The 71,584-nt window shown below is 47.0% G+C and overlaps 4 protein-coding genes and 2 pseudogenes across 4 annotated transcripts; 4 read left to right on the forward strand and 2 right to left on the reverse strand.

The window, feature by feature from the left end:
- The first annotated feature begins 5,036 nt into the window (after positions 1 to 5,036).
- Positions 5,037 to 7,298, forward strand: LOC127044135 (olfactory receptor 51G2-like; annotated as a pseudogene).
- An 11,866-nt stretch (positions 7,299 to 19,164) lies between these two features.
- On the forward strand, positions 19,165 to 20,115 carry LOC127049060 (olfactory receptor 51G2-like). The gene has a single exon (XM_050949364.1). The coding sequence runs from the start codon at positions 19,165 to 19,167 to the stop codon at positions 20,113 to 20,115; it is 951 nt and encodes a 316-aa protein (XP_050805321.1).
- Positions 20,116 to 22,668: 2,553 nt separating this feature from the next.
- LOC127044139 (olfactory receptor 51G2-like) lies at positions 22,669 to 23,706 on the forward strand. The gene has a single exon (XM_050938655.1). The coding sequence runs from the start codon at positions 22,669 to 22,671 to the stop codon at positions 23,704 to 23,706; it is 1,038 nt and encodes a 345-aa protein (XP_050794612.1).
- A 13,543-nt stretch (positions 23,707 to 37,249) lies between these two features.
- Positions 37,250 to 38,317, forward strand: LOC127044143 (olfactory receptor 51G2-like). Its single transcript, XM_050938669.1, has one exon. It carries the CDS (start codon positions 37,283 to 37,285, stop codon positions 38,315 to 38,317), a length of 1,035 nt encoding a protein of 344 aa, XP_050794626.1. The 5' UTR covers positions 37,250 to 37,282.
- A 4,955-nt stretch (positions 38,318 to 43,272) lies between these two features.
- Positions 43,273 to 44,229, reverse strand: LOC127044149 (olfactory receptor 51G2-like). The gene has a single exon (XM_050938683.1). The coding sequence runs from the start codon at positions 44,227 to 44,229 to the stop codon at positions 43,273 to 43,275; it is 957 nt and encodes a 318-aa protein (XP_050794640.1).
- A 9,764-nt stretch (positions 44,230 to 53,993) lies between these two features.
- On the reverse strand, positions 53,994 to 54,754 carry LOC127044154 (olfactory receptor 51G2-like; annotated as a pseudogene).
- Between the last annotated feature and the right edge of the window lie 16,830 nt (positions 54,755 to 71,584).

The following is a 71,584-nucleotide window of genomic DNA, read 5'->3' on the forward strand; positions in this document are numbered from 1 at the left end:
GAGAGAATCTGCAGTCACCTATCTTGAGAATGTGGCCACATTTTCTGATTCGAGTGCATAAGGGAGGCAGGACAAACTCTTAAGGCTGAAAAGTGTTAAATAGGCCTAAACAGAATGACTCATCGTGGACACCAGTTGGGTCAAGGAACTATCAACCCCCTACAGGCCAAAGTGGAGGTTATCCAAAAGTGGCCTGTCTCAAAGTCAAAGAAACAGGTTCAATCCTTCTTAGGCTTGGCCGCATATTATAGGCGATTTGTACTGATCTACAGCAAAATCTCCACCCCACTGACAGACCTGACCAGAAAGAAACAGCCAAATGCAGTTCAGTGGACTGAAGAGTGTTAAAAGGTCTTTAACCAGCTTAAAGTGACATTCATGTCTGATCCTGTCCTAAGGGCCCCAGACTTTGACAAACCTTTCCTAGTAACCACAAATGCATCCGAGCATGGTGTGGGAGCAGTTTTAATGCAGGAAAGACTGGATCAAGAATTCCATCCTGTTGTATTTCTTAGCAAAACACTGTCTGAGAAGGAAAGCCACGGGTCAATCAGCGAAAAGGAATGTTATGCCATTGTGGACACTCTGGAAATGCTACGACAATACATTTAGGGCTGACATTTCCACCTGCAAACCAACCATGCTGCCCTGAAGTGGCTTCATACCATCAAGAAAAATAACAAAAAACTTCTTCAGTGGAGTTTAGCTCTCCAAGATTTTGATTTTGAAATAGAACACATTTCAGGAGCTTCTAACAAAGTGGCTGATGCACTCTCCCATGAAAGTTTCCCAGAATCAACTGGTTAAAATTGTCCTTGAAATGTGGGAAATATTGTTAGTTTTTTATATAATCAGTAGTATATCTAAAGGTGCATGTGTCTAATTAACTCTGTTTTCTCCCAGAGCTCCAGGAAGAAATAACAACCAATGTGGAACAGGCTGTCCAGCACTGTCTGTGATTTGTGATGTGTGTCATAAATAGAAAGAGAAGAGTAACAACCTTTATGTATTCAGTAATATAAAATCCCTTCTGGCCAGAGGTACAGAATCACTTACCTATACGGAGTTAATCAGTTCAATTAACCTAGTTGGTACCTGACCAGAAGGACCAATGGGAAAAGAGGATACTTTCAAATCTCGGGTGGGGAGGAGGTTTTGTTTGTGCTCTTTTTGTTTGTTCCCTCTCAGACAGAAAGAGACCAAGCAAGTAAACCATCTCTTGAAAAGATACCTTGAAATGATACATCTAAAATTAAAGAAATTGTAAGCAAAGTCAAGGAAATGGGTTAGGTTATCTTTTGTTTTAGCTTGTAAGTTTTCCCTATTCTAAGATGGAGTTTTATTCCTGTTTTTTTTTTGTAACTTTGAAGCTATACTACAAGGTATTACTCTGTGTTTTCGATCTTTTTATTTACCCTGTAAAGTTATCTTCCACCCTGATTTTACAGAGTTGCTTCTTTTACTTTTTCTTTAAACTAAAATTCTTCTTTTAAGAACCTGAATGATTTTAGTGTTCTAAAAATATAGGGTCTGGTATGTACATGTATTAAAGGCAATTGCTTGCTATATTATTCTCAAGCCTCCCCAGGAAAGGGGGTGAAGGGCTTGGGGGGATATTTTGGGGAAATAGGAACTCCAAGTGGTCCTTTCGTCTATATCACTTGGTGGTGGCAACAGTACCATCCAAGGACAAGGAAAGGATTTGTGCCTTGGGGACGTTTTTAACCTAAGCTGGTAGAATTAATCTTAGGGGGTCTTTCGTGCAGATTCCCACGTCTGTACCCAGAGCTCAGAGTGGGGAGGGGACACTGACAAGAGGTCCCTAGAGCAGTTGTGGAGGCACAGAGATTGTGGGGGGCCTAGATAGCAGTGGATCATTGAGATCTGTGCATAACTTTGGGATTCCCTGGATCCTGGGTCCCTTTTCATTCCTCAGGAAGAAGGGAAGGGACCTTTCCCTATTGGAATGATCTGAGGGATATTTCCACGTAGGGATCCTTGTGGAATCTCCCTTTCCTGGCCTGCACCATGTTTTGTAATGTGGGAAAGGGGGCTGCTAGGGACAAATCTGGTCCTATATTATTATTCTTATTATTTTATTATTTAATTATAATTTATTTTATCTCATTTCAGCAAGAGCACACTTGCTATAGCATCATTGTTACCACTCAGCCACCCCCAAGGTATTTATGTGACAAATCAGAACTATACAAACAATGATGACAAGCCTGTATTCCAGAAATAGATTCTCTAGCAGGGCTGGCACTGCAGTCCCGGTGGGAAGCATCACCAGGCATCCCCTGTGATTTGGCCTCCTGCAGTTTGCCATTGACTGTGACGGGGGTTAGTGCTAATGCACGAGAAGCCAAGCAGCTGAGTTTCCCTGATGGCCAAGTGGCCCCCAAGGGAATGTGCAAACGTGCTTCATAAATACGGCTGCCCACTTATCTGAACAGATACTGCCTGCTGCCAATGCAACTTCCTCCATGACTCCTTGTCCTTTTGGGTGAAGACCTCTGGTGTCAGTGACTCCCCTTTAAGCAGGAATTAGGTACATTGAAAGGTTTGATTATCTTTGAAATGTGCAGTGAAGGGGAAAGGCTGTGAGCTGTTTGTGGATATTCTGTGCAGTAGCAGAGGATTCAGCTGGGCTGTCAGAGTGTCTCAGTGACAGAGGCTGGAGGACAGGCAGCACTAGGTAGCTTGAGAACCCCTCCCCTACATCTACCCATTGTCCTCAGTGAGTTGTTCAAGCTACACAGAAATCTGAGATTCAAAACGAGCTCAGAGCGTTAAGACCTCAAAGCCCTGAGTCAGGATTTCTCAAGGGGTCTCATTTCTAGAGGTGCTGTGTGCTCTGTCCTCATCCTGCCAGGGGCTGAGCCAGAGGAAACTGCACAAAATATCTGTGACTTGTTCCCCAATACCCTCAGGTTTATTTGCTCCTCAAAATTTAACCAGCAAATGCATTTTCAAAGGTTTTATTCTCCTTGTTAATTGTGAATGCAGGAATTCAGAGCTGATTTTCTCTGCAGTAAAAGATCCGAAGGGGCATATCTCTATTTCCTTTCTGGCTGAGGGCTCTAGAATCTCTGTCCTGTAGATGTCCCTTAGAGCTCCAAGGCTTCCGGCATCTCTTCTCGCTCTCTGCTCTCCGAGTGCCACATGTCAGGCCTTGTACCCTTCCCTCTCATGGGATGACATCCCATGATGCTCCCACCCTCAGATAGGCCCCAGCACACTGCAGCTTGACTGTGCTTACCCTGCAGGTCTGGGTGGGTTCGGCATCTGTGGTTCTTCCCTGTGGGAGGCTGTGAGCAGTGGTGAGATGAGTGACCAGCCAGCCTTCTGGAGCCAAAGTGCTGTTTAATGTGATCTGTAGGAATAAAGCGTAACATCGGAGAATAAGAGGGTTTTCAAAAATCAGTCTGAACCCATCTGACTCCAAACTCTGCCACTCTAACGGGGACTCAGACAGGCCAGGGGCCTTCAGACTTCCCCAGTGGTGTCTGTGCCTGTCAGCCTGAAGAATTTCTCAGTAACAGCTGTCCCACCTCTGGACAGACTCCTAGAACTGGCAAAACAAATTGGATGATGTGGCTAGAGCATGGAAATAGGCTCTTCTCAGCTTGTAGCTCTGGTGTTGTCTCTCATCCTCCCTAAAGTGCTGGCTGAGAGATGGTTTTTCTTCAGCAGTTCCTTCCCAACCTTCTTGTTTTCCAGCAGCATGATATTAAATTCAGAAGAGCCATACTGGTTTCACCCAATATAGCCATAAGACAAACATCCCAGTAGTTAACCCAATATAGCTATAAGCAAACATCCCAAGAACTTGGTTTAACCTACACATACATTATGGCATCTCAGCTTCATATCTGTCCCAATACCGCTTTAGGGTGCTACGTATTTTAGGAATACAGGACAGAGATAGTCAGAGAATGAGAGTGAGAGAGCAATAGACGACTTTCCTGTGTGAAATAAAGTTACATTTCCATGAATACTCCATGCATTTGACTTTGAAATCCACTTCCTACTACCTTTTTGTGCCTGAATAACAGGTGTTGAGGGTACTACGTACCAGAGACTGACAGCTCAGGGAATGAAAATTTTCTATACTAATCCCAATGCCTGTTACCACTCTGCATACAGGCTGCAGACTGACAGAACAGAACCTGAGAAGAACCAGTCAGCTGTTAACTCAGGGACAGAGGGGCTACCATACTTTTGTTTGCCGACAAGTGACTGAATGAGGGCTGAGACATTCAATCTTCTCAGGTTCTGAAGAAATCCAGGTGACGGATGCTACATTTTAAGTCCCACTGTAACCTGAGAAATCATCTCTGAAAGCAGATCAGAGGGGAGATAAATGGTGGACGTGTGTTTACTAAAATACAGATATGTAAATGTTATGACAAAACTTTTAATTGTAATATTATTACAAACCAAACTTTTGTGACACGCCTGTATATCAAAAACCAGCAGGAAAATTGTTGGAATATTTCCAGGAAGAAGCAGTGGTACCTTTACTCCTTAATTCCTTTTGCTTTAGAAAGTGTTTCAGAAGTGATCCACATACTGTTTGCAATGGCTTTGTGTTATTAATCCTTTGTTCAGCAAAGAGTTATATGATTCTGCCATCTCGTAACTGACCAGAAGCTGTTTCTAACACCTACATTCAGGGTCATGAACAAAATCCCTTTGCAATAAATGTGCAAGACTTTCCAAAAAGACATGAGAGAACAGAAGCGCTGGTCTGTGTTTCAGGAGAGTAGAGCTGAGTGCAGGAAAGGGGAGTGTAATAGTGGTTGTATATAATTTGAACCCACTAATGATTACATGAGAATGGCTGAAGCAACTTGCACACTCAAGTTACTTCCTTACATACGGATAATAGTGCAAACCTAGTATTTTCACTATTTATCCATGTGTGTCATTATCCTCACATCCACCCAACTGAAGTAACTGTCTGTGTCAGCTTCTCACTTGCCAAATATCTATAGACCATGGCATGGGGAGAGATCAGAGAGTGAGAAGAGATGCCGGTAGCCTGGGAACTCTAAGGAATATCTACAGCAGAGAGATTCTAGAGCCCTCAGCAAGGTCCTGTGAGGATGAAGAGAAGGCTGTAGGACAGGGGTCGGCAGCCTATGGCACGGGTGTCGAAGGTGGCACTCAAGCTGATTTTCAGTGGCACTCACACTGCCCGGGTCCTGGCCACCTGTCTGGGGAGATCTGCATTTTAATTTAATTTTTAATGAAGCTTCTTAAACATTTCAAAAACCTTATTTACTTTACATACAACAATAGTTTAGTTATATATTATAGACTTCTAGAAAGAGACCTTCTAAAAATGTTAAAATGCATTACTGGCACGTGAAACCTTAAATTACAGTGAATAAATGAAGACTCGGCACACCACTTCTGAAAGGTTGCCAACCCCTGCTGTAGGATGATTGAACTCTCTGGATTCAGTTAACATAGACCAGGCAAAGCACTTCAGTTCCTCTTGGAGGGATTTTTGAGGGTCAGAGTGTGTCACCAGGAGCAGTTGATAAGGGAAAGTTAAAAGAGTCCTGTTCTGATTGAATTTATACATTTAAATCTGGGGTGATGCCATTCAAGGCAATGTTATTGAATTAAGAATTTGTGCTGAAGAATGTATCCCATGTACTGCAAATAGGCAGTGGTTTAATTTGGACTATCAAGAGTAGAGAAATTTAAATATTATATACAATGAGACAATGGAACACGTTTATAAATAGCTTCAGTGCAGGACAGATAAATACAATCACAGTTTTTCGCATGCATTTGCCAGGTGTTTACACGCATCTCATAACACAATGGATCACATTAAGAGGTGGAGGGCCAGAAAGTGTCTGTGGGAAAGTCACAGCTGTAAAATCACACGGCGCTGAAATAGATTGTGGAACTCTCAGCCACAAGACATCAATGGGGCCAAGAGTTTAGTTCAAAGAGGTACTGGACGTTTATACAGATAACCTGAAAATACAATGAGAGTAGAGAGGATTGTTTCAAAAACTCTTCAATCAGATCTAAACTTTCCTGACTTGCACCACAACATTTGTGGGTGCAGATTATTTCAAAGCGTTCTACTGCAGGGTGTCTTCCACTTCCTCTGAAGGATCTAGAACTGGCCACTGGATACTAGGCTCCATGGAATATGGGTCTGATCCACTCTGGCAATGCCTATCTGCCATGTAAATCTAAGACTATGTTTTTGCTGATCTTTCTTGAGCTCCTTGGAGTCTCTCGACTGGCACTGAGAGCAGGCAGATGTCTATCTAAATGTCATCCAGTCTCCTGTCATTTTTCCTTTTAGGAAGGAAAGTTCAGAACTACTCGGATCTGTCCAGTCCATGATGTCACTGTCAATAACACGAACTTCAACTCTGCAGTGTTCCTTCTCATCGGGATACCTGGGCAAGAAGACGTCAATCTCTGGATCTCTGTCCCCTTCTGCTTAGTGTATGTTATTTCAATAGTAGGAAATTCAGTCATTCTCTTCAAGCCTCCATGAGCCCATGTACATTTTCCTTTCCATGTTGGCTGTCACAGACCTTGGCTTATCAATATCCACCATATCGACAACACTGGGTATATTCTTGTTTAACTCTAGGGAGATCAGCCACGATGCCTGTTTTGCCCAGCTGTTCTTCATCCACTTGTTTGAATGCATTGAATCCTCTGTGCTGTTGTTGATGGCCTTTGACCGTTTCATCGCTATCCGTGACCCGCTGAGATATGCGTCCATCTTAACCCTGCCTAGAATAGGTAAGATGGGACTGGTGTGTGTTCTCAGAGGAGTGACTGTAATGCTCCCATTCCCTATTCTCCTTCAACAGTTCCAATATTGTCGATCCAATGTCCTCTCCCATTGCTACTGCATAAACCAGGACGTCATGAAGATGGCTTGTTCAGATATCAGAATAAACAGCATCTATGGCTTGTGTATTACTCTCTTGACCGAGGGGTTGGACTCGCTGCTCATCTTCCTCTCTTATGTGATGATCCTCAAAACAGTGCTGAGCATTACGTCCCAGGAGGAGGGTCTCAGGGCCCTGAACACCTGCGTGTCCCACCTCTGCGCCGTCCTTCTCTTCTACACACCAATGATTGGCTTGTCTCTATTGTACAGGTTCGGGGAGGGCTCTTCGCTCTTGCTTCAGATTCTCCTGGGCTACATTTCCCTGCTTGTCCATCCCTTGATTAATCCCCTTGTGTACAGCGTGAAAAGCAAAAACCTTCGTGCGAGGATACTCAGGGTGTTCGTCAAGTGAAGGATCAGTTCATCATCCTGCTCCAGCACTGATGACATGCGAGACGGAGAAATACTGGCCACCTATTCTATCCTGGACCCTTTAATCCAAGACAACATGCGCTACTGATCTCCACTATGTGGAGACAGGTTCAGATGGAGTCTAAGGCCTGGAGCAATTGTAGAGGGGCTGGTGAGGGAGGGCAGGGCAGTGGGCAAGGAGACCAAGACAGGAAGCAACATTTACAAAGTGACTTTGTTCGTTGAGAGCCAGGGGACTGGTTGGATGTTTGTTCATAAAGAACCATATCGGTGCCTGCTCAGACCACAGAATTCCTCTCGATACAATCAATAAAGAGAAGGGAGGTGGATGTTGTTTCCCATTGCCCTGGCTTGACACTGTCCTCTCTCTGGTTAAACATTCGTGGGCCATGAAAAAAAGTGCAGAGCTTTTCTGTTGTCACAGTCCTGGCCCTTCCTGAGTGCTCTGGTTGCTGTGTGATCCATGAGGGCTGCAGGAGCTATGGACAGGGGCTATTCAAGGTTCACGGACACCCACCCCTCCCCCACTCCCTCAGCCAAGTGCTTGTGACTGAGTCATGTCAGAGACAGGATTAATGCAGGAGCCTCAGGAGAAGCAGAGCAGAGTTGTTTGTGTGAGTGAGGATATGACACACATCAGTCCTGGCAAGCGATTCAGGCTCAGGTTCCCTCCTCCTTCCCTTCATTTGTGCTGCCCCAGCAATGAAAAGGGGTGGAAATGGACCTCATCTCCCCAACAGAGGCACAACCAGCTCCAATCCCAGCGCATCCCATTCACTGCAGGGTGACCACCCTTTCAAAATCAAAAGAGGGATAGAGGCAGGAGCCCCACCCCCTCTGTGACACTGCCCCACCCCTCTTCTTCCCCTGTGAGGCCCCACCCTCTGCTCCTCTTCTTCCCCCAAGGCTCCACCCCCACTCCAGGACAGAAGCTATAGGTGGGCAGTGGTGAAATGTGTCCTGGTAGCTAGAGCCACTTTGAGGACCACCAGATCCTCCAGCTGCCTTGGACAGGAGGCTGGGGGGGCCAAGAGAAGCCTCCAGCCTGTGTCTCTGCCCCCTAGGACACACCCCAGGGAAGGTGGAGAGTCTTGGGCTCCTCACAGCCTGGGCTCCTGGGGTAGCTCTTTGCATGGCCCGGCTGGTGCCTAGACCAGGGGAGAGTGGAGCATCAGGGGAAGTGGAAGTATAGGGGGAAGGGCCTAGTGGGAAGAGATGGGATTGAGGCGAGGTCTCCATGGAAAAGCAGCAGGGATTGCAGCAAGCCTGAACCAATGCTCACCCCCCAAAGTAGTTTGGTGAGGGGCTGAGTAAAGGAGGAGGATGTGGCTATGGGGTAGGAGCCCTTGTGTTTTAGAGAAGACTGAATTAATGCAAACCCAGACAGGGGTCTCTTTTTCTAAGTACACCAGACTAAGAGTAAGTCATTGCAAGGACCTTGGAGGGAAGGGCAGGGCACCTGCAGGGCCACCTCAGGCCACAAGGGGGCACTCTGGCATGGCCCCCATCCACAGGGACTTGGCCAGAGTGAGCTGTGCACTGGAAAGCTGTTATCACTGTGTGGAGTTTAGCTCAGCCCCCAGGCTGCTCTAAACTCCACTGAGGCAGGGGAAGAACAGGCCAGTGAATCAAACCCCTGTAACTGGATCCTTGCAATCCCTGCTCTCTGCAGAGAAGGTGGGAGCTCTGCTGGTGCAGCAGAGAATCCAGCCATACTTCTCACCACCCAGATGGCTGGGAGCCTGGCCATGAGGTCTGGGGACTGCTCTTCTACTCAGGACAGCTGGGTTTGATTCCTTTGCCATGTGTGACCATGAGCAAGCCATGGGCTGTCTCTGAGCCTCTGCACACCTGAATAATAGCCCTGCCCTGCCTCATAGTGGAGACCGAAGGATAAATACATTCAAGGTGCTCAGATGCTCTAAGACTGTAAGATCGGGGCTATGTGAGGAATTAAACAGAGCAACACTTCTGACATTTGTTTATAAAAGGCATCTTATCACAGCCTCCTGTGACAGCTGCTTTTGGGTAACCCCATGACTCCAGCGTTTTGGTGTCTGCGGCAGATGTGGGAGTGCTCGGGGGTGAGAGTGAAGGGTAAGAATTGGATTTCTGAGAGGAGTTTTAGACTGTTATGGGGAGGCCAAGTGGCTCAGCACAGCCACTGGACCCGTGTTTGTGATCCATTGAGGCAGAATGGGTCTAACTGCCAAACAAAGGGAATAACAGACACAGGGGCGTTATCTTAGACATCTGCCTGGGCGAAAGCAGTGTGGCAAAGGCCAGCTTCACACCTTGGCCCTTCAACGTGGACACAGCTGAGCACTACGGTGACTGGGCCCAGGCTCACATAGGTTTCAGCAAAGTCTGATTCCAAAAGAAAATGACAAGCAGATGGGAAGATGCTCTCAGAGACACGGGGAATCTAGGTTGGGTCCCAAGAGCTCCTTGGCTTCCCAAAAGAATGTAAGTTGAGCCAGTTCTGTTCCTCTATCTCCACAGTAAAGCCTGTCTAACTTAGCTTGCAGTGATACGTGAGATAGATGAGTATAGATGTGTGACAGCTGCCTGGTATTTTTAAAGAATTTTCCCCAATGCATTTTGCTGTTTGCTAATAAACCTACTAGTTTTAAGGAGGCTGGGGATGACTCTATAGCCCTGGTCACAAGCACCCGAAGGGAAGAGACTGAGGTGTCCAACAGGACCGTCTCAGTGATAAGCATTTAGAATAGATGAGGTGTTCTCAGGTCAAAGAATGGGACAATTGTGAGATTCCCCCCAAAGCAGGAAAGGATTTAGTTTAGAGGGTAAAGAGACCATATATCCGGTGTCACTGTGACAATCCTGATACTTTTTCACCAGCGGATATAATTGTTTAGTGCCTATCAGCATTCAGGGTAGTGACTTCTTCAAGTTGCACCCAAGATAATGATCGTCTCAAAATAATGATTCATAGAGTTATAGAATTTGAGGCCAGATGGAGCCATTAGATCATCTAGTGCAACTGTCCCCCGCTCCCTCCCCAGGTCACTAGCCCCAGAGAGGAAGGATGAGTCAGGGTTGAAGTGCTGGCCTGGGACTCAGAAGAACTGGCTGCAGTTCCAGGCTCTTCCACAGACTTCTTCTGTGACCTTGGGCAACTCGCTTAGTCCCTCCATGCTTCAGCAACATGTGTTTTAATATGGCTGAATATAGAGGTTTACATCCAGCAGCAAGGGATGCAGGCCATCCTTACCGGATGGGGGACTCAATCCTGGGAAGCAGTGACTCTGAAAAAGACTTGGGGGTCAGAATTGGCTGAACATGAGCGCCCATTGTGGCACTACAGACGAGAAAGCTAGTGCAATCTGGGATGTACAACCAGGGGAATCTCAAGTAGGGGCAGAGAGGTCATTTTGCCTTTGTATTTATCACTGGTGCGACCACTGCTGGGATCCTCTGTCCAGTTGTCCAGTTCTGGTGTCTACAGTTTAAGAAGGATGTTGATAAATTGGAGAGGGGTTCAGAAAAGATCCCAGAGCATGATTAAATTATTATTGTTTTAAAAATGAGGGTAATTAACCACTGGAACAATTTACCAAGGGCCATGGCAGATTCTCCATCACTGAGAATTGCTAAATCAAAGCAGGAGGTTGTTCTAACTCTGCTCTAGGAGTTATTGTAGGGCAGGTCTCTGGTCTGTCTGTGCAGGGGGTCAGACTAGGTGATCACAGTGGTGCCTTCTGGCCTTGGGATCTGTCCAGGGGAGTTAATAGCACAGCCCTGCCGCATGGGGCGTTGTACTGATCAATATGTTACTGATTGTGAGGCACTCAGACACTACAATAATTGGGCCAGAGCTCAGAGCTTTAGAGAGATTTCAGCTCTGTGTGCTTCATAAGGATGATTTGGGTCACTGGGTGGAGAACCTGAACTCTTCCCAACACCCCTTGGTGATAAGACCAGTCATTAGCACAATCCCCTTTGACGAGGGAGTTCTGGGCCTCTCCTGCAGCTCAGCAGTAAGAGGGGGCAACAGGATGTTCTTTCAGAGAGTGAAGGATCTGGAGAGCAGTGCCTGGCCCAACACAGCTCTGCTGCGATGCCCCTCGGGCTGATCCTGACCCCCACCTTCTCCATGACCAATGAGAGACTCTCTAGCGCTGGAGATAGACCTCAAATCCTGCATCCCAATTTCCATCATCACAAAGTTTATGTTCGCTGGATCTGGGTGGTTTTTTGGGGGTCCAATAGGGATTGAGCAGCAAGCACTTGGAGCCGGGCTTGGATAACTCCCCTTTCTATTAAGAGTGTGCATGGCTTTGGTTTCTGGGTGTGTGCATGTGTCATGCCTGAATAATGGTAGAGAACATATGAGCTGTGCCTCAGTATCCAGTGACTCTTCGACTTATGTCCGGCTGTCTGTGGCGTAACCTGGTTCCTTACAGCATGGGACTCTGTAGCCCAGTACATCTCTGTCACTGTAAAATCAGCAAAGAATCCTGTGGCACCTTATAGACTAACAGACGTTTTGGAGCATGAGCTTTCGTGGGTGAATACCCACTTCGTCAGATGCATGTAGTGGAAATTTCCAGGGGCAGGTATATATATGCAGGCAAGCTAGAGATAATGAGGTCAGTTCAATCAGGGAGGATGAGGCCCTGTTCTAGCAGTTGAGGTGTGAAAACCAAGGGAGGATAAACTGGTTTTGTAGTTGGGAAGCCATTCACAGTCTTTGTTCAATCCTGAGCTGATGGTGACAAATTTGCAGATGAACTGAAGCTCTGTCGCTGTGCGATGAGAAATATCCACTAACTAAACCTCAGTGCCGGCCTTCTGTGGGAGTTCTGCTGGAGATACGGCATCAGTGCCAGCAACTGGGATTTTACTGGGATTCTCACACTAGTTCCTCTCTTCTTACAGCCCCAACTTCTGGAATCCAGACACTCTGCAGGAATCTCAGCTTTCAGTTTTCCAAAGATTTTTTTTTAAATGAGTTGCCAGAAACCCTGAATCAATTGCGCCCCAAAAGACTGAGAAACCAAAGACATATGAAAACGAACCCCACATTAGTGTATTTTTAAATCTCATTATTTTTAATACAATCTCATTATTTTTAGAGGTGTGACTCATACTTGTTGAATGGGGCTTGACGATACTGTGTACTTAGTTCAAAAGATGTGAACAACAAGCAGCAAAAGACACAACAATTAACAGGATTTTGTATAAAGTACATCAAAAGCAGTAACCTGCCAAACAATCAATGGGGCCACTGGACGATTGAGGTGGTAAAAAGAGCAGTCAAGGAAGATGAGGCTGCTGCCAAGAGGCTAAATGAATTCTTTGCATTGCTCTTCACTTTGGAGAATGTGAGGGAGATTCCCACACCTGAGCCATTCTTCTTAGGTGATACATCAGGGCCTCAGATATATGGAGAAGATGCACATATAAGGTGAGTTGGTGGCCTTGCGGGAAATGTGCGGTAAGTGGGAGGGGGATGTGGGGTGAAAAGAGGGGGTGAGGGGAATTTGGGATGTGCAGGGCTGTGGTGGCCAGAGAAAGAGGCGACTTTCCCCAGCTCCAGAGCTGCAGCTGCCGGGGAGAGATGGCCCTCCCTCCTAGCTTCAGTTCAGGGGCTGCTGCAGTGGAGGAGCGAGGGCACATCCACTGCATTAGAAAGGTAACACTACTGATATTAAAATATGAGTTGTGTGCTCTTATTTCTAGAACAATTTTTTTTTGTTATATAGAGTTTTTATCCAAATAACGGTCTCAAGTGGCAGTAGGGGAAGTTTCAGCTCATACTAGGATTAACTTGTTCACTAGGAGGGTGGTGAAGCACTGGAATGGGTTCCCTAGGGAGGTGGGCTTCTCTTGGGACACTATGTGTCAACTGTTGGTAGACCAACCCCAACTAAATCATCCCAGCCAGGGCTTTGTCAAGATGAGCCTTAAAAACCTCTCAGGATGGAGATTCCACCACCTCCCTAAGTAACCCATTCCAGTGCTTCACCACCCTCTTAGTGAAATAGTGTTTCCTAATATCCAACCTAGACCTCCCCCACTGCAACTTGAGACCATTGCTCCTTGTCCTGTCATCCGCCACCACTGAGGACAGCTTAGTTCCATCCTCTTTAGTCCCTCCCTTCAGATAGTTCAAAGCTGCTATCAAATCTCCTTCCCCTCACACTCTTCTCTTCTGCATAATAAATAAGCCCAGTCCCCTTAGCCTCTCCTCATAAGTTATGCGCCACAGACCCCTAATCATTTTCTTTGTCCTGCGCTAGACTCTCTCCAATTTCTCCACATCCTTTCTCTCGTGGGGAACCCAAAACTGAATGCAATAGTCCAGATGAGGCCTTACCAGTGGTGAATAGAAGGATATAATCACTTTGATCTGCTGGCAATGCTCCTGCTAATGAAGCCAAATATGCTGTTAACCTTCTTGGCAACAAGGGCCCACTGCTGACTCATATCCAGCTTCTCATCCATTCTAAGGACCAGGTTCTTTTCTGCAGAACTGTCGCTTAGCTAGTGGCTCTTCAGACTGTAGCAGTTAATGGAATTCTTCTGTCCTAAGTCCAGGACTCTGCAATTGTCCCTGCTGAATCTCATCAGATTTCTTTTGGCCCACTCCTCCAATTTCTCTAGATCACTCTGGACCCTATCCCTACCCTTCAGTGTATCTACCTCTCCCCACTGCTTAGTATCATCCACAAGCTGCTGAGGGTCCAGTCCATCCCAATGGGAGATAGATAGGCAAGAGCTTCAGTACACCTTCACTGTATTTGGAAAGGTAGAAACCTCCAAATCAGTCAATGGCTAAGGTATTGTGCACATCAGATTCTTTAACCAGCCTTCTCAACTCTGTACATCCCTGTCCACCTTATAGACTCATAGACTCATAGACTCATAGACTCATAGGTCAGAAGGGACCAATCTGATCATCTAGTCTGACCTCCTGCACAAGGCAGGCCACAGAACCCCACCCATCCAATTTTATACAACCCCTATCCCAGGATTGAGTTTTTGAAATCCTCAAAAATGGTTTGAAGACCTCAAGCTGCAGAGACACCACCAGCAAGCGACCCGTGCCCCACGCTGCAGGGGAAGGCGAAAAACCTCCAGGGCACCTGCCAATCCGCCCTGGAGGAAAATTCCTTCCCGACCCCAAATATGGCGATCAGCTAAACCCTGAGCATGTGGGCAAGAGTCACCAGCCAGCACCCAAGAAGGAGTTCTCCGCAGCAACTCAGTACCCATCGCATGCAACATCTCCCCGCAGACCATTGAGCAGACCTGTCTGGTGGTAGTTCAAGATCAATTGCCCAAATTAACGATCCTATCATAACATCCCCTCCATATACTTATCAAGCTTTGTCTTAAAGCCAGGAAAGTCTTTTGCCCCTACTACTTCCCTCGGAAGGCTATTCCAGAACTTCACTCCCCTAATGGTCAGAAACCTTCGTCTAATTTCAAGCCTAAACTTCCTAATATCCAGTTTATACCCATTCGTCCTCGTGGTTACATTAGTACTAAACTTAAATAATTCCTCTCCCTCCCTAACGTTAACCCCCTTGATATATTTATATAGGGCGAGCATATCCCCCCTCAGCCTTCTTTTGGCCAGGCTAAACAAGCCAAGCTCTTTGAGTCTCCTTTCATAAGGCAGTTTTTCCATTCCTCGGATCATCCTAGTAGCCCGTCTCTGAACCTGTTCCAGTTTGAATTCATCCTTCTTGAACATGGGACACCAGAACTGCACACAGTATTCCAGATGGGGTCTCACCAACGCCGTATACAACGGTACTAACACCTCCTTATCCTTGCAGGAAATACCCCGCCTGATGCATCCCAAAATCGCATTTGCTTTTTTAACAGCCGTATCACATTGGCGACTCATAGTCATCCTGCTATCAACCAGTACCCCAAGGTCCTTCTCTTCTTCCGTCGCTTCCAACTGATGCGCCCCCAACGTATATCCAAAATTCTTATTATTAGTTCCTAAATGCATGACCTTGCACTTTTCACTATTGTATTTCATCCTATTTCTATTACTCCAGTTTACAAGGTGGTTCAGATCTTCTTGAATAGCATCCCTGTCCTTCTCCGTGTTAGCAATACCCCCCAGCTTCGTGTCATCCGCGAACTTTATTAGCACATTCCCACTCTTTGTGCCAAGGTCAGTAATAAAAAGGTTAAATAAGATCGGTCCCAAAACCGATCCTTGAGGGACTCCACTGGTGACCTCCTTCCAGTCCGACAGTTCACCTTTCAATACGACCCTCTGGAGTCTCCCCTTTAACCAGTTCCTTATCCACCTTACAACTTTCATATTCACTCCCAGCTTTTCCAATTTAACTAACAGCTCCCCGTGCGGAACCGTGTCGAACGCCTTACTGAAATCTAGGTAAATTATATCTACCGCATTTCCTTTATCTAAGTAATCCGTCACCTTCTCAAAGAAGGAGATCAGATTGGTTTGGCACGATCTACCTTTAGTAAATCCGTGTTGCAATTCGTCACAATTACCATTGACCTCTATGTCCTTAACTACTTTCTCTCTTAAAATTTTTTCCAAGACCTTACATACTACAGACGTCAAGCTAACAGGCCTATAATTACCCGGATCACTCTTTTTCCCTTTCTTAAAAATAGGAACTACATTAGCAATCCTCCAGTCATACGGCACAACACCCGAGATTATCGATCGCTTAAAAATTCTCGCTAACGGGCTCGCAATTTCACGCGCCAGTTCCTTTAATATCCTCGGGTGGAGATTGTCCGGGCCCTCTGACTTCGACCCATCGAGCTGTTCAAGTACGGCCTCTACCTCAGTTGCAGTAATATCCACTTCCACATCCACATTCCCGTTTATCATCCCTCCATCATCGCAAGGTTCCTCACTAGTCTTATTAAAAACCGAGGCAAAGTACTTGTTTAGATGTTGGGCCATGCCTAGGTTATCCTTAACCTCCATTCCATCCTCAGTGTATAGCGGCCCCACTTCTTCTTTCTTTGTTTTCTTCTTATTTATGTGGCTGTAGAACCTTTTACTATTGGTTTTGATTCCCTTTGCAAGTTCCAGTTCAATGCGGCTTTTAGCCTTCCTCACCTTATCTCTACATGTTCTGACCTCAGCAAGGTAGCTTTCTTTACTGATCCTGCCTTCCTTCCACTCCCTTGTAAAACATCCCTTCATCCCTTCATCAGATCCTCCAGGCAGTGCCTACTGTGATAGGCCCTGGTAGCACATTTCTGATGAAACTGTGCTAGCCGGGAGCTGGAGTTGTGGAAGGACAGACATGGTGGGTGGGCCTAGCTACCAGTGCATCACTGAGATCTGTGCATCACTTTGGGAATCCCTGGTTCCCCCTTTTCATTCCTCAGGGAGAAGGGAAGGGACTTCCACTCCTGGAATGATCTAAGAGAAATTTCTTTGTATGGAGCCTTGTAGAATCTCCCTTCCCTGGCTGTTCCTTGGGTTTGTAAGGCAGAAAGGAGGCTGCTGAGAACAATCTGCTCCTATATTATTATTATTCCTATTCCTATTGTTATTATTCTGTTAGTCTATTTTATTTTATTTAAGGAAGATCAAACTGTGACATCATGACCGTTAGCGCTCGGCCGCCCTCGAGATAACCATGTGACTAATCAGAACCACAGGAACATTGATGACAGGCCCAGATTCCAGGAATAGAACCTGCAGGAGGGCTTGGGGTTCAGCTCAGTTCAGTAGGATCACCAGGCACCCCCTGTTAATTGTCATTCTAAAATTGGCATTGGCCATGATGGGGTTAAAGCTGGTGCACACTAAGCCAAGCAGCTGAGATTCCCTGATGGCCAAGTGGCCCCCAAGGGAATGTGCAGACATGCTTCATAAAGATACCTGCCTCCGTGTCTGAACAGATACTGCCTGCTGCCCTGCAACCTCACTGATGACTCCTTGTCCTTTCAGGTGAAAACCTCTGGTGTCAGCAGCTCCACATCTAGCAGGAATTGGGTACGTTGGCAGGTTTCACTATCTTTAAAATGCAAAGAGAAGGGGAAAGCCGGAAGGCTGTTTCCATTTGCAAATGTTCTGTGCTGCAGCAGAGGACTCAGCTGGGCTGTCGGGGTGACACAGTAACAGGGACTGGGGGCAGGCAGCTCTAGGGAGCTTGGGAACCCCTCCACTACATCTGCCCAGGGTCCATGGTCAGTTATTCAAGCTACACAGAAATCTGAGATTCAAAGCGAGATTGAAGTGCAAAAACTCTGATGCTCCAAGTCAGGATTTCTCAAGGGCTCCCATTTCTAGAAATACTATAAGTTCTGGACCCGATCCTGTCAGAGGCTGAGCTATAAGAGACCCCATGGAATATCAGTGACTAATTCCCAAATCGCCTCAGGTTTATTTGCTTCTGGAAATTTAATCAGCAAATAATTTTCAAAGGTTTTATTCTCTGGCATGATTGTGAATGCAGGAATTCGGAGTTGAGTTGCTCTGTTTCTCAACTGTCTAAGGGCTCCAGAATTTCTTCCCAGTAGAGACCCATCAGAGTTACAGGGCTACTGACATCTCTGCCCCCCTCTGGCCTCTGAGTTCCAGATGTCAGGTCTTGTATCCTGCCCTCTCCTGGGGTGGAATCTCATGATCCTCTCATCCTCCCACCCTGGGCTACAGCACACTATGTGTCAACTGTTGGTAGAGCAGATCCAAGACGGTTTGGTGCCCATAGTTCATCTCTCTTGGAGTCTGTGAGCAGTAGTGAGACGAGTGATCAATTAGACTGCTGGAAACAAAATACTATTTATCTGAACAGCACAGAAAGAGACTAACATGGAAGAATAAGAGTTTTCAGTTAACAGTCTATACCATCTCTAACCACGAGGCCTCCAAATCTGACGGGTACCCAGGCAGACCAAAGACCATCAGACTTCCCCAGAGGTGTCTGTGTCTTTCAATTTGAGGAGCTTATCAGCAACATTTGCCCCATTTCAGAACAGCATCCCAGCCCTGGCAAAATAAGTTGCGTAACGTGGCTGTAGCTCAAAACAGGTTCTTCCCAGCCTGTATCTCTGGTATTCGGTCTTGAAATCCCATGTACTGCAAAGAGGCAGTGGCATAATTTGAACTCTCAGGAGTGGAGATAATAGATAGATAGATAGATAGATAGATAGATAGATAGATAGATATGAGGCACTGAAATCTGTTTATAAATAGCTTCAGTGTGGGACAGATAAATACAATGACAGCTTTTACCATTCTCTTGCCATATGTTTACACACGTCAAGATAAAATTGGCCACATTCAGAAGTGGAGGGCCAGAAAGGTTGTCTTTGTGAAGGTCACAACTGTAAAATCACACAGCGCTCAAGTAGACTGTGGAATTCAAAGCCATAAGATATTAATGGGGACAAGAATTTAGCAATATTCAGAGAGGGACTGTAGGCATATATGGATTACCAGAATATTTAATTACAGTAATGACGACTTTTTAAAGAAGTCTGTGAAGGGCTCAAAACCTTTCTGATTTACAGAACAAAATCTTGGGTCTCAGGGGGCAGGGAAATTTTCCCTGGTAGCAGGTTATCTCATAGATGCCTACTGAAAAGCTTCTTCTACGTTCACGTGCAGCATCTGGTACTGGTCACTGGATACTGGGCTATATGGACTATAGGTCTGATCCAGCCTGGGATTGCCTATCCTCTTCTCGTTGTTGTAAATCCAAGACTATATTTTTGATGATCTGCCTTAAGCTCCTGGGTGTCTCTAGACTTGCACCGAGAGCAGAAAGGTGTCTTGTTAAATATCATCTAGTCTCTTGTCCTTTGTTCTTTTCAGGAAGGAAAGTTAAAAATTTCTTGGACCTGTCCAATATATTATGTCAGTTGTCAATGACACCAAATTCAACTCTGCAGTGTTCCTGCTCACTGGGATACCTGGGCAGGAAGACGTCCATCTCTGGATCTCTAGCCACTTCTGCTTAGTGTATGTTATTTCAATAGTAGGAAATTCAGTCATTCTCTTCATTATAAAAACAGATCCAACCCTCCATGAGCCCATGTACATTTTCCTTTCCATGTTGGCCATCACAGACCTTGGCATATTGACATCCACCATGCCAACGATACTGGGCATATATTTGTTTAACTCTTGGGAGATCAGCTTCGAAGCCTGTTTTGCTCAGCTGTTCTTCATCCACTCACTTCAGTTAAATGAATCCGCCATGCTCTTGTTGATGGCCTTTGATCGCTTCGTTGCGATCTGTAACCCACTGAGATATACTTCCATCTTAACCGTGCAGACAATAGACAATATGGGACTGATAAGTGTGCTAAGAAGTTTGACTGTAATATTCCCACTCCCGTTTCTACTGAAAAGGTTCCGATACTGTCAAGCCAATGTCCTCTCCCATTCTTATTGCCTGCACGCGGAGGTCATGAAGATGGCTTGTTCTGATATCTCAGTGAACAGCATCTACGGCTTGTTTATTACATTCTTAACGGTGGGATTGGACTTGCTGCTCATCTTCCTTTCTTATGTGATGATCCTTAATACAGCATTGAGCATCGCGTCCAATGCAGAGTGCCTCAGGGCCCTGAACACCTGCGTCTCCCACCTCTGCGCCGTCCTGCTCTTCTACACACCAATGATCGGCCTGTCTGTGATACACAGATTTGGAAAGGGATCATCTCCCTTGCTTCAAACTGTCCTGAGCTACATCTCCCTGCTGCTCCCACCTCTGATTAATCCAATCGTGTACAACATGAAAAGCAGACACCTGTGTGCGAGGATAAGTAGGGCATTAGTCAAGTGCAGGGTCAGTTCATGAACCACCTCCAGAGCTGCTGTCATGGGAGACGATAAACACGGACCACCTATTCCATCCTGGATCCTTACATCCAAGACAACAAGAGCTATTGATCTCCACTCTGTAGAGCGATGTTTAGATGGGGTCTAATATCTGGAGCAATGGGACGGGTTGGAGAGGGAGGACAGGGCACTGTGGGAAGGAGACCAAGGCAGGCATCAGCATTGACCGAGTGACTGTGTTCGTGGAGAATCAGAGGACCGGTGGAATGTTAGCCCAAAAATTGCCACATTGGTGACTGCTCCGAATTTAGAATTCCTGTGGATAGTCAATAAAGAGAAGGGACGTGGATGTTGTTTGTCATTACATCTGTCCTGTCACTGTCCTGCCTGTGGTTAAATATCCACAAGTCATAAAAATGCTGTTCGGCAGTCGTAGTCCTGGCCCTTCATGAGCCCTCTGGGCACTGTGTGATCCATGGGGGTTGCTCCAGCTGTGGTCAGGGGCTTTTCATGGGGCACAGTCATGCACCCTTCCCCTAGGTCCTCAGGAAAGTGCTTATGTCCGAGTCACGTCAGAGACATGATTAACACAGGAACCCCAGGAGCAGGGCCGGCTCCAGGCACCAGCGTAGCAAGAAGGTGCTGAGGTGGCCAATGAAGAGAGGTGACACGCCTGGCTCTTCAGCAGTGATTCAGCAGTGGGTCCCTCATTCCCTCTTGGAGTGAAGGACCTGCTGCCGAACTGCCGCCAATCCTGGCTTTTTTATTATTAATTAATTAATTTATTATTATTATTATTATTATTATTTGCTGCTTGGGGCGGCATAAATGCTAGAGCCAGCCCTGCCCAGCAAGGGAACATCCACTGCATTAGAAAGGTAACAATACTGATATTAAAATATTTGTTGTGAGCTCTTATTAGTAGAAAAAAAAAATCAATAATAATTTTTTTACATAGGGTTTTTATCCAAGTAACGGTCTCAAGTGGCAGTGGGAGCGGTGTAGGTTGAATATTAGGAAACACTGTTTTAATGGGAGGGTGATGAAGCACTGGAATGGGTTCCCTAGGGAGGCGGTGGAATCTCCTTCCTTAGAGGTTTTTAAGGTCAGGCTGGGATGATGTAAGGTTATGCTGGATGATTTAGTTAGCTTGAAATAGCCCTGGCTGAGATGATTTAGTTGGGGATGGGTCCTGCTTTGAGCAGGGGGTTGGACTAGATGACCTCCTCAGGTCCCTTCCAACCCCCATGTTCCAAGAGTCTATGATTAGCTAATTGTGTCATCTGGTATAGGTTTCACACCACATTCAGTAGTTCTGCAATTTGATATTTGAGTTCTTTCAGAACTCTTGAGTGAATATCATCTGGTCCTGGTGACTTTTACTGTTTAATTTATCAGTTTGGACTAAAACCTTTGTGGCCAGTTAAGACCAAGAGTGCAGTCTGGGAGCCAGTTTAACTGATGAGCCCCCAACAATTCAGGTGGGCAGGCCGCTGCTCTGGGGGTGACACAGCCAGGCTCTCCAAGTCCTGTTATCACCCAGCATGACAGAAAAACTGACCAGAAGCTGTTTCTAACACTTATATTCAGGGTCATGAACACAAACCCTCGGCAATACATGTATAAGTCTTTCCAAAAAGTAATGAGAGACCAGAACCACTGGTCTGTGTTTCAGCAAAGAGTAGAGCTGAGATGCAGGAAATGGGAGTGCAATAGTAGTTTATGTAATTTATGCCCATCATCTCTTACATGAGTGTGGCTGAAGTAACTTGCGTGCACACACCTAGACATTAGTGCAACACCAGTGTTAGCAGTATTCACCCATTTGTGATGAAAACACCTCCTCCACCCAGCTGAAGTAACTGTCTGTGTTAGCTTGTAACTTGCCTGATGTCTACAGACTCTTGCATGGGAAAAAGATGCAGGTCCTGGGAGGATGAAGCGAAGCCAGAAGGATGATCAAACTCTCTGGATTCCATCAACACTGGCCAGTTAAAGCACTTCAGCTTCTCTTGAAGGAATTCTTGGGGGTCAGAGTGTATCATGGGGGCATTTGGTAAGAGAAAGTTAATTAAGCCTTTTTTCTGATTGAATTTATACACACAAATCTGGAGTATAATGAAGCAATGAAACACATTTATAAGTAGCTTGAATGCAGGACACACAAATACCATTTTCACCATGCACTTACCCACATGTGATGATACAAAGGGCCAGACTCGGAAAGTGGAACATCAGAAAATGAGTCTGTGAAGGTCACTATTGTAAAATGACATAGTGCTCTGGTAGGCTGTGGAACTCACAGTCAAATCTAATTACAGCAGTGAGGATTATTTTAAAAATAAGTTTTGGAAGGGCTCTAAATCTTCTGGAATTAAGCCACAAATAATGTCTAAACCGTCTAGCAATGCCTATTTTCCTATCGATGCTGTACTTGCTGATATTCCTTGAGCTCCTGCAAGTCACTATACCTGCACAGAGAGCAGAAAGATGTCTCATTAAACATCATCTAGTCTCCTTTTCTTTTTCCTTTCAGGAGGAAAGTTGAAAACTCCTCCGACCTTCCCAGTACATGATGTCAGCTGTCAATGACACCAAATCCAACTCTGCAGTGTTCCTTCTCACCGGGATACCTGGCTTGGAAGATGTCCATCTCTGGATCTCTATCCCCTTCTGCTTCATGTATGTTATTTCAATAGTAGGAAATTCAGTCATTCTGTTCATTATAAAAACAGATTCAAGCCTCCATGAGCCCATGTACATTTTCCTTTCCATGTTGGCTGTCACAGACCTTGGGGTATTGATAGCCACCATGCCGACGATACTGGGCATATACTTGTTTAACTTTACGGAAATCAGCCTCGATGTCTGTTTAGCCCAGCTGTTCTTCATCCCCTTGCTTCAATGCACTGAATCCTGCATACTCTTGTTGGTGGCCTTTGACCGCTTCATTGCTATCTGTAACCCACTGAGATATGCCTCCATCTTAACACTGCCAAGAATAGCCAAGATGGGACTGGTGGCTGTGCTTAGATCGGTGGTCATAATATTCCCACTTCCCTTTCTCCTGAAACGATTCCGATACTGTCGAGCCAATGTCCTTTCCCATTCCTACTGCCTCTTCCAGGAGGTCATGAAGATGGCTTGTTCAGACTTCACAATCAACAATATCTATGGCTTGTTTGCTAAACTCTTAACGATGGAGTTGGACTTGCTGCTCATCTTCCTCTCTTATGTGATGATCCTCAAAACAGTGCTTAGTGTCGTGTCCCACGCAGAGTACCTCAGGGCCCTGAACACCTGCGTCTCCCACCTCTGCACCGTTCTGCTCTTCTACACACCAGACATCAGCCTGTCTGTGATACACAGATTTGGGACTAGCTCTTCCCCTTTGCTTCATATTATCCTGAGCTACATCTCCCTGCTTTTCCCACCTCTGATGAACCCAATCATGTACAGCGTGAAAAGCAAACACCTTCGTGTGAGGATAATCAGGCTCTTCATCAAGGAAAAGTTCAGTTCATCACCCAGCTCCAGCACTGGTGACATGGGAGATGAAAAATATGGGCTTCCTATTCCATCCTGCACCCTTACATCTGAGACAACATGAGCTACTGATCTCCTTACTGTGGAGAGAGGTTTTCACATGGTCCAAGGCCTGGAGCAATGGGAGAGGGGCTGCTGAGGGAGGGCAGGGCACTGGGGGAAGGAGATCAAGGCAGGCAGCAGCATTTAAAATGTGACTGTGTTCGTGGAGAGCCAGGGAGCCAGTAGGATGTTGGCCCACAAAGAGCCATTTTGGTGGATGCTCTACCTCAGAATTCCTCTCGATACTGACAATAAAGAGAAGGGATGTGGATGCTGTTTCCCATTACACCTGGCCTGTCCCTGTCCCATCTCTGGCTAAACATCCCCAGGCCATAAAAAAAAGCTGCAGAGCTGTTCTGCTGTCCAGGCCCTTCCTGAGTGCTCTGGGTGCTGCTTGATCCATGGGGGCTGCATCAGCTGTGGATGGGGCGATTCAAGGGGCACAGACAGCCACCCTTCCCCTACGCCCTCCAGCTAATTTTGCCTGTGTTATGTCAGAAACCTGATTAAGGCCAGAGCCCCAGGAGAAACCATTTAGGCAGCCCCCTCCTCTGCACACAGCACACCTGCTCAGCCCACTCCCCACCGAGGCAGGGCAGAGCTGCATGTGTGAGTGAGAGTCTGACACAGCCGTCTGGGCAAAAGACCCAGGCCAGGTTCCCAGCCTGGCCCCTCCATCTGTGCTTCTTGAGCTGCTTGCAAAGGGGTGGAAACGATCCTCAGCTCCCCCACAGAGGCCCAGCTACCTACTATCCCAGCCCAGCCTGTTCAGTGTCGAGTGACCATCTTTTCAAAAGGCAAAAGCAGGACACATGCAGGAGCCCCGTACCCACTGCCTCTCTACTTCCCCCTTAAGGCCCCACCTGCTACTCTTCCTCTTCCCATGATGATTCCTCCCCCTGCCCCATCTCTTCCCCCAACACCCCCTCCCTGGTCCTCCTCACTGGTGAAGGCTTCACACCCTCTCCAGACCAGAAGCCAGAGCTGGGCCATGGTGAGAGTTGCCCAGGGAGCCAGAACCACCGTGAGGAGCCCCAGATCCTCCACCTGACCTGGCCAGGGACTGGGGTCCCAAGAGAAGCCACCAACCTCTCTCCTCGTCCCCCCCCCCGAATGCAGAACCCAACGAATGTGGAGAGTCTGGGGTTCCCCACAGCAGCCTGGGCTCCTGGGACAGCTCTTACTATGGCCTGGCTTCACCCTGCCGAGGAGATAGAGCCTTGGGGGGAGGGGAGGAGCAGGGGGCAGGGACTCGGGGGACGGGGAGGAGCAGGGGGCAGGGACTCGGGGGACGAGGAGGTGCGGGGGGCAGGGACTCGGGGGATGGGGAGGAGCAGAGGGCAGGGACTCGGGGGATGGGGAGGAGCAGAGGGCAGGGACTCGGGGGAAGGGGAGGAGCAGAGGGAAGGGACTCAGGGAACGGGAAGGAGCAGGGAGCAGGGACTCAGGAGAGGGGGTGGAGCAGGGGGCAGGGACTCGGGGGACGAGAAGGAGCGGGGGGCAGGGACTCAGCAGAAGGGGAGGAGTGGGGGGCAGGGACTCAGGAGAGGGGGAGGAGCAGGGGGCAGGGACTCAGGAGAGGGGGAGGAGCGGGGGGCAGGGACTTTGGTTGCATCAAGCCTGACCAATGCTGATCCCAGCAAGCACGGTGATGGGGGGTTCCTGAGTGAAGGAGGTGGATAGGAGAGTTTGTGTTTTGGAGAAGATTGGATTAATGAAACACCACAAAGGGGGCTTGTTTTAAGTATTCCTGGCTGAGTGTCATGGATGCCTTAGGTCACAAGGGGGCACTCTGGAGTGGCACCCACGTGCAGGGACTTGGGCAGAGTGGACTGTGCTCTTGAAAGCTTTTACCTCCCAGTCGGCGTGCAGCTCAGCCCCCAGGCTGCTCTAAAATCTGCTGCAGCCAGGAAGCGAACAGGCCAGCGAATCAAGCCACTGTAACTGGGTCCTTGCCATCCACATGCTCTACAGCAAAGGGCTGGCTTAGCAGAGACCCCAGCTGGGCCTGTCACTGCGCAGATGGCTGGAAGGCTGGTCCTGTGGTCTGGGCACTGCTCTGTGACTTTAGAAAGCTCGCTATGATACCTTGGCCATGTGTGACCATGGGGAATCCATTGGCTGTCTCTGAGCCTCTGCACAGGTCTATAATAGGCGTCGGGAAGATAAATACATTCTAGATGCTCAGATAAGAACAGCCGTCAGACCAAAGGTCCATCTAGCCCAGTATCTGTCTACAGACAGTGGCCAATGCCCAGGGTGCCAGAGGGAGTGAAGCTAACAGGCAATGATCAAGTGATCTCTCTCCTGCCATCCATCTCCATCCTCTGATGAACAGAGGCTAGGGACACCATTCCTTACCCATCCTGGCTCATAGCCATTTATGGACTTAACCACTATGAATTTATCCAGTTCCCTTTTAAACGGTGTTATAGTCCTAGTGTTCACAACCTCCTCAGGTAAGGAGTTCCAAAAGTTGACTGTGTGCTGCGTGAAGAAAAACTTCCTTTTATTTGTTTTAAACCTGCTGCCTATAAATTTCATTTGGTGACCCCTAGTTCTTGTATTATGGGAATAAGTAAATAACTTTTCCTTATCCACTTTCTCCACATCACTCATGACTTTATATACCTATAACATATATACCCTTAGTCTCCTCTTTTCCAAGCTGAAGAGTCCTAGCCTCTTTAATCTTTCCTCATATGGGACCCTCTCCAAACCCCTAATCATTTTAGTTGCCCTTTTCTGAATCTTTTCTAGTGCCAGTATATCTTTTTTGAGGTGACGAGACCACATCTGTACACAGTATTCGAGATGTGGGCGTAGCAAGGATTTATATGAGGGCAATAATATATTCTCAGTCTTATTCTCTATGATCTTTTTAATGATTCCTAACATCCTCTTTGCTTTTTTGACTGCCTCTGCACACTTCATGGACATCTTCAGAGAACTATCCACGATGATGCCAAGATCTTTTTCTTGATTTGTTGTAGCTAAATTAGCCCTTGTCATATTGTATATATAGTTGGGGTTATTTTTTCCAGTATTCATTACTCTACATTTATCCACATTAAATTTCATTTGCTATTTTGTTGCCCAATCACTTAGTTTTTTGAGATCTTTTTGAAGTTCTTCACAGTCTGCTTTTGTCTTAACTATCTTGAAAAGTTTAGTATCATCTGCAAACTTTGCCACCTCGCTGTTTACTCCTTTCTCCAGACCATTTTTGAATAATTGAAAAGGATTGGTCTTAGGACTGACCCTTGGGGAACACCATTAGTTACCCCTCTCCATTCTGAGAATTTACCATTAATTTCTACTCTTTGTTCCCTGTCTTTTAACCCATTCTCAATCCATGAAAGGACCTTCCCTTTTATCCCGTGACACCTTAATTTACGTAAGAGCCTTTGGTGAAGGACCTTGCAAAAACTTTCTAGAAATCTAAGTACACTATGTCTACTGGATCCCCCTTGTCCACATATTTGTTGACCCCTTCAAAGAACTCTAATAGATTAGTAAGACACAATTTCCCTTTACAGAAACCATGTTGACTATTGCTCAACAGTTTATGTTTTTCTATGGGTCTGACAATTTTATTCTTAACTATTGTTTCGACTAATTTGCCCGGTACCAACATTAGACTTACCGGTCTGTAATTGCCAGGATCACCTCTAGAGCCTTTTTTAAATATTAGGGTTACATTAGCTAATTTCCAGTCATTGGATACAGAAGCCGATTTAAAGGACAGGTTACAAACCTTAGTTAATAGTTCTGCAACTTCACATTTGAGTTCTTTCAGAACTCTTGGATGAATGCCATCTGGACTTGTTAATGCTGAGTTTATCAATTAATTCCAAAACCTCCTCTAGTGACACTTCAATCTGTGACAGTTCCTCAGATTTGTCACCTACAAAAGCCTGCTCAGGTTTGGGAATCTCCCTAACATCCTCAGCCGTGAAGACTGAAGCAAAGAATCCATTTCTTTTCTCCGCAATGACTTCATCATCTTTAAGAACTCCTTTTGTATCTCAATCATCAAGGAGCCCCACTGGTTGTTTAACAGGCTTCCTGCTTCTGATGTACTTAAAAACATTTCATTATTACTTTTGGAGTTTTTGGCTAGCCGTTCTTCAAACTCCTCTTTGGCTTTTCTTATTACACTCTTGCACTTAATTTGGCAATGTTTATGCTCCTTTCTATTTGGCTCACTAGGATTTGACTTCAGAAATTTGCCAAGAGAGGTTGTGAAGGCCAGAAGTGTAACTGGATCCAAAAAGAAATCAGATAGATGCATAGAGGCTAAGTCCATAAATAGCTATTAGCTGGGATGTTCAGGGACGCAGCCCCATGCTCCTAGTGTCTCTAAACCTTTGACTGCCAGAAGCTGGGTGCAGATGACAGGGGAAGGATCACTCAATGGATGCCCTGTTTTCTTCTTTTCCTCTGAAGCATCTGCACTGTCCACTGTCAAAAGACCAGAAACTGGGCTAAATGACCATTAATCTGAAACAATATGGCCATTCTTATGTTCTTAAACTGTTCCACTGATGGATGAACTGCTGCAGACAAGCCTTCTCCAGGGGATCTCTCTGTTATAGAGCTGGCATAGACACCATGGCAGAGGTCCAAGGCCTGCTGAGTGTGGGAGGCTGATGTGGATGAGTGCTGCCCCCTAGGAGTGAGGTCCTGTAGCAGGAGTCACAGAGGTCTATGGTTCCAGCTAAAGACGGGCTGAAAAACAAAATTCCCCCAACAATTTTTTGACCCAAACAAAATGCTTCCTTTTCAGTCATAATGCTGCCCAGCTGCAGCTGCTTGCATCCCCAAGAGAAACTGGAGGCTTTTCATCTGCCTATTCCTCATAATGTAAATTAAGGTTGCACTGACCGAGTCTATGGCTGCACTCTGGAAACACAAATGTCTAAACCTCCCAGCCAGTCTATGGCTGGGGTATTGTACCATTCTGATACTCTAACCAGCCTTCCCATCTCTGTGCAGCCCCCTCCACCCTGTACAAAGCCCCTTCAGCAGGTCCTGTGGGCAATGGCTAGTGTGACAGGCCCTAGTAGCACAACTCTGAAGAACCTGTGCTAGCAGGGAGCTGGAGAGTGTCCTAGAGCAGTTGTGGAGGAAAAGAGACTGTGGGTGGGTGGGTCTAGCTACCAGTGGATCTCTGAGATCTGTGCCTATCTTGGGGGATCCCAGGGTCCTGGGTTCCCCTTTTCATTCCACAGGGAGAATTCTAGGACTGGAAGGGACTGCAAGAGTTCATCTAGTCCAGATCTCTGAGCTCGTGGCAGAACTAAGTACTAGCTAGACCATTCCTGACAGGGATTTATCTAACATGCTATATAATCTCCAATCATGGAGATTCCACTACCTCCCTGGGCCATAAAGATCCAGGGAAAATCTCCATGTAGGGAGCTTTGTGGAATCTCCCATCCCTGGCCTGCACCCAGGGTTTGTAATGCAGGAAAAGGGGCTGCTGGGGAGAAATCTGGTCCTATATTATTAGTTATTTATTATTACACCCCTACCCCGATATAACGCTGTCCTGGGAAGCCAAAATTCTTACTGCATTGTAGGTGAAAGTGCATTATATCAAACTTGCTTTGATCCACCGGAATGCACAGCCCCATCCCCCTGGAGCACTGCTTTACCGCGTTTTATCCAAATTCGTGATATATAGGGTCGCGTTATATTGGGGTAGAGATGTAATTATTATTATTAGTAGTAGTAGTAATATATTTTATTTCAGCCAGATCACAGCTCTGAGAGCATCATCGTTACCACTCAGCCACTCCCAAGGTAGCCATATGATTAATCAAAACCAAACAAACAGTGATGACAAGCCCAGATTCCAGGAACCGAGCCTGCAGCAGATTTTGTGCTGCAGTCCAGTTGGGCAGCATCATCACACGTCCCCTGTGAGTTGGCCTCCTGCAGTTTGCTGTTGGCCATGACAGGGTTAAAGCTGGTGTACACTAAGCGAAGCAGGTGAGGTTTCCTGATCACCAAATGGCCCCAAGGGAATGTGCAAACATGCTTCATAAAGGCAGTTCCCTCCCTGTCTGAACAGATACTGCCTGCTGCCTGTGCTACCTCTCCAAAGACTCCTTGTCCTTTATGGTGAAGACCTCTGGTGTCAGCTACTCCATGACTAGCAGGAATTAGGTACGTTGGCAGATTTCATGATCCTTAAAATGCAAAGTGAAGGGGAAAGACAGTTCTGTGCCGTGGCAGAGCACTCAGCTGGGCTGTCGGGGTCACTCAGTGATGGGGCTGGACGGCAGACAGCACTGAGAAGCTAGGTAGCTCCCCTGCATCTGCCCATGCTCCATGGTGGGTCATTCAAGCTACACAGAAACTTGATAGTCCAAACGAGCTCGGAATGTTAAAACCCCAATACCCCATGTCAGGATTTCTCAGGGGCTCCCATTTCTAGAGGTGTCATGTGCTCTGGGCCTGATCCTTCTGGGGCTGAGCAAGACGAGACCGCACGGCATGTCAGTGACTAGTTCCCAAATCGCCTCGGGTTTATTTTCTTCTGGAAATTTAATCAGCAAATGCATTTTCAAAGGTCTTATTCTCTGGCTTAATTGTGTACGCAGGAGTTCAAAACTGTGTTGCTCTGTGGTAATAGATGGGATGAGGAATATTTCTGTTTTCTGACTGGCTGCTGCTCTAGCCTTTCTGCCTTGTAGAGACCGCTCAGAGTTCCAGGGCTACCGTTATCTCTCCCCCCTCTCTGGTGTCCAAGTGCCCGATGACAGGCCCCGTAGCCTTCCCTCTCCTGGGGTGGAATCTCTCTATTCTACCACCCCCAGCCTGGGCCCGGAGTACCGCACACTGAGGGTCACCTGTGATTGCTGAGCTTGTCCAAGTGGGTTCGGCACCTGTGGTTCTTCCCTCTAGGAGTCTGTGAGTAGTGCTGAGATGAGTGGCCAGCCAGCCTTCTGGAACCAAAATATTGTTTAATCTGAACAGCAGGAATAAAGTGTAATCTGGGAGAATATGGAGGTTTTCAAACAACAGTCTGTGCATGTCTCTGAGCCCAAGCCTTCCCACTCTGACGGGGACCCAGGCAGGTCGAAGGCCTTATGACTTCCCCAGCATTGTCTGTGTGTGTCAGTCTGAAGAGATTCTCACAACAGCTACTCCACCTCTGGACGGATTCCCAGTGCTGGCAAAACAAGCTGTGTGATGTGGCTAGAGGCCAGAAATAGGCTCTTTGCAGCTTGTAGCTCTGGTGTTGTCTCTCAGTCTCCCTGGGGTCGTTACTGAGCGATGGCTTTTATTGAGTTGTTGCTTCCCTTCCTGCTTGTTTTTCAGCAGCCTGGTGTTAAATTAAGAACAGCCAGACTGGTTTCACCCAATACAGCCATAATATAAAAATTCCAATAGTGAACCCAATAGAGCTATATAAGAAACATCCCAAGAACCGGGTTTGACACACACATTCATTATGGCAGTTCAGCTCCATGTCTGTCCCAATACCATTCCCATTTGCCATGGATTTTATGAATACAGGTCAGAGGCAGTCAGAGAGTAATAGACTACTTTCATGTGGGAAATGATGTTCCACTTGCTTTTGACTTTTAAATGCACTTCCTGAAAACCCTCATTGTGCCTGAATAACAGCGCCAGACAAAAAGGTTGGGGGCCACTGTACTAGAGAGTGAGAGCCCAGGGAATGAATATTTTCTATACTGATCCCAGTGCCTGTTACCACTCCAGATACAGGCTGCAGACTGACAGAACAGAACCTGAGGAGAACCAGTTAGTTATTAACCCAGAGACAGAGGAGCTACTAGACTTTTGTTGCTGACAAGCAACTGAATGAGGGCTGAGACGCTGGGATCTTTTCAGTTTCAGGAGAAATACAGATGACATACATGTAACCCTCCTGCCAGATGTAGCCGGCAGCAACCAGAGCCAGTTTCAATATCTAGGGGTTTCTCTTCAATAATACAACAAAGAGGATCAAGCCGTCACCCAATAACCAGGGAAAGTTATACACCACTCCTGGGCACCTCTGAGAGGCAATACTTCCCTAGCGCAAGCACAGAGTCCAAGTGTAGAAAAGAAACTTTTAATAAAAGGCGAGAAGTCTCCCAACATTAATTAGGGAAAATGCCACAACAGGATTCATAATCTAAAAATTGTGAGCAGGGCACGTCTTCTGTCTCATGCTCTTGAGTTCTACAACCCAAAGTTCCTTTACTCTGCCCCCATCCTACTCACGGTGGTTGTCCTTGGTCAGTGAGGCCCTGGGGTTCAGAGGTGCATGTGTGTGATTTCACCTCCCACTTTCCATCTGATCACCTGCTGTGGTTGGCCACCCCCGCCAGCCATGGGTCCTCTCTGCTGACTGCCCCACTAGTCACTTGCTCCACCCTGGTCGATTGACTGTCAGTTACATTCTGCTGCGACCTGCCTTGTGACCTCTGTGATTGACAATTCTTCATGACTGTCAGCTTGTAGAAGGCTGGGCAGAAATGCTTTTCCACCACCCGTGATTTCAGCTCTCATTTAAACACTTACAATAAAAAAGGCTCCCAAAGGAGTCTATTCAGCTCTATCTTTGAATGATGGGCCGGAAGCAGGTCCTCTTGGAAATAGTGACCATAATACAATAGCATTCAACATCCCTGTGGGGGGAAGAACACGTCAACAGCCCAACACTGTGGCATTTAATTTCAAAAGGGGGAACTATGCAAAAATGAGAGGGTTAGTTAAATAAAAGTTAAAAGGAACATTGACTAAAGTGAAATCCCTGCAAGTTGCATGGGCCCTTTTTAAAGATACCATAATAGAGGCACAACTTCAATGTATACCCCAAATTAAGAAACACAGTAAAAGAACTAAAAAAGAGCTTAACAACCATGTAAAAGAAGCAGTGAGAGATAAAAAGACTTCCTTTAAAAAGTAGAAGTCAAATCCTAAACAAACAAAATGGCAAATGAAATGTGATGTGGATAAATGTAAAGTAATGAACATTGGAAAAAATAACCCCAACTATATATAGAATATGATGGGGGCTAATTTAGCTACAATGAGTCAGGAAAAAGATCTTGGCGTCATCGTGGCTAGTTCTCTGAAGATGTCCACGCAGTGTGAAGAGGTGGTCAAAAAAGCAAACAGGATCTTAGCAATCATTAAAATGGGATAGAGAATAAGACTGAGAATATATTATTGCCCTTATATAAATCCATGGTACACCCACATCACGAATACTGTGTACAGATGTGATCTCCTCACCTCAAAAAAGATATACTGGCACTAGAAAAGGTTCAGAAAAGGGCAACTAAAATGATTAGGGGTTTGGAGAGGGTCCCATAAGAGGAAAGATTAAAGAGGCTAGGACTCTTCAGCTTGGAAAAGAGGAGACTAAGAAGGGATATGATAGAGGTGTATAAAATCATGAGTGATGTGGAGAAAGTGGATAAGGAAAAGTTACTTACTTATTCCCATAATACAAGAACTAGGGATTACCAAATGAAATTAATAGGTAGCAGGTTTAAAACAAATAAAAGGAAGTTCTTCTTCAAACAGCGCACAGTCAGCTTGTGGATCTCCTTACCTGAGGAGGCTGTGAAGGCTGGGACTATAACAATGTTTAAAAGGGAACTGGATAAATTCATGGTGGCTAAGTCCATAAATGGCTATTAGCCAGAAAGGGTAAGAAATGGTGTTCCTAGCCTCTGTTCATCAGAGGATGGAGATGGATGGCAGGAGAGAGATCACTTGATCATTGCCTGTTAGCTTCACTCCGTCTGGAGCACCTGACATTGGCCACTGTCGATAGACAGATACTGGGCTAGATGGACCTTCGGTCTGACCCGTACGGCTGTTCTCATGTTCTTATGTTAGGAACAGATTAAACCATACCCGGGACCCTTAAAGAGAGCCCACATCTCCTGCCTGGGATACCTGTCCCCACCCCTCTTACCTTGACAGGGCTCTGGCATTTGAGCCCCTGGCTTAATGAGATACTTTCAGCTGAAGGTAACCCCCTCATTTCGGACAGGTTGAACACACTTTTGCTCCGCTTTATTCATATAATGAAGACAAAAACGTTAATAACAGTATTTCACTATCCCCGCTTTCAGTACTAAGCAGCCAAAGTTGAACACTTTGAGGAACACCTCTTTATCTACTGATATCAAGGGAGAGGAGGTGTGTTCATATAAATAGAGTTTGCTCCTCAAGTCTCCCCCCCTTCCAGGTAGCTGTCAGAGAAAAGTTCATTCAGACCCTATTTACATATGCTACTTTTTAAGTCCCACCTGAGAAATCTTCTCTGAAAGAAGATTCGTTATGCCAAAACTTTTCATTGTAATGCAAATATTACAAACCAAACTTTCATGAGATGCATGTGTATTGAAAGCCAGCAGCAGAGTCATTTGAATCTCTACAGGAAGGAGCAGTGGAAACTTTACTACTTAATGGCTTATGCTTTAGAAAGTATATCAGAAGTACTCCACAAACTGTTTGTTATGGGTTTGTGCTATTAACTCTTTCTTCTGTGAACAGCTATATGATACTCTCCCCAGAAGCTGCTTCTAACACTTACATTCAGAGTCATAACACAGTCCCACTGCAATACCTGTGCAAGACATTCAAAAAAGTCATGAGAGACCAGAATCGCTAGTCTGTGTTTCAGCAAATAGAGCTGAGGTGCAGGAAAGTGTAATATTGGTTGTATGTAATTTACTGTCATCACCTCTTACACAAGAGTGGCTGAAATAACTTGCACATTCAGTTCGATATTAGTGCAAATCTAGCATTTACACTATTTACTCATTTGTGACACCAACCTCTCCCCTGCCCAGCTGAAGTAACTGTCTGTGTTAGATTGTAACTTGCCAGATATCTACAGACCATTGCATGGGGAGAGGATTTAGGTCCTGTGAGGATGAAAAGAAGCCTGTGGATTATAAAACTCTCTGGATTCATTCAACTTTGGGCAGGCAAAAAACTTCAGTTTCTCTTGAAGGGATTCTTGGGGGTCAGAGTGTATCATCTGGGGCATTTGGTAAAGGAAAGTTAATAGAGCTCGGTTCTGATTGAATGTACACATGTAAATCTAAAGTGATGCTGTTGAAGTCACTGTTATTGAATTAAGCACCTAGTCCTAAGAATTTATCCGCAAAAACCTGCAAAGGGGCACCGGCATCATTTAAACTCTCAGGAGAGGAGAAAATTATGTGTGTGTTTGTGTGAAGGTGTGTGTGCGTGTGCATGTGTAATGAGGCTGTCATAAACAGACAGTTAAGGGTTAATTCCTCTTTTACCTGTAAAGGGTTAATAAGTTACATAGCCTAGCTGACACCTGACCAGAGGAACCAATGAAGGGACAAGATGTTTTCAAAGAGGGAGGAGGGAAATCAGTCTTTGGTCTGTTCAGAAAAGTTTGCGCTGGCGTGAAGGATCCAGGAATCAGCCATCTAACATTTCTTAAAAGTAGTGAGTGTTTAGAGAAGCAATGTATTAGATTATGTGTATTTTCTTTTGTGACTTGTTTTGCATAGAGGGAGAATCAAATGGGGTTTCTTTGTGTAACTAAGGTTTTGCCCAGAGGAACATCCTCTGTGTTTTGAATCTGTTGTCCGTGAAAGTAGCTTGCATGCTAATCTCACAGAGATATTCCTTTCACCCTTTTCCTTTAATTAAAAGTCTTCTTTTAAAGAACCTGATTGATTTTTCCTTGTTTTAAGATCCAAGGGTTTTTTGGATCTGGGCTCACCAGGAATTGGTGGGAGGTGAATCAGTCTCAATCCTGCCAGGAAAAGGGGGATAAAGACTGGGGAAATATTTGGAGGGAAGATAGAGTTTCCAAATTATTCTCTCAAAAATGTTTGTTTAAACTAGTTGGTGGTGGCAGCTACTATATCTAAGCTGATAAATAAGCTATGGGGTTATCTCATGTAGGTCCCCATATCTTTACCCTAAAGTTCAGAGTGGGAGTGACACCTTGACAGAGGCAATGAAACACATTTATAAATAGCTTGAATGTAGGACACATAAATACCATTTTCACCACGCACGTGTGTCATGGTATAAATCCCCACTCTGAACCTTAGCGTCCAAAAGGTGGGGTACCAGCATAAATCCCCCTAAGCTTAATTACCAGCTTAGATCTTGTAGTGCTGCCACCAACCAGGACTTGCAGTGCCTGGTAAACTCTGGTCCCCCCAAAACCTTCTCAGAGGACCCCAAGCCCCAGACCCCCTGGATCTTGCACAAGGAAAGTAAACCCTTTCGTCCACCGTTGCCTCTCCCAAGCTTTCCCTCCCTGGGTTACCCTGGAAGATCACTGTGATTCAAACTCCTTGAATCTAAAAACAGAGAGGAGTGCACCTTGCCCCCTCCTCTTTCCCCCTCCCCAAGAGGTAATACAGATTCAAGCTCCGTGAATCTAAAACAGAGGGATTCTACCTTCCCCCCTCCCTTCTCTCTCCCTATCTCCCACCAGTTCCCTGGTGAGTACAGACTCAATTCTCTTGAGCCTCAACAAGGGGAAAAAAATTAATCAAGTCTTAGAAAGAAAACTTCTCATAAAAAGAAAGAAAAAAGTAAAAGTTGTCTCTGTAATTTAGATAGTAAATGTTACAGGGTTTTTCAACTTATAGACACTAGAGAGGAACCTTCCCCCCAGCACAAATACACATTAAAATCATTCCAGCAAAATACACATTTGCAAATAAAGAAAACAATCAAAAAGACTAAACCACCTTTGTACTTATCCTCACTATTTGAATAGAAAATTAGAGAGCCTGTAGGTACGACTGGTTAACCTCAGAATCCAGAGAGAACAACAGACAAAGAAAACACACAAACAAAGACTTCCCTCCACTGAGATTTGAAAGTATCTTGTCTTCTGATTGGTCTTCTGGTCAGGTGGTCCAGGTTCACTGCTTGTAACCGTTTACAGGTAAAAGACATTAACCCTTAACTATCTGTTTATGACAACTTGCCATGCATTTACCCACATGCCATGGTACAAAGGGCCAGAGTCAGAAATGGAGGGCCAGAAAATGTGTGTGTATGAGGATCACATTTCTAAAATCACACAGTGCTCAAATAGGCTGTGGAACTCACAGTCAAAAGATATCACAGGGGCCAAGAGCTTAGCAGAATTCAAAGAATGATGGGCTCTTTATATGGGTAACCAGAAATTCCAGTTACAGTAGTGAGACTTTAGAAAAAAAAAGTCTTGTAAGGGCTCTAAACCTTACTGATTTACATCACAAAATATGTCTACTAGTGGGTGCCAATGAAAACTTTTCCCTGGGAACAGTTTATCTCAGAGCTGCCTATTGCAGGGTTTCTTCCACCTTCCATGGAAACATCTGGAGCTGGCCATTGAATACTGGGCTAGATGCAGTGCAGGTCTGATCCAGTCTGGCCATGCCTATGTTCCTTTTGTTGCTGCAAATCCAAGACTATATATTTGCTGATCTTCCTTCAACTCCTAGGAGTCTCTAGATTTCCACTGAGAGCAGAAAGATGTCTTGTTAAATATCATCTAGTCTCCTGTTCTTTTTCCTTTTAGGAAGGAGAGTTCAAAACGCCTGGGACCTGCCCAGTACATTATGTCAGCTGTCAATGACACCAAATCCAACTCTGCAGTGTTCCTGCTCACTGGGATACCTGGGCAGGAAGACGTCCATCTCTGGATCTCTATCCCCTTCTGCTTAATGTATGTTATCTCAATAGTAGGAAATTCAGTCATCCTGTTCATTATAAAAACAGATCCTAGCCTCCATGAGCCCATGTACATTTTCCTTTCCATGTTGGCCGTCACAGACCTTGGCTTATCGATAACCACCATGCCAACAATACTGGGCATATACTTGTTTAACTCTAGGGAGATCAGCCTTGATGCCTGTTTTGCCCAGCTGTTCTTCATCCACTCACTGTCATTCACTGAATCCTCCATTCTCTTGTTGATGGCCTTTGACCGCTTTGTTGCCATCTGTAACCCACTGAGATACGCTTCCATCTTAACTCGTCCAAGAATAGCCAAGATGGGACTGATGTTTGTGTTAAGAGGGTTTATCCTAACATTCCCACTCCCCTTTCTCTTGAAGCGGTTCCAATACTGTCGAGCCAATGTCCTCTCCCATTCCTACTGCCTTAACCAGGAGGTCATGAAGATCGCTTGTTCAGATATCACAGTCAACAGCCTGTATGGTTTGTTTATTACACTCTTAATGGTGGGGTTGGATTCGCTGTTCATATTCCTCTCTTATGTGAGGATCCTCAAAACAGTGCTGAAAGTTGCATCCCCCACAGAATGCCTGAGGGCCCTGAACACCAGCGTCTCCCACCTCTGTGCTGTTCTCCTCTTTTACACACCAAAGATCAGCTTGTCTGTGTTACACAGATTCGGGAAGGGCTCTCCTCCATTGCTTCAGATTCTCCTGGGCTACGTCTACCTGCTGGTCCCGCCTCTGATGAATCCAATTGTGTACAGCATGAAAAGCAAACACCTTCGTGTGAGGATAATCAGGTTGTTTGTCAAGCGATGGGTCAGTTCATTACCCGGGTCCAGCGCTGGTTACATGGCAGATGAAAACCAGGGGACATCTATTCCATCCTGGACCCTTACATTCGAGATGACATAAGCTATTGATCTCCACTTTGGAGAGAGAGGTTCAGGCAGGATCTAAGGCCTGGAATAATGGGATAGGGGCTGCTCCTGCTTCCTGATGAGGGAGAACAGTGCACTTGGGGAAGATGACCAAGGCAGACAGCAACATTTACAAAATTACTATGTTCCTGCAGAGACTGGGGGAATGGTGGGGTATTGGCCAATAAAGAGCTGTATCGACGGTTGGAGCAGTCTTGATACAGTCAATAAGGAGACGGGCTGTGGATGTTGTTTTGCACTATAACTGGCCCATCCTTGGCCCATCTCTGCTTAAAAATCCAGGGGCCATGAAAAAAGCTGCAATGCTGTTGTGCTCTCACAGTCTTTCCCCTTCCTGAGCGCTCTGGGTGCTGCGTGATCCATGGGTGTTGCACCAACTTTGGCCAGGCACTATTCAAGGGGCATGGACACCCACCCTTCCCCTACCCCCTTAGCCAACTCCTAATGACTGAATCATGTAAGAGACATGATTAACACCAGTACCCCAGGAGAAGACATTCACACAGCCCCAAGAGCAGCCCCCAGCCTCTAATTCTGCCCCCCCCAGGATGCATCCCCTTAGGGAAATTGTAGAATTTGAGGCTCCCCACTGAGGCCTGGGCTCCCAGGGCAGCTCTCACCACAGCCCAGATCTGGCCTGGCCAGAGGGCAGAACCTCAGGGGTAGTGGAGGAGCAAGGGAAGGGCCCACTAGAAAGTGATGGGGACAGGGTTCAGGGTGTCAGGGGAAGAGATTGGGCAGCGGGTGCAGCAAGCCTGAACCAACACTGACCCCAGCCAGAAGGGTGGTGGGTGGCTCTTGAATAAAGGAGAATGGTGGGACTAGAGGTTAGTAGACCTTGTGTTTTGGAGAAGACTGAATAAATGCGACCCCACAAAGGGGGCTCTTGTTTTAAGTATCCCAGGCTGAGATTCAGTTATTGCAAGGATATTAGAGGAAAGGACAGGGCACCTGCAGGGCTACCTCAGATCACACGGAGTCACTCTGGTGTGACCCCTGTGTGCATGGACTGGGCTAGAATTTTCCACGCTCTTGGAAGCCGTTACCACTGCGTGGAATTCCACCCAACACCCAAGCTGCTCTAAACTCTGCTGAGGCAAGGGGAGAATAGGCCAGTGAATCAAACTTCTGTAACTGGCTCCTTGCCATCCCCGCTCGCTGAGTCCAGCTGGGCCTGTCACCACTCACATGGCTGGAATGCTGCCTGTGATCTGTGCATTGCTCTGTGACTCAACAGAGCTGGGTTTGATTCCTTTCCCCTATGTGGCTATGCGCTATTGGCTGTCTCTGAGCCTCTGCACAGGTGGGGAATAACCTTGCCCTGTCTCACAGCAGTGATGGGAAGATATATACATTCAATGTGCTCAGATTCTCTCACTAGGGAGCTACATGGGACTCTAAGATCAGGGTGTGACTACTTCCCATATTCTTCATAGAAATATTGTTAAAAAATGATTATAGCATATCTAGGATGTATTTTACGCAAGATGAATCATGTCAGGTGCCATTGGAAAGATACTGACTATGATTATCCTATTTGTATGCACGTTCCATTTCTGTCTCTTAAGTTAGGAATATTGACTAGGTAACAATTACAAGTGTGTTCACACCTGGAGAACACCCACCAGGTATTATGCAATCAGCCTGGATGGGCCATTAGGAAGAACAATAAGAGTTTCGTATCAGAGGGGTAAGACCAAGGTTTGCCTGCTCTCGTGCTCCAGTCCAGTTAAAAGACTGAGCTGTAGCTTTGTTCTAGTCAAGTTACCTTCCTAGCTTTCAGATAGCATCATTTTTTCACTATTTCTCACCATATTTGAAAAGAGGATAAAAGCAAGAAACATCACCTATCAGTGTGCTTTTATCCGAACAGGCTTAAACTAAAACATTCTCAACCTTGAATTGATTACTCAGACCAGCGATGAGAACGATTAACTAACTGTACATTTATAAATGGCTAGCATAATATCTAACACTTAAGGTAACATGATGAAGTGGGTATTCATTCACCCACGAAAGCTCGTGCTCCAATACGTCTGTTAGGCTATAAGGTACCACAGGACTCTTTGTCGCTTTTTAATAGGAGTTTGAACATGCTAATCTCCCACCTTCCTGAGAAACTTCCTGGGATGCTGTTTTGACACTGCAGCTTCATGTGATCATATCACATGGTATTGGACCCCATCTTGGCCTGCTGATATTGTTCCAAAAATAGAGGGTGGGGCTCAAACTGGGAAAAGAAGCATTCCTGCCCTGTGTAAATCCTATTTAAGGCATGGAATTGAGTTAATCAGGGTCTGTTCTTCACAGAATCCTCACCCAAAATGACTGCTGAAAACACCTAAGACTGATCTGGGGAAGAAAGAACTAGACCCAGGCTAGAAGGTGTCCAGCCTGTGAAAGGAATACCTGGAGTTCTACACTGCAAGCAAGAGCAGTTTGTTTTCAAGAAACTCTGCAACCTGCTTAGAAGGACAGTTAAGGATAGAAATTATTACTTGTAGCCAGTTCCTTTAGTGTATTAAGCTTGGTTTGAGTGTTCATTTTGTTTGCTGCCACTTATAATCACTGAAATCTATCTTTTTGTAGTTAGCAAACTTGTTTATTCTAAAACCCAGTTTGTGGAATTCATAATGGACCAGAGGAGCTGTGTGTATATTCCTCCACATTCAGGGAGGGACTGCTGGACAGTTCTCTGTGCAGTGCATGACAATACAATTTTGGGTTTACACTCTTGATGGGGTGAGTATTTCAGCGCCAGGCAATTCCTGAGCTGAGTCTTGCTGTGCAGAGCTGATCTCAGTGTCTGTGGCTTTCTGCAGCTGGATGTGTCCCTACCCGTGTGTGTGCTGTAGGAGGCTTGAGGGCCTGGCTCAGCAGGACAGTGTAAGAGAGCCCAGGCTGGTGGAACAGGCGGGCTCAGTGATACCCCAGTACATCAGGTGTCATCCCACAGGAGGGAGAGGTCTATCATACAGGGCTATGTCAGGGTTCCAAAGAGCAACACCTCTGACATTTGTCTATAAGAGGTTTCTTACCCTGTAACACGGACACAGCTGAGCACAATGGTGCCTGGGCCCAGGCTCACACAGGTTTCAGCACATGCCGCTTCCTCAAGAAAGGGGCAAACAGATGGGAAGATGCTCTCAGAGACACAGGGAAACTAGGCTGGGTCCCAATAGCTCCTTGGCTTCCCAAAAGAATGTAAACTGGGCCAGTTCTGTTCCTCTATCTCCAGAGCAAAGCCTGTCTAACTTAGCTTGTAGTGAGACGCTAGATGGATGAGTGTACATATGTGATAGCTGCTTGTTATTTTAAAACTATTTTATGTAATACTTTGTGCTGTTTACTAATAAACCTATTTGTTTTAAGGAAGCTGATTGCTCTGGTCACAAACACCCAAAGGGAAGCGTCTGAGATATCCCATCAGACCTACTTGGTGATAAGTATTAGCATAGATGGGGTGTTGTTCCCAGATCCAAGAGTGGGACAATTGTGAGATTCCCTCCAAGACAAGATAGGACCTGGTTTAGAGGATAAAGAAACCATATATTTCAGTGTCAAGATTGATTCCCTACTCTGGCACTCTGAGTGCAGAAGTGGGGGCCCAAAAGGACTTTAAAAAATGAATACAGATCCTCCTGGCTTGGTTAGCAGTTCTGCCACCACCCAAGCGCAAAACCGCTTGGAGAGCTCAGGAAGGCACATTTGGGAATTCCTTCCTGTGGGGTACCCTCAAGCCCTTTCATTCCTCCTCTGGGAAAAGCTGAGAAAAGGGAAAAGAAAAAAAATCGGCTCTTGCTACCAGCTAACTGAAAACCAGGTGCACAGACCTCGTAAAATACAGAAATCCTGACAGAAATCCTTCCTCTTCCCAGGCACAGGACAGTAGCAGAAAAATATGACGTGGAACTTAAAGAGGTAAGAACTCTGCTACATGTTGTGCTGTCACATGTAAAAACCATCCCATCCTTTTGTGGCATCCTCCAAAACTACAGCAGCAGGTGGCTGGGATTTCCATGGGGTAATTCTGCCTAGTTGAAAAGAAATAATAAAAGATCAAGCTCGCTTGACGGTTCTGGGTTCAGGTCAGGATTTATTATTATTTTTCAGTCTTTACCATCGTGCCAGGGATGTGAAGGACACAAAGCAGGACATGATGCGCTTACAGGATAAAATAGGCCTTTGGAGGTATCTGGTGCATTTGGCCACGCTGAAGCTGTGCCCCAGCTGTATGGGCCTGGGGTGGGATGGGTCATAGGAGCTGGCTATACAGGGATCAGTCACTCAGTGCTTAATAATAATACCTAGCACTTGTCATCAGTACATCTCAAAGTGTTTTAAAAGGCAGTCAGTGTTAGCACTCCCATTTTACATATGGGGAAACTGAGGCACAGGGTGATGAAGATACTTGGCCAAGGTCACCCAACAGACCAGGGGCAGAGCCAGGATTAGAACCCAAGTCTTGTTTGATGCTCTGTCTGCTCGATCACACTGCCTCTTTACATGCAGGCACCTCTGGGTGGGATGTTTTTGGCAGCTGTTTAACCACACTTAGAAATTTTGCACATGATTATGAGGCAAGAAGTGAAGCAACTGTCAGGCCAGCATTCTAGCAAGTATCTCAGGAATAACTTTACTGAAGTCAGAGGAGTTGGATGTAATGAGGCGCATAGCAGCTGTTCTCTACCTAGGGCTACCAGTAGCCATCCGGCGGCTAACCTCTGGGATATCCTTACATTGTTTTCCCCATTTGCCTTTGACAGAGAATCCCATTGGACGATGAGCCTGGCTCTGCCATAGCCTCACACCTCATGACACCTTATAAACCTGTGAAAAGTGGGTGCAAATGCTACCAGATTCACAGAGATGCTTTTTACACAGATGTGAATGATGGCATGGGTGCAGGGCCAGTGTGAACAAGCCCCCTCAGTCTTTATTTGGGATCCTCTTTCTCTGGAACCTCTGGACTATCCTCCTGCAGATCTGCTTGGTCTTCACGCTGTACACGATGGGGTTCATCATGGGTGGGACCAGCACATAGACATAGGCCATGAGGACGGGGACGAGGGGAGAGGCACTTTCCTCGAAACGATGGATCATGGAGATGCCAATCATGGGGATGTAAAAGATCAGGACAGCACAGATGCGGGAAACGAAGGTGTTCAGAGCCTTGAGGCACTCCTCCTTGGATGCAATGCTCAACACAGTCGTAATGATCATGACATAGGATAGTACAATGAGCAGCGCATCTAAGCCCATCGTGATGATGACCACAAACAAGCCGTAGATGCTGTTGATCATCCTGTTGGAGCAGGCCAGCTTCATGACATCCTGGTGCAGACAGAAGGAGGGGGAGAGGACATTGGGAAGACAATACCGCAGCCGCCGGAGGAGAATAGGGGTTGGCATTACCATGACCACGCTCCTCGCCATGAGAACCAGCCCTATCCTGGCAACAGTGGCGTTGGTTAAGATTGAGGCATACCTCAGGGGCTTGTGAATGGCCACAAAGCAGTCAAAGGCCATGGCCAGCAACACAGCTGACTCCATGACAGAGAAAGTGTGGATGAAGTACAGCTGGGCGAAGCAAGCATCGGCATTAACCTTCCTGGAATTAAGCAGGAAGATGCTCAGCATTGTGGGCAGCGTGGAAGCTGACAGGCCCAGGTCGGTGAGTGCCAGCATGCTCAGGAAATAGTACATGGGCTGGTGGAGGCTCAGCTCCGCCCGTATAATGAACAGGATGATGCAGTTCCCTAGGACTGCCACAATATACAAGGAGCACAAAGGGATGGCGAGCCAGCCATGTGCTTGTTCCAGCCCTGGGATGCCCATCAGGAGGAATACTGCAGGGCTGGCTGAGGTGTGATTGAAAGCTGCCATGCTGCCGTGCCCGGGTCAGCGACACTGTTCCCTAGAACGAGAAGCAATTTTGTTATTAAAGCCATGATTGGGTGCCACAGAATCTATTCCCAACATAGTACAAATCCTTGAGCCAAACTCTTCCCAGGTGTACCTCCACTGATTCCCAAGCAATTGCTGCAGCAGTGAATTTGGGATTCGCTGTTACTGGAGAGAGAGGGAAAAAAACACCTGTTCCCTTTTAGAAAGGCATCTTGTTTAGCTTTGACTAGCTGCAAGGACCTTGTTGTATGAAGTTGTGCATTCTGTGCATCACTTATGATTTCTCCTGAGGCAGCAAAACCCCACCCTGTCATTGGTTAACTGACTCCATCACTGCTTCATGGGAACAAGAGATCAGAGCTGTGTACTTCTAATGTACTGCAGCTTCAATCAAGTTAATACATCTCTATCGTCTCATTCCAGAGCTCACATACTTTTCACCAGGGGCTGACTCCGGAGGTCCCTGCTCAGGAGAAACTTCCACTGCAATCCATGGGAGTAAGGACTCAGTGACCACCGAGAGAGGGTCTTGGAGCTGGCCCAGTGACACAGATGAGCCTGATCCTTACCCCTGAAAGACTGTTCAGCATTGGTGAATGGGTACTGAGAAGGTACTGAAGATACACTGTGGGTTCAAAGGTAGATGCCAGAAGCTAGGCACCCAAATCTGCATTTAGACACCCAGTTAAATCAGCCCTATTGCTAGTAGCGCAGCACACTCACAGCTCCCAGTGGCTTCCTGGAGTGGACCTGGGGGTATTCTTTGTACTGTTGGCCTGTGGGGAGCAGTTGCTTTTTTCCCTCCCTGCCCCACTACCTCCAGCACACACATATCCACCCCCTTCCCCTCACTCTTTCACAGTCCACGACACCATTCACTCTTTTCAAAGGAAATGAATTTGCATGGAGAACCTGAAACAGCAAGTTCGGCCTTTATTGCAAACTCTTGGTTTTAGTGAGAGCTGCAGATCGGGTCATCCTGGGTGGGCTCAGTTCTCCTCTCACATGCTACGAGCGATCCACTGAAGTCAAAGTAGCTGCACCAATGGACAGGTCCCGCAGCAGTGTTCCAAGACCCTCCTGGGGGCTTTTGGGGACTACACTCCCAGCAGTAGCAGCTTACGCCTTTTTTCACACACTGTAACATCCTGGCTGGCACCAACGTAAGGGAATGGAGTGTCAGAACCTTTGTACTGAAACTACCAGCCCCCTGTAGCCCAGTGGGCCAGCTTGCCTCTGTTACATTCGCTTTGCATTATACAGTACAAGCTTTGTTAGCCTGCACTTTAATATCCAGAAAACTCAGTTAACCGGCATCTGGGGCTGGAGCACTTGCAGGGTCCCAGCACTCAATAACTCCTCCTCCGCCCTCCTACAGTTTCTGAAACACCAGAAATAAGCTCAGGATGAAGGGAGAGGACCTGGGGCAGGGATGTTCGAGGGAAGAGGCAGGGCAGCTGCAGAATACCACGATTGTGGGCCAGGAGCACAGCACTGCAGCTGGCAGCAGGACCAGGTGTGCAGTTCCGTGGCTGTAGGGGGTTTTATCCAGAGCAATATCAGCCAACCATAGAACATGAACTGACACCAGGTTTCGGTCAGAACATCTGACCGCAAGGATGCCATGATAATGGATTGATGTACATGATAATGGGGTGAAATCATAAATACACTAACCTACAGAAGAAGGACATCTTAACATTACAAAATCTAATTTTACGATACTAATTCCCCCCTACTGTTAATCACACCTTCTTGTCAACTATTTGAAATGGGCCACCCACATTACCACTACAAAAGTCATTTTTTCTCCCTTGGTATTCTACTGTTATTTGAATTGTCTCATTAGACTGACTCCCCCTCGACCTGGTAGGGCAACTCCCATCTTTTTGTGTACTATGTATAATATATAAATATACCTGCTACTGTATTTTCACTCCATGCATCTGATGAAGTGGGTTCTAGCCCACAAAAGCTTATGCTCAAATAAATTTTTTAGTCTCTAAAGTGCCACAAGGACTCCTCGTTGCATCCCAGGGCAGCAGGATATAGAGATGTAGACTGCTGTTGTCATCATGAACAGGTCTGACTACCAAAAGGAGGCCTCCAGACAACTCTCCAACACCAAATTCTATAGGCCACTTCCCTCAGATCCCACTGAGGAATACACTAAGAAACTGCACCATCTACTCAGGACACTCCCTACACTAACACTGGAACAAATCAACATACCCTTAGAGCCTCGATCAGGGTTATTCTATCTACTACCCAAGATCCGCAAACCCTGAAATCCTGGACGCCCCATCATCTCGGGCATTGGCACTCTCACTGAAGGACTGTCTGGATATGTGGACTCTCTACTCAGACCCTATGCCATCAGCACTCCCAGCTATCTCCGTGACACCATTGATTTCCTGAGGAAACTACAATGTATTGGTGACCTTCCAGAAAACACCATCCTAGCTACCATGGACGTAGAGGCTCTCTACACGAACATCCCACACACAGACGGAATACAAGCTGTCAGGAACAGTATCCCTGATGATGCCACAGCACAACTGGCTGCTGAGCTCTGTGTCTTTATCCTCACACACAACTATTTCAAATTTGATGACAGTATATGTCTCCAGACCAGTGGCACCGCTATGGGCACCCGCATGGCCCCACAATATGCCAATATTTTTATGGCCGACCTGGAACAACGCTTCCTCGGCTCTCGTCCACTCACGCCCCTTCTCTACCTACGCTACATTGATGACATCTTCATCATCTGGACCCATGGGAAGGAAACTCTGGAAAAATTCCACCACGATTTCAACAGCTTCCACCCCACCATCAACCTAAGCCTGGACCAATCTACATGGGAGGTCCACTTCCTAGACACCACGGTGCAAATAAGTGATGGTCATATTAACACCACCCTATACCGAAAACCTACCAACCGCTATGCCTACCTTCATGCCTCCAGCTTCCATCCCGGGCACATCACACAAACCATTGTCTACAGCCAAGCACTGAGATACAATTGCATCTGCTCTAACCCCTCAGACAGAGACCAACACCTACAAAATCTCCACCAAGCATTCTCAAAACTACAATACCCGCACGAGGGAATAAGGAAACAGATCAACAGAGCCAGACATGTACCCAGAAGCCTCCTACTGCAAGACAAACCTAAGAAAGAAACCAACAGGACTCCACTGGCCATCACATACAGTCCCCAGCTAAAACCCCTCCAACACATCATCAGGGATCTACAACCCATCCTGGACAACGATCCCACACTTTCACACGCCTTGGGTGGCAGGCCAGTCCTCACCCACAGGCAATCTGCCAACCTGAAACATATTCTCACCAGTAACTGCACACCGCACCATAGTAACTCTAGCTCAGGAACCGATCCATGCAACAAACCTCGATGCCAACTCTGCTCAAATATCTACACCAGCAACACCATCACAGGACCTAACCAGATCAGCCATACCATCACTGGTTCATTCACCTGCACGTCCACCAATGTAATATACGCCATCATATGCCAGCAATGCCCCTCTTCTATGTACATTGGCCAAAATGGACAGTCGCTACGGAAAAGGATAAATGGACACAAATCAGATATTAGGAATGGCAATATACAAAAACCTGTAGGAGAACACTTCAACCTCCCTGGCCACACTATGGCAGACCTTAAGGTGGCCATCCTGCAGCAAAAAAACTTCAGGACCAGACTTCAAAGAGAAACTGCTGAGCTTCAGTTCACCTGCAAATTTGACACCATCAGCTCCGGATTAAACAAAGACTGTGAATGGCTTGCCAACTACAAAACCAGTTTCTCCTCCCTTGGTTTTCACACCTCAACTGCTAGAACAGGGCCTCATCCTCCCTGATTGAACTAACCTCATTATCTCTAGCTTGCCTGCATATATGTACCTGCCCCTGGAAATTTCCACTACATGCATCTGATGAAGTGGGTATTCACCCATGAAAGCTCATCCTCCAAATCATCTGTTAGTCTATAAGGTGCCACAGGATTCTTTGCTGCTTTTACAGATCCAGACTAACACGGCTACCCCTCTGATACTTGAATTACATGAATTCAGGATCTGGCTCATTGACACGAGTGGTGCTACACTTGTTTACACCAGCTAAGGATCTGATCCTTGGAGCTCAACAGAACTAGATCAGTTTACACCAGCTGATGATCTGATCCATTGATATCACTGGAGCTAGGCCAATTTACACCGGTTGAGTATCTGGTCCATTGACATCAGTGGTGCTACACGCGGTTACACCAGCTGAGGATCTGGATCGAAACTATTAAACCATAATAAGGGCATCTACATCCTTTAACGTGCTATGTTCTTAGTTGTCAGTTCTCAGTGTTCTTCTCCAATCTCCACTCCTGCAACCTCCTCCATTTGACAAACTGGTTGTGAAAAATTTAAGCTCCCACATAAACATCTGTCCACTTCTAAAGAACTGTCTGGAGAGCTCTGACCTGTGCAGTTAGCTCCCCAATCTCTATGTGTTCTTTTCTGTTTCATTTAATATTTTTCACCTGCCTCCTCACATCCCATGGTTCAACCAGGATTGGGACTAGAAGAGCAGAGATCCTTTGGCCTGGAAACGTCCACAGTTAAAAGCAAGACCCAGTGAGCTTGAGCTAAAAGACCAGAGGCTTTAGCTGAGAGCTGTAACAGACCTATATCAGGGTCAGGAACAGAGGGAAATGTCACACACAGTGCCCCATGTGTTATACAAGCTCTCCCCCTTCCTGGGGCTTAGTTTTCTTAATGCAGAAATTAGCAATAATCAAACAGGAAGTTTAGCTCCAACCTCCTCTATAGGTTGCTTTGTTCATATGGATCCTTCCTTCTGGCTGCTCAGCCCACACCCTAGATCCTCTCTTCCCACACAACCTCTCCCTTCTCTAAAACAAAGGAAAACATTTGCTCCTGTTTCAAATGTAGTCCCAAATTTCTAGTCCAAGCAATTACCTTTCAACAGCACTGGTACATTCATAGAGCTTAATACCAGAAGTGGCCAGAGGGACAGGGGAGGAGGGAGAAGAGAGCAACAACGTGAGTGGACAGGGAGGAGAAATACTGGGTGGAGTGAAGGAGCAGGGAGATAGAATGCAGGAGGGGCAGGCGATTGAGTGGGGGCAGTAAGGATGATAAGGAAGTAAGGGAGGGACAGAACAGCAGGAGAAATTCACTGGACCCAGTCTTTCCCATCCCGGCTCTCCACTTTCCTGATCATGGCCTTGAGGGTCCTATTGAACCTTTCTACAAGACGGTCTGTTTGTGGGTGGTATACAGTCCACAGGGCTTGTACATGGAGCAATGAACAGAGATCTTTCATCAACTTGGATACGAAAGGTGTCCCTTGATCAGTCAGTATCTCCTTGGGTAGCCCAACCCGGGAAAAGATCTGTACTAGCTCCTTAGCTATTGTCTTGGAAGCTGTGTTGCGTAGCGGGACAGCTTCCAGGTATCGGGTTGCATAGTCTAATACAACCAGCACATGTTGGTGGCCCCAAGCTGTCTTCTCTAGGGGCCCAACAGATCCATGGCTTTGCATTCAAATGGTACCTCTATTATTGGAAGAGGTATCAAAGGGGCCCATAAGTGTGGGCGAGGGCTATGTAGCTGACACTCTGGACAAGATGTGCAGTATCGCCTGACATCTTCATGTACTCCTGGCCAGAAAAACCTCTGCAGGATCCTGGCCTGGGTTTTCTCTACCCCTAAGTGTCCTCCAAACAGGTGACTGTGGGCGAGGCTCAATATGGCTTTTTGATGTTTTCGTGGCACGAGAAGTTGATGTATCTCCTGCTCCTGCATTTGCACCACACGGTACAGGAGATCTTTCTTTCCTATAAAGTAGAGTCCTGGACCCCAGACCTTCCCCTCCACTGGTATCCCATCTATCTCAGCCACCTCTTTCCTGATGTTATCATATCTAGGGTCCTCTGCCTGGTCCCGTCCCAAAGTCTCTATCCCAGGACTAACCTGCTTGAGCTCCCAGGGTCCGGCTTCTGCTTCTTCCAATGGCTCATTGCCATCATGGCTGGGGCCAGCCTCTGGCTCACCTTCTGTGTTGGTAGTTTCTCTGATGGCTGCTCGTGTCTATCTGCCTACTAGCGCGGTCTTCTGGCCCTAGGTCAGGATCCGGGTTCCTAAAGCCTTCGCGGCCTTCCTTTCTTTTTTTGTCTTCCGGGCCTTTTGGGGGGCTGAGAATAGATCCTGAGAAAACTCAGAAAACATTGGGGGTTGACACCCCCCAATGATGAGTCACTGCCAACAGGGTCTCCACTTCTCTCCAGCCTTTCCAGGAGTAACTTATCAAACCCTGGATAGTCCCTCCCAATAACTACAGGATATGGGAGTTTAGGAATTACGCCCACTGTCACCTTAATGGGGTTCCCCTGAACCTCTATCTCCACTGGGATGGTGGGGTAATGGCTCATGGCCCCATGAACGCATGTCACTGCTATGTGTTTGGCTTGTAGCAGCTGGCTACTTTTTACCAGCTTACCCGATATAAGGGTGATAGCACTTCCACAGTCCACAAGTGCTGTAGTCTCTGCTCCATTTATCTTCACCAGCCTGGTGTAGTTATGTGGGGCTAACGCGATGCCCGCAAGGTGGATAAAGATGCATGGGACCTCCCAATCCCCCAAGTTGCATTGCATAGGCTCCTCGGTGCTGGGACACTGTGCTGCTATGTGTCCCCACTCCCCACATGAATAACACCTATAATTGTTTCTAATTATTCTCCTATGATGTGGGCTAGGGGGTTTAGTCCCAGGGTTCCCCCCACTCAGGCCAATCCTTTCCTTCTGGAGTCTCTGCTGGTTTTCAGCCCTCCTCTTCCTCCACCACCTAGGACTCCCCAGGGATTTGGCTGTCCCACCTTCCAGGGCTGGGGTTGGGTGTTTGCTATGAAAGGGGCTTTCCTTTGGTAGTTCGGTCAATTCCCTGGCTGTCATGCTTCTTTCTACCAGCGTGATCATCTCGTCAAAGGTGGACGGATCGTTCTGGCCTACCCATTTGCGGAGATCTGGTGGCAGTGCCCTCATGTACTGGTCAATAACCAGAACCTCTAGGATCTCTTCTGGACTCCGGGACTCTGTTTGCAACCACTTTCGTGCGAGATGGATGAGGTCATACAATTGGAACAGCGGGGTTTTGTCTTCCTGGTACCTCAAGTCATGATAATACTGGGCCCGCATTGCGATTGTTACTCCAGATCTGGCCAGGATCTCTGCCTTCAGCTGGGAGTAGTCTGCTGCAGCCTCTTCAGGCAGATCATGGTAGTCCTTCTGGGCCTCCCTACAGGAATGGGGCAAGGATGCCAGACCACTGATCTCGAGGCCAGGCCTCCCATAGGGCTGTCCTCTCAAAGGCCAAAAGGTATGCCTCTACATCATCCTCCCATGTCATTTTCTGCAGCCAATGGCTAGCCCGTATGAGCCGCGTCCCATCATGGCCACGGTTCAACTCTGTGAGGGTCTTTACCTGGTTTACCAGTTCCCGCAACATAGCTCGGTCTTGAGCAGCTTGGTCCATCAGCAGGTGATTAGTCTCTTGTTGCAGCCTCACTGCTTCTTGCTAGGTGGCTGCCTGGACACGGGTAGCCTCCTGCTGGGCTGCCATGGCTTGTATCAGTGCCCGCACTACGTCATCCATTGTAGTGACAAAAAAAAATTAACCCTCTCTTTTTTTTTTTTTAATCACCCTCCTTCTTCCGCCACACTGTGGACACCAAAAATCCCACCTGTGACACCAGTTGTGACAAAGTTCCTCCTTTACCTTGGTGGGTCCTGTGCTTATTGGCGGATTTGCTCACCTCAGTGATCTTCCCCTCTAGTGGAACCCACAGTCTGGGTCAACTCCTTCTGTGTCTGATCAGGAGTTGAGAGGTTTGGGGGGAACCCAGGCCCGCCCTCTACTCCGGGTTCCAGCCCAGGGCCCTGTGGATTGCAGCTGTCTATAGTGCCTCCTGTAATAGCTGCATGACCGCTACAACTCCCTGGGCTACTTCCCCATGGCGTCCTCCAAACACCTTCTTTATCCTCACCACAGGACCTTCCTCCTGGTGTCTGATAATGCTTGATTGTCCGATAATGCCTCATTCCTCCAGTAGCACACCCTCTCAGTCTCAGTTCCTTGTGCCTCTTGCTCCCATCTCCTCACATGCACTTCCTCTCCTCTGGCTCCTCCCCGCCTGACTGGAGTGAGCTCCTTTTTAAACCCAGGTGCCCTGAATAGCCTGCCTTGATTGGCTGTAGCTGTTATAATCAATGTAGCTATCTCCAGTGTCTTCTAGAAAGATCTTAATTGGCCCCAGGTGCCTTGATTAACCTGGAGCAACTGCCATTTGGTTACCACGGTCCTAGGGATTTGTTTAGCCTGGGGCTAACATACCTGTTCCTCAGTACTTTACTGTAGCCATCTGGCCTTGCCCCATCACAACTGGTATGCCCTGAATATGAAATTTTGACATTGTAATTTGACATTGTAAACTGAATTCTAAAGGAACTTTTTGAAACTTCGAAGCTCACCATCTGTGCGATGAATCTGCACATCAATGAATTGAACTCATGTCTGAATGTATAGAAATATTTTAATCATACTCTCTTCTGTTTTTTACTAAATTTCAATTTAGTTAATGAGTGTCTAGCTGGTATCTCAGAAGTAAATCTGGCATTAGATAAGGCTCAGGGAAATGTTTCTCTGTAGAAAATTACTGTGCAGAACTGTAACAGTGAAGGAAATGTTCCTGTGTTTGTTGGGGTAATGACTTGCCCATGAAGGGAGCTATCCCAATCTCCAAGCAATTGTCCTTAAACAGTCATGTGTGCTGGAACAGGGGGAAAGGATATTCCAAGTTGTTTGCCTGTTAAAGGCGAATGTTTCCCCAGCTGAAGGTCCTTTCAGCTGAGTGAGAATCCCTCATTTGGGAGAGGTTAAGCACAGTTCTCCTCACCTTTGTTCTTACAATAAAGAAAATAACATTGATAACAACATTTCCCTACCCCTGAATTCAGTACGATGGTGATTTGTAACCCAGCACCAGCCAAAGTAGATCACTTTGAGCAACACCACTATCTGCTGAGTATCTAGGAAGACTAGGTGTGTTGATGTAAATACCATTTGCTTCTGAAGTCTCTTCCACTCCCAGCTAGCTGTCAGGGGAAACTCATTTAGACCTTGCTTACAAAGGCTTATGCACTGAACAATATGCCAGGGTCGCGTGCCAGAAAAGAGGACTGGACTCATTTTTGATCATGGCTCTGCAGCTTTTTTCATGGCATGTAGATTTTTAACCAGAGCCTTGAAAGTGACAGGCCAGGTCTAATGGGAAACAATAGCCACATCCATTCTCTTTATTAACTGCATCAACAGGAATTCTGAAGTCAGAGCAGCCAAGGATATGGCTTTTTATGGGCCAACATCCCACCAGTCCCCTGTCTCTCCAGAAACACAAGAACTTTGTTCATCTCACTGCCTCCGTTGGTCTCCTTCCCCCATTGCACTGCCCTCCCTCACCAGCGGGTCAGGACATCCATCTCCCATTGTGCCAGGGCTTAGACCTCATCTGAACCTCTCTACAAAGTGGAGATAAGTAGCTCATATGTTCTCAGATGGAACGGTCCAGGATGGAATAGGTGGTTGTGGTCCATCTTTTTTGTCTCCTAAGTCACCAGTGCCATAGCCAAGTGATGAACTGACCTGTCACTGGAAGAACACCCTGATTATTCTTTCATGAAAGTGTTTGCTTTTCATGCTGTACACGATTGGATTCATCAGAGGCGGGACCAGCAGGTATACATATCCCAGGAAAATCTGAAGTGAGTGAGAAGAGCTATTCCCAAATCTGTGTATCACAGGCAAGCCAAGCATTGGTGTGTTGAAAAGCAAGACAGCACAGAGATGGGCCACGCAGGTGTTCAGGGGCCTGAGGGACTTCATGTGGGATGTGATGCTCAGCACTCTTCTGAGGATCATCACATAAGAGAGGCAGATGAGCAGCGAGTCTAACCCCACTGTTAACAATGCAATAGACAAGCCATAGATGCTGTTGACTGTGATATCTGAACAAGCTAACTTCATGACTTCTTGGTGCACACAGAAGGAATGGGAGAGGACATTAGCTCAACGATACTGGAACTTTTTCAGGAGAAAGGGGAGTGGGAATATTAAAGCCACTGCCCTTAGCACACACACTTTCCCATCTTGGTTATTTTGGGGGCGGTTAAGATGGACGCATATCTTAAAGGATTGCAGACCGCGACAAAGCGGTCAAAGGCCATCAAGAAGAGCATGGACGATTCAATGTATGAAAGCGAGTGGATGAAAAACAGCTGAGCAAAACAGGCATCGAGGCTGATCTCCCTAGATTTAAACAAGAATATGCCTAGTATCGTCGGCATGGTGGTTACCGATAAGCCAAGGTCTGTGACGGCCAACATGGAAAGAAAAATGTACATGGGCTCATGGAGGCTTGGATCTGTTTTTATAATGAACAGAATGACTGAATTTCCTACTATCAAAATAACATACATTAAGCAGAAAGAGATAGAGATCCAGAAATGGACATCTTCCAGCCCAGGTTTGGATTTGGTGTCATTGACAGCTGACACAATGTACTGGGCAGGTCCCAGGGGTTTTCAACTTTCCTTCCTGAAAGGAAAAAGAACAGGAAACTCGACTATATTTAACAAGACATCTTTCTGCTCTCAATGCAAGTCTAGAGACTCCCAGGATCTCAAGGAAGATCATCAAAAACATAGTCTTGGATTTACACCACTGATGGGAAGATAGACACTGCCAGACTGGATAAGACCTGTACTCCATCTAGCTCAGTAGCCAGTTTCCGATGCTGGAGAGAAAGGGGGAAGAAGCCCTTCAATAGGCAGCTATGAGATAACCAGCTTCCAGGGAAAGTTTCCTCCTGACACCCAGCACTTACACATATTTTGTGGTGTAAATCAGGAAGGTTTAGAGCCCTTCCTATACTTTATTAAAAACAATCCTCACTGCTGTAATTAGATTTTCTGGTAACCCATATAAACACCCAGTTCCTCTACACCAGCCACACTATCACAAGAACTAACCAGATCAGCCACAACATCACTGGTTCATTCACCTGCACGTCCACCAATGTAATATACACCATCATGTGCCAGCAATGCCCCTCTGCTATGTACATTGGCCAAACTGGACAATTCTTACGTAAAAGGATCAATGGACACAAGTCAGATATTAGGAATGGCAATATACAAAAACCTGTAGGAGAACACTTCAACCTCCCTGGCCACACAATAGCAGATTTAAAGGTAGCCATCCTGCAGCTAAAAAACTTCAGGACCAGACTCCAAAGAGAAACTGCTGAGCTTCAGTTCATTTGCAAATTTGACACCATCAGCTCAAGATTAAAGTAAGACTGTACTGAAGAAATCTGTATGTTGGATACTGTTATTTATCTTTGACCGTATGTGCTGTATTGCTATAATAAGAGCATGTTTCGATTTATGAGGCATCCTAGTTCACCTACAGATTGTCGTCTTATCAGTGGAAGGATTTTTTTGTTCAGTATGAACAGCTTTACTATACTGTGGTGTCTTTCCTCCACTTTGGAGCGACTCAGGGTACTGGCATCCCCAACTGTCCCAGTTTGCATATTTGTGTTGTTCTCCACAGGGGGGAGTTCCGCTCTCAGAACAGACTGAACCTTCTCACTATCCCTGCAATACAATGGAATTATTATGGTTACGGGTGTAACCGAAGTTTGGTGGGTTACACTCAGGCCAGGCCCTTGTCTCCGGCTCTTTAATAGAGCACTGACTCTGCTCTCCCAGGAGCCCCTCTCTGCCTGAACACGGGTTGCTTTTACAGGCCCAGCTCACTAGATGACATCTACTCTGTCTTTCCATCCAGACTCCAAGGAGGACTGGAGAACTGAGCAGGATTATGACATCACAGGTGTCAAGGAGGCTGAACAGCTGTAACATAAGAATGGTCACACTGGGTCAGACCAAAGGTCCATCTAGCCCAGTATCCTGTCTTCTGACAGTGGCCAATGCCAGGTGTTTCAGAGGGAATGACCAGAACAGGGAATCATCAAATGATCCATTCCCTGTCATCCATTTCCAGTTTCTGGTAAACAGAACCTAGGGACACTCAGAACATGGTGTGGCAGCCTGGCCCATCTTGGCTAATAGCCATTGATGACCTATGTTTCATGAAATTATCTAGTTCTTTTTTTGAACCTTCTCATAGTCTTGGCCTTCCCAACATCCTCTGGCAAGGAGTTCCCTGGCTTGACTGTGCATTGTGTGAAGAAATACTTCCTTTTATTTCTTTTCGACCAGCTGCCTATTCATTTCATGTGGTGACCCCTAGTTCTTTTGTTCTGAGAAGGAATAAATAACACTTCCTTATTTTTTTTTTCCAAACAAATCATGATTTTATAGACCTCTATCATATCCCCTGTAGTTGTCTTTTCTAAGATGAAAAGTCCCAGTCTTATTAATCTCTCCACCTATGCAAGCTGTTCCACACCCCTAATCATTTTTGTTGCCCTTTTCTGAACCTTTTCCAATTCCAAGATATCTTATTTGAGATGGGGAGACCATATCTCCATGCAGTATTCCTACGCTTTGTTTCCTATGGTTCAGCCAGTTACTGATCCATGAGAGGACCCTTCCTCACTCAAGAACTCAGATGCAACCTGCTGTGAGAAACTCGTTTTAACAAGGATGCCCCTGTGCCAACACAGGCTACAGGTCAAAATGTGTAACTTCAATAAGAACGGTATTGGAAGAGCCCAAAAGAACCACTACAGGAATGTATTGACTATGACCCATTCCTTCAGATGCACTGTGGCCTAGTGGATAGAGCACTAGATGGAACTCAGAAGACTTAAGTGGTAGTCCTGGCTCTGCTACTGTTGTGCTGGGTGACCTTGGGGAACTCATTGCGCTTCTCTGTGCCTCAGTTTCCCCTCTCGAAATGGGGGCTAATGCTACAGACCTCCTTTTGAAAGTACTTTGAGGTCTACTGATTGAACATGTTAGATACGAGGTAGGGCTCTTTATTATTTTATGATATAGGGTGCTTCTCTTAAAGCTCCCACTGCTGGAGTCAAGTAATTTATTTGAGAATCTCTGCTCTTTCTTTTATTTTATTTGTTAGCCAATTTGAAGCCCTGATAGTTGCAGAGAGAAGCTGGAGAACGTGAATTGAGTGCAACTTAGCGGCTCAGCCACCAGAAGGCAAATGAAAAGTTCCCCAGATGAATATTTTTGGAAGATCTCATTATTTTGAAGCCAATCTCACGATTTTGGTGGGGTACAGCTCATGGTGTTGGAATGCTTGGGCTGGCAATACCGTGAAAGCTTTTCTGCACACGTAGCACTAGATAATCACATCAGGGCTGCTTCTCACTTCAGGCTGGGAGATTCTGCTTCAGTCACAGGGGGTTTAGGAGTTCCCACAAGTAGGGAAAAAATGTCCCTTGCCTGAGGGCTTGAGAGTCAAAGATCGGAAAAGACCCAGGGTTTTCCTGGGAAACCTGATGCCCTCTCTCCTGACTTATTCTGAGCTCAGCAGCTCAGCTCAGTTTAATGGTTGCCCCATCCCATCTCCTGATCTAAGTACAGCATTGACACCTCACAGACAAGAGGGAGATTGCAGGAGGGCAGCCCCATTGTGACCTAGACATGACATCAGCGCCTGCCTGATGCCAGAGCAGCAACCTGCCCTCAGGTGTAGCCTGGGTAATTGTTGCTGGTTTGAGAGTGTCTGTGTTGAGAGTGTCTTAGTGTTTGAGCCCGGGGAAATGAGTTCACTCCTCCGCTATCTCAACTCTGCCTCCTGCCTAGAGTTCCTGAAATTCATGCTGCTCTTTCTGGTCTGTTATGCTGTGATAAGGCTCGCCAGATCTGAGGTAAGTGAAACTCCTACAGAGATGGAAAGGCTGGACTGATGCCAGCTGAATGCAGGAACCAAATATAAGTATTTTAAAATCAGCGGGCTTGGATCATCTCCACCCAAGAGTCTTCAAAGAGCTGGCTCAGGAGGTTATTGGCCCACTGATGTTAATTCTGTAACCAGTTTTGGATTCCTGAGGGAATTCCAGAAGACTGGAAGTGTGCTAATGTTTTTCAATATTCAAAAAGGTACGGGAGGTTGACCCGGCTTCTTATAGGCCACTTAGCCTGAAATAATGGACAAACTGATATGAGAATTAATCAATAAAGAATTAAAGGAGAGGAATATATTTAAAGCAGGTTAACAACGTTTTATGGAAAATGGGCCATGTCAAACATAGATGTGACAAACTTAGAGTTTTGTAAGGTGTCGTTTTTCATAGATTCCAAGGCAAGATGAGCCCATTGTGATCTTCTAGTCTGACTCTCCAGTCTAACACATGCCAAAGAACTTCCACACAATAATGCCTATTGCATACCTTTTATTAAAATGTCCAATCTTGATTTTAAAAACTGCCATGATGGAGAATCAATCTACCATGACCTTGATAAATTGTTCCAATGGTTAGTTCCTCTCACTGTTAAAAATGGACGCCTTATTTCCAGTCTGAATTTGTCTAGTTTCAGCTTCCAGCCATTGGACCATGTTAGACCTTTCTCTGCTAGACTGAAGAGCCCATTTGTAATTATTTCTTCCCCATGTAGGGATTTATAGACTTTTCCTCAAACCACCCTGAACCTCTGTAAGCGACATTGACTGAGCTCCTAAAGTGTATCATTACAAGGCATGTTTTCTAATCCTTTCATCATTCTTATGGCTCTTCTCTGAACCCTCTGCAATTTATCAACATCCTTCCTGAATGTTAGACACCAGAACTGGACACAGGATTCCAGCAGTGGTTGCACCAGTGCCAAATAAAGAGGTAAAATAACCTCTCTCCTCCAACTTGAGATTCCCCTGTTTCTGCATCCAAGTACCGCAGGACATTTGGATTAAAAATTAGCCCTGTACAAAATATCAATGGAGCACAAGTTAAACGGATTGGGAACAGGCTAATGGAGAACTGACAGATCTCAAAAAGTAATTGTCAAAGGGCTCATCGAATGTGGGTGTTTCTAATGGGGCTCTTCAGGGATCAGGACTAGGTCTGATGCTAGTCAATATCTTTTCAATGACTTGGAAGTAAATACAAAATTGCTGCTGATCAAAATGTGCTGATGAGATGAAGATTGGCAGAATGGTAAACAATGATGAGGACAGGGCGGTCATACAGAGAGTTCTGGAGAGTTTGTTTGGCAAATGGGGCCCATTCAAACAAAATGTATTTTCACACAGCCCAGCACAGAGTTATGCATCTGGGAACAAGGATGGCATATTCACCTTTGGATTTAACGAACTTTAGTTTGTATCATCTGCAAATCTGGCCACTACTTTGTTTCCCCCCTTTTCTAGATCATTTATGAATATGTTGAACAACTCTGGTCCCAGTACAGATCCCTGTGGGACCTTGCTATTTATCTCTCTTCATAAACTCACCATTTATTCCTACCTTTTGTTTCCTATCTTTAAACCAGTTACTGGTCCATGTGAAGACCTTCCCTCTTATCCCATAACAACTTACTTTGCTTAATAACCTTGGATGAGGGATCTTGTTAAAGGCTTTCTGAAAGTTCAGGTACACTATATCCACTGGATTTCCCTTCTCCACATGCTTCTTCACCCCTGTGACATTACGCCCCATATTCTTCATAGAAATATTGTTCTATGAATATGGCATAACTAAGGTATGTTTTATGCAAGATGGGTCATGTGACATATCATTGGAAAGGTTATGATTTACTGAATGGGATTATCCTATTTGTATGGATGTATCATTTCTGTATCTGAAGTTAGAAATATGGGCTCTGTATCAATTACAAAAGTGCTTGCACCAGGGAGATACCCTAAACAGTAGGCAATCAGCCTGGATGGGCTATTAGGAAGGACAATAGGACTTTGAAGATCCTAATCTTCCTCCTTCCTGAGAAGTTTCCTGGGATGCAGCTTTGACACTGCAGGGTCATGTGGTCATATCACTTCATAGAATCATAGAATCCATAGAATCTCAGGGTTGGAAGGGACCTCAGGGGGTCATCTAGTCCAAGTCCCTGCTCAAAGGAGGACCAATTCGCAACCAAACCATCCCAGCCAGGGCTTTGTCAAGCCTGCCCTTTAAAATCTCTAAGGAAGGAGCTTCCACCCCCTCCCTAGGTAACCCTTTCCAGAGCTTCACCACCCTCCTAGTGAAAATGTTTTTCCTAATATCCAACCTAAACTTCCTCCACTGCAACTTGAGACCGTTGGTCCTTGTTCTGTCATCTGCTACCACTGAGAACAGTCTAGATCCATCCTCTTTGGAACCCCCTTTCAGGTAGTTGAAAGCGGCTATCAGATCCCCCCTCATTCATCTCTTCTGCAGACTAAACAATCCCAGTTCCCTCAGATGGACATCATTTTGGACTGGTGGTATTTTTCCAAAAGGAGGGAGTGAGGGGTCAAACTGGGAGACAAAGGATTCCTGTCATAGCCCAATCCTATTTAAGGCTTCGAAAGGAGTTAATCTAGGTTCTTCTCCACCACCTCCCTGCCCAAAAAAGGAAGACTGCTGAAAACACCTGGAGAAATAAAGGAACTAAACTGTGGGGGACGAGGGCAGGGGCTGAGCCCAGGTGAGAAAGTTCTAGCCTGGGAAAGGAATACCTGGCGAGTTAAGCTGCAAGCAGTGCAGTTTACCTTCAAGAAACTTTGCAGCTCCCAGGCAAGTGGGCTGAACTCATACCAAACTGTTGTTGTTGTTTTTTGGTGTAAAAGAGCTGCCGTTTAAGGATGATTTTGGGGTTATATCAGCACTTGTTTGGGAGGATTTGCATAACCCATTCATGGTTTCACCACTCAGGAGTAGCATGGCCATCCCAAATGCACACAGATAAAACCCCAATAGCATGCATTCCTTAAATATGTATCTAGGAAACACTGTTGTCCAGAGGTCAGATTTCTCCCCCAAGGCTGAATTCCGTGCATAGTATCTGGGGTTAGTTGCATACCCTGCAATCCTAAAACCTGCAGAGTTTTATCATCTCTGCAGGAGAGAGAACTTTGCAGGCTCTCTCCTTCAATGCTTATAAACTCTGCAGTCTCCTGGTACCAGCAATCCCTCTTTCTCCAACCCCTGGATTGTTCCAGTGACCTCTGTTATGGGTTGTGCTGTGTGCCCTATATTGTCTGCATCATAGGAAAGCACGATGCCTACCCATGATGCCTCAGAGTGCAATACTCTCCCACAAGGAAAAACTTCCCTCTGGCCCCACATGGCAGTCACCTCTGGCTCATTGTTCTCCCAGGTTTATTGACGAGTTCTTTTCTAACCTTGCTGCTTTCTCTGTGTGTGGCAGGCTTCTCCGAGGAAGAGGAGTCACAGAAAGAAAAAGAAGAAATCAAAAAGTAAGCAGCCCCTGACCCCACAGCTGCAGTGGCAGACAGGCCCCATGCAAAGCAGAGAAATAAGGTCTATTCCCCCACCTGCCTCCCCTTTTCCTGCGAAGGCACAGTCATGCCCAGAGACATGCACAGGCACTGGCTGGGGCTCCGTTCACAGACTGTCTCTGAAATCTGGGGCTCTAGAGTGTTAGGAAGCAGAGGGTGCCCAAGCAGCTCAATATCTCCTTTATATCTCACTTCTAGCAGCTTTTGGATGCTGTGAGGAAGAGTTGGAGGAGGCTTGTGCATCCCTAGATACATGGTAAGCAATGCCACCCTCCATAAATCTGCAGTGGGTCAGTCCTATCCTATAGCATCATGCAATTCATCCCTACCCAGGGGCAGTAGCCCGAGTAATCCCTCCCCTGCCCCGACCTATGTACCAGGCAAGCAACTCTTCTCCTTTAGAATCATGTAATTCATTCCCACCCAGCAGAAGTTGCCATCTCTAATCCACCTCCACACCTCGTACAGTGGGTCATTCCCTTCCTCAAGCATCATACGGTTCATTTAACCTGGGGCAGTGTGTGGGGAGTAGATTGTGTCAACTGGACTGGACCATCCTCCCCTCCCAAGAGGGGGAGAAAATGTTTTCTGGGAGGAACCCCGTGCACCCCAGGGAGGTGAGGTGGAGAGGTCAGGAGGAAGGCTGACCTTTCTGGTACGGTGAGTAGGGTGAAAGGGATCTGGCAGCACTTGGGTAATGGTCCCTCCTCCAGTCCCCCAGGATAGGTTCCCAGTAGCGTTTGAACCCTGGACCTTCAGTTCTGCAGCATAAAGTACCCCTTAGAGCTAAAGAGGTAGCTGCATTAGTTGGCAGCTATAGTAGGCTGTTATCCTATATGTTGATTAGATTATGTGGGCAGGACATGACACACACGCTGCCAGCAGGATACACTCTCACCTCCACAGCACTAGACAGGGCTCACCTAACAATCCAGCTAACCCCAAACCAGACCATCCAAGGCCCGGGTATTGCAGGGGAGGAGGCTGCCTCAGTGGAGAATGGGACAGGGAGCCTTTTGGTGCTGCACCTCTGGGTAAACGAGGGCCTGAGGGCAGGGCCTGCACTCAGCTATCTGCTCTCTCTGTTCCACAGCTGCCCTGTGCCCCTGGAGAAGCTCCCCTTGGCTCACAGCCTCAGGCTCTTGGAGAGGAGGCTACAGTACGTGGCCAGACACCTGGATGAAGTTCTGATACCGTAAGGCATCTGACCGGGGGCACCAGACTGGGGGCTGGGTAGGAGAGGATAGTGAATGTAGAGAGGAGGGAGCAGGGACAACCAGACACTCCAGGATCCTAAAATAACAGGGAAAAAGCCACTAAGAGGCTTTAGCTTCCAAGGTGAGAGACCAATGAAAGTGACGTGAGGGATTATCAGAAATTAAATGCAGAGATTACAAATTGGGGTTGTGAGTAGGATCAAATCCTTCTGTACGGCAATGTCTGCCAGCAGGCGACTATCTAGCACCTGACCGTGCTGTGTTTGAAAGAAAAAGCAATCAAATGACACTCTGTGAGGGGGTGTCCACCCCACATAGGACTGGAAGGGGCTCAGGTGGCCAGGCAGGCCCATTAACTCCACAGGGTGCAAGTGGAGGAAGAGCCAGGGAGCAGGGAATTGAATTCAAGCAGGCTCAGCTGGGCAGGAATAGGCAGGGCCTATAAAGCCAGGAAGCTGGCAACAGACAGGGGCTGTTGCTGGGAAAGGGCAGCCCCTCCCTGGGAAAAAGGGAGAGTGTTTGGAGCTGGTGCACCCAGAACAAGGAGGCATAGGCAGCGAGTTCCATACCCATGCGGTGCTCCAGCACCAGCCATATTCAGAACCAGGGGCCCAGCTCCAGCAATATGTGGAGCCAGGTGCTCCTCCCCACTTGTGCCCCCCCCCACCCCCGCGCCTACCCCGAGTGTTCCACAGCCCCGACTTGCTGCCCTCGGGCCCTGCCCCGCTTGTCTTTCCCGGGCCCAGGAGCAGAGAATCACGGATTTTCTCTTCCCTGAACAGCTTCATGTTGCCTCCCAGCAACTGCTGCCGCAGGGTCCTATTCCCCCGCCATCTCCACGGCCAGGACAGACTGACTCTGCGCCTGCTCTGACCCCTCAAACCCTTCCCTTTTTCAGCAGGACCCTCAAGCAGCACAAGGGAGCCCCCCTCTGCCCGCAGTCACCACTCCTGCTCCATGCAAGGAGGCAGCTCCATCCCTCACCCCCAGCGAGGCTACAGTGACAGTGTGCTGCTGGGGGGCAGGAAAGGGGGGCTCCTCCCCCAGAGCTTGCTGCTGCCGGCAGGGAAAGGGCTGGGGGGAGTCCTCTCTGGCCCCTGTCCCAGAGCAGCCTGCTTGCACCCCAAACTCATCCCCAGCTCTGCCCCACCCCAGACCGCCCCACCACACCCTCAACCCTAGTCCTGAGCCCCCTCACACCCAAACCCCTCATTGCCATCCCCCGAGCCCTCACCCCCTACTCTTGCCCTGAGCCTCTCCCACACTCCAAACCCCTCATCTGCAGCCACACCCCACAGCCTTCACCCCTGAACTCCATCCCTCTGCACCCCTCCCATCACCAAACTCCCTCCCAGAGCCTGCATCCTGCACCCCAATCCTCTGCCCCAGTCTAGATTCTGCACCCCAGACATCCTCCCTCACCCAAACTCCCACCCAGAGCCTTGGGCAGGTGTGGGCGGGGCACATTTTGGATGAGGGCAGGTTCTGGGCACCACCAAAATTTCTACAAACATGCCACCCATGCAAGGAGGGGAACCAGGAGTAGTAGGAAGCAGTCCAGGCTTGGAGAGGAAAGCCCAGAACTTCTGGGTTGAGGGTCCCTGGCCTGGAGCCCCATGTGAAGTGTGGGCCCGGGTTTCCCTACCAGCCACCAAGGGCATGGCATAGACCGGCAGGGTAATAAACAGGAAAACTGTCTGGGTCATTGGTGGGAGTGACAGTGACCACAGACGACAATTGGAAGGGGCATTGACCTCGAGAGCTAATCCCCAGAGTAGGCAGCAGACAAGCAGTGAGAGGGACACCACATGATACACCCCAAACACTAGTCATCAGCTGGGTTCAAACCCAGGACTTTTGGGACCATAACACTGACGTCCACCACTGGAGAAACTCCATTAACTGGGAGCAATAGTAGGTTGTTAGCCTCTAGTGTTTCAGCCATTAGAAGAGGACAATTTTCCAGTGGTTTAGAATGTAAAAACATAAGAAGAGCCAGACTGGGTCAGATCAAAGGTTCATCTAGCCCAGTATCCTGTCTTCCAAAACTGGCCAATGCCAGTGCAGCAGAGGGAATGACCAGAACAGGAAATCATCAAATGATCCATCTCCTGTCACCCATTCCCAGCTTCAGACGAACAGAGACTAGGGACACCATCCCTGCCCACCTTAGCTCATAGCCATTGAGGAATTTATCTAGTTCCTTTTATAGTTTATAGTCTTGGCCTTCACAACGTCCTCTGGCAAGGGTTGCACACACATGCTCAAATCTTCCTCCCCCAAACCAATTGTTCTTAGCTAATCTTTCTATTAAAATAGCAGTAGATCCCCGATCATGCTCAAGGCCCCATTGTGCTAGGTGCTGCACATGTGCGTGTGACAAAGGGGTTATCGTTCTAGATAAAATGAGTGCCAGCTCCCCCTCTCAGTCCTTCATTACCCAGTTGATGTCCTTGTGTCAGGCTGTGGTGTGCAACGCATGCCTAGGCACTGCCCCATTGCACCACTGTTGGAAGGCTGTGCCCAAGCCCTGCCTTTGCTCAGCAGGGCTATGTCCCATCTGTCCCTATCTGCTCTCTCCCACAGGCCGACTGTGTCGACATCTGCCATAAGCCAGTTCTCCTATTCCCCTATGGAATCCACCACCTCTTCCCTCTGGAGTCCCAGCTCCTTTTCCCTGAGAGAAGCCCCAGTGACTTGGTCAGAGCCCCTCTGCCACACAAGGGAGATCATGACGGTTGCAAGCCGGGAAGGATCCACTCATCCCATCCAAGCCCAGCCTCTTCCCAGTCCTCCTGCCCACAGCAGACGAGACCGGCGAGAGCAGAACATAGGTCTGGACCAGATGTCAGCCCATGGCTCAGACTCTAACATCCAACAGAAGCATCTGCAGAGCCAACTGGGGGCTCCACAAACCCCTATCCCAGGGGAGCCATTGCTGGGTGAGCAGGACACCAAGCAGCAATGGGCATTCAACATAGGTCAGTCCAATTGTGGATTTCCAGAAAAGGTCTCAAAGCCCCTGAGATATGACCCCAGCTCTCAGCATGCACAGGAGATCCAGGAGCCATGTGTCTGCCCTTCGGGACCCCTGCCCCAAAAGGCCCACAGGATCATGGCATCCCCTGATGCCATCCTGGTCAGGCTTGTGCCCACAGCCAGGGTCAAACTGCAGGATCACGTGGCTCAGAAATGCTCAGAGATCCAAAAGATGGTATTTCCTAAGATAGTGAGAGAGTCACACAGAGATGCTCCCCTCCTGAGAGAGACTACCCTGCCTGGGCCACTCTGCCCCCCCAGGGAGCCAGGAAAGCAGAGGACCGTGGCATTCCCAACAATGGGACAACAGCCTGCCCATCCCATCAAACTCCACATAAGGCATGAGCATCTCATCATGCAGAGGGGGCTGCTCACCCTGGACCCAGAGCCCCCGGCAAAGCTGCCTCACGCCGTCCAAGCCAGGGGAGCCAGTGTGGAGTTCAGTGAGATGGAGACCAATTTCCTGCAGACGGGGAGGCAAAGCACAAGTTCTTCTTCTTCCACACGTCCTCCAATGCCAGTGGAAGATACCACCATGGAGACGGGCAGGAATGATAGTGTGTCAGGAAACCAGATTAACCCGGATCACGGCACTCTGCCAGCAATGGTGGGTCTGACATCGCCACCTCCAGGAACCACAATAGCAGAGAAGACCCTTGAAGCCACACTCCAGATTTGTAGAAGAGAGTTGAGAAAGCCCCTTACCAGTGTGAGCAGCACCAAAGGGACTGAAGAGAAGCTGGAGCTGCACATGGAGAGGAAGGTGATCTTGGGAGAAGGCTCCTGCCTGGGGCCAGGGGCACAGGCAGGTGAGAGCAGGGCAGATCTTCCCAGGACCCAATGCCACCAGGTTGCCCCAGCGGCACCAGGCTCTGAGCAGCTCACAAGATCCACCCTTGACTCTCTCCTTGCTGGGCAGGCTGCACACGACCTGCAGATCAAGCAGCTGACGGAAATGTTGAGCAGCTCCTGCCTCTTGGCGGGTCAGGTCTCAGTTTGCCAGCAGTGCCGCAAGGCATATCCAGGAAAGATGAAGGGTAAGCAAACTCAGAAGGAGACATCTGCTGAGCTGCACGGTCTTCAAGACATCGTGGATTCACAGGGGTTCGATGGAACTGTGAATTCAAAGCTCCCCAGGGACCAGCCGCCAATCAAAATCTGCAAGAAGTGCAGTAAGCTTCGATGGAAGAGACCAGCTGGCTCTGCAGGTGCTGACTTGTGTCATAAACAGATAGCTAAGGGTTAATGTCTCTTTCACCTGAAGCACCTGACCAGAGGACCAATCAGGAAACCGGATTTTTTCAACTTTGGGTGGAGGGATTTGAGTGTCTGAGTCTTTGTTTTCTGGCTGCCTGCTTTCTCTGAGCTTTGGAGAAGTAGTTCTACTTTTTAGTCTTCTGTTTCTAAGTGTAAGGACAAAGAGATCAGATAGTAAGTTATATGGTTTCTTTTCTTTGGTATTTGCATGAATATAAGTGCTGGAGTGCTTTGATTTGTATTCTTTTGGAATAAGGCTGTTTATTCAATATTCTTTTAAGCAATTGACCCTGTGTTGTATCATCTTAATACAGAGAGAACATTTGTACTTATTTTTCTTTCTTTTTATATAAAGCTTTCTTTTAAGACCTGTTGGAGTTTTTCTTTACTTCAGGGAAATTGAGTCTGTACTCACCAGGGAATTGGTGGGAGGAAGAAATCAAGGGGAGATTTGTGTGTTGGATCGCTAGCCTGATTTTGCATTCCCTCTGGGGAATAGGAAAGTACTTTTTGTTTTCAGGATTGGGAACAGAGAGGGGGAGTCTCTCTGTGTAGTTTCACAGAGCTTGTGTCTGTGTATCTCTCCAGGAGCAACTGGAGGGGGGAAGGGAAAAAGAATTATTTCCCTTTGTTGTGAGACTCAAGGGATTTGGGTCTTGGGGTCCCCAGGGAAGGTTTTTCAGAGGGACCAGAGTGCCCCAAAACACTCTAATTTTTTGGGTGGTGGCAGCAGGTACCAGGTCCAGGCTGGTGGCTAAGCTTGGAGGTTTTCATGCTAACCCCCATATTTTGGACGCTAAGGTCCAAAACTGGGACTAAGGTTATTACATGAGTGGCAGCTGGTGGGAGATAGACAGAATCCAGAAGCCAGTAGAAATATTATATTTTTCTTTTCTCTGCTAAGGGCTTTTTAGCAGAGAGAAGCAGTTGGTTTTAAAAGGGAACCAGAGAGAATTTTTTTTTCTGCTCTCTCTCGCAGTTTGTGGCTTGCATGTTAAGGGTCTTTTGTCATGCAATAGCCCTCCCATTAGGAGGCAAGTACCAGCACTTATAGGCATGCAAATAAAGTGGTTTTTCTGGTTTCCCTTCATTGAACATTAGCTAGAGAGAGAAAAGGAAAATTAGCTAAAGGCACTGTTGCTAGGCAGACTTCAGGAGGCAACAGAGAACCTGCAGTTCAGAAGATAAACACCGGAGGGCACCCCAACACAAGAAAACAGGAACCATGACTTCTAAGGCAAAAATTGAGGCCGAAGAACAAATCAAAGAAGCTGAACACAGGCGACAACTGGAAATAAAACAAAAAGAGATGGAGATGAAAGAAAGAGAAGAACAGATCAAAGAGGCAGCCTACCAAAGAGAACAGGCAGCCAAAGAGGCAGCCAAGGAGGCAGCACACAAAAGAAAACTAGAAGAAGAAGAGGTGGCCTACCGAAGGAAACAAGCAGAAGAAGAGTTGGCCCACCGCCGAGAAATGGAAAAGCACCAAAAAGAAATGGAAAAACAACAAAAAGAGAATGAAGAGAAGGAAAAACAGAGAAAACATGAACTGGAGTTGGCAAAAGCTGGGCTGCATGTGCCAGCCAACCCTAACAACCCGGCGCCAATTATTGCTCCACAGCACAGGAAATTTCCCACCTACAAGGCAGGTGATGACACCGAGGCCTTCTTGGAAAATTTTGAAAGAGCCTGTCTTGGGTACAGCATTCCCGAAGACCAGTACATGGTAGAATTGAGGTCACAGCTCAGTGGACCTTTAGCAGAGGTGGCAGCTGAAATGCCTAAGCAGCAAATGAATGACTATAAACTTTTTCTAACCAAGGCCAGATACAGGATGGGGATAACCCCAGATCATGCCCGTCGGCGCTTCAGAACCCAAAAGTGGAAACCCGAGGTGTCATTTCCCAAACACGCCTACTACATTGCAAAAAAACTATGAGGCCTGGCTAACAGGAAACAACATTCAAACCTTGGAAGAACTGAACCTCCTCATACAAATGGAGCAGTTCTTGGATGGTGTTCCTGAAGACATCACGAGGTACATACAAGATGGAAACCCCAAGAATATCGCTGAGGCGGGGGAGATTGGAGCCAAATGGATGGAACTGGCAGAAAGCAAGAAAGCTACTGTCAAGGGGAACGATTACCCCAGGGGGCACACAGACCATAAACCCTACAACCGAGGACAGCCAAAGACCCCACATACCACCCAAGTAAAGCCACAGATACCCTACCCTTCAACCTCACCAGTCTCCAGTAACTCACCTCGGCCCAGTGACCCATCAGATGGAAGATGCTTTAAGTGTAATGAACTGGGACATATCAAGGCCAAGTGTCCCAAGAACACCATGCGAGTGCAATTCATTACACCACCATCACACCAAAGATCCCCAGGCCCGGATGCCTCTCAAATACCCTTGGAGCGAAGGGAAAATTTGAGAGTGGGCGGAAAGAAGGTCCCAGGGACCAGCCGCCAATCAAAATCTGCAAGAAGTGCAGTAAGCTTCGATGGAAGAGACCAGCTGGCTCTGCAGGTGCTGACTTGCCCACAAGATCCCATGGAATTCCAAAGCGATGGACTCCAGGAGACTCCTCAGCATCATCCAACCACAACAAGATGCCAGAGATGTGGCTCCTTCCAGCAGGCAAGAGCAAGACACAGGATGGAATTGGGAAAACAGCTCCTACCAAGCAACCAAAGATGGTGTCCATTGCGACGAGTACAACAGGGCTTTGGCAAGCTGGGGAGAAAGCAACTGGGAATCCTGACCGTTCTCCCCCAAAGTCACCAAAGGCCTCCAGAGCTAGGACACCATCCCCTTCAAGGAGCAAAGTTACAGTTCTCAAACGGGTGTTAATGTGCCTCAAGCAAACCTTCAGCAAGCTTCAAAAGAAAGTGAAGTCCCGAATGTCCAAGGACTCTCGTTCCAGAACACCTGACACTAAATTTACAAAGCCACCCTTTTGGAAGGCAAGGGCCTCCAAGGGTGTCCGGTTACCACACTACTGAATCCCACCCTGCCAGCATGCCCACTAACAGCAGGGGCCCACAAATTTCAACATCTCTCTATCATCCAGCAGGTCTGATAAGCATGGGCTAAAGTGGCTGAGAAGAATGGCTTGTTGTCCTGGGATACAGAGACTGTTGTATAAGAGACTCTCTTTGGGGTATGACATCTAAACCCAGATTCCAAGATGAAGGGGGACCTAGGGGCTTGGATGAGATAGAGGGTGTGGCTAGCTCACTGGATTTGTTACTTTACCTCATATGGTTCAAGAATCAATCCTTCCTTCAAGAAGAGCTGATACTAAATTGACAAAGCCACCCTTTTGGAAGGCAAGGGCCCCAAAGAGTGTCCAGTAGTACTATTAGGGGCCTACCATCAATCAAACCCAAATCGGCCCCTTGACCCCTAAAACCCTTCCCCTCAACCCTTAAACCCCGCTCACCTATCACCAGAAGTCCCACCCATGGGGATATTACTTCCAGGGTCAAGGCGGACACATGACCGGAAGCAAAGTGTGTCATGTGACCCCTCTAAGAACTCCTCCCACTGTCCTGTACCAATCAGGAATGGTTTCGCCCCCATAGGTCTACGCTGAGAGGTCTTCTGACCAATCAGGGGTGTTCCAGGGTGGGGTGACTCATCCGGATGTGCTTCGTGTGACCCCTCTAAGAACTCCTCCAACTGCACTCTACCAATCGCGGTGGGTTTCATCCCCATAGGATCACCCCGAGACCAGATTTGACCAATCACTGGTGTTCCGGGGCAGGATGACCCACCCAGTTGAGGGTTGTGTGACCCCTCTGAGAACTCCTTCCAGCGCCCTCTGCCAATCAGAGCGCAGCACTATCACCCCATAAGTCCCAGCAATCGGGACAGAAGAGGCCATCTTTTACCAAGGACACGTGCTTTAGAAATTTTGGAAACATGGACTCCTCCACCACCTCTGTGAGCACTTTGGATTTTGTTTTAGCCCCGAAGGCCTTTGGACTTGTGTGGAGAAAGCGCTACATCAGCGACAGTTCCCACGAGGGCTCTTTGACTCAGCCATTGATGGATACGCTGGAACCCAAAACCCAAACTCTCATGAGGCACCCTGATGAATGTGATGGCCTCTCATTTTCCACCCCCCTAGCAGTGGAAGGCAAACACAGCTTGGGGGAGTCATCGGAGGACAAGCTGAATGGAAAAGGCATTGCTCAGGTAAATGAATGATTAAGAAGTGACCATTGATGATGGGTGTAATGGGGTTAGAAACTGGGGGTTGGGGGTTGGGTTGTGTATATTTAAA

The sequence above is a fragment of the Gopherus flavomarginatus genome, chromosome 1 (genome assembly GCF_025201925.1).
Source record: "Gopherus flavomarginatus isolate rGopFla2 chromosome 1, rGopFla2.mat.asm, whole genome shotgun sequence".
In the NCBI taxonomy this organism is placed as follows: domain Eukaryota; kingdom Metazoa; phylum Chordata; order Testudines; family Testudinidae; genus Gopherus; species Gopherus flavomarginatus.

What these genes read in the sequence shown, in the direction of transcription:
- LOC127049060 (XM_050949364.1), top strand. Translation starts at nt 19,165, where the DNA reads ATGTCAGTTGTCAATGACACCAAATTCAACTCTGCAGTGTTCCTGCTC.
- LOC127044139 (XM_050938655.1), top strand. Translation starts at nt 22,669, where the DNA reads ATGATGTCAGCTGTCAATGACACCAAATCCAACTCTGCAGTGTTCCTT.
- LOC127044143 (XM_050938669.1), top strand. Translation starts at nt 37,283, where the DNA reads ATGTCAGCTGTCAATGACACCAAATCCAACTCTGCAGTGTTCCTGCTC.
- LOC127044149 (XM_050938683.1), bottom strand. Translation starts at nt 44,229, where the DNA reads ATGGCAGCTTTCAATCACACCTCAGCCAGCCCTGCAGTATTCCTCCTG.